The sequence below is a fragment of the Neoarius graeffei genome, chromosome 15, assembly GCF_027579695.1.
Source record: "Neoarius graeffei isolate fNeoGra1 chromosome 15, fNeoGra1.pri, whole genome shotgun sequence".
Lineage (NCBI taxonomy): Eukaryota > Metazoa > Chordata > Actinopteri > Siluriformes > Ariidae > Neoarius > Neoarius graeffei.
In genome coordinates this window covers 70031365-70103453 of record NC_083583.1, presented here as the reverse complement: position 1 = coordinate 70103453, position 72089 = coordinate 70031365, and the positions used below count along the sequence as shown (strand labels likewise).

General features: G+C 46.4%; 1 protein-coding gene across 1 annotated transcript; it reads left to right on the top strand.

Moving 5' to 3' along the window:
• The first annotated feature begins 23395 nt into the window (after window positions 1–23395).
• On the top strand, window positions 23396–69331 carry ankrd24 (ankyrin repeat domain 24). The gene is given in 13 exon segments (XM_060940698.1): window positions 23396–23436; window positions 23512–23635; window positions 31506–31623; window positions 33541–33720; window positions 34365–34528; window positions 61752–61888; window positions 61997–62778; window positions 62856–63178; window positions 65704–65925; window positions 66228–66404; window positions 67495–67650; window positions 68776–68841; window positions 69045–69331. Coding segments are annotated over 13 exon segments (2565 nt in total). The 3' UTR covers window positions 69120–69331.
• The last annotated feature ends 2758 nt before the right edge of the window (window positions 69332–72089 follow it).

The window sequence follows — 72089 nt, the reverse complement described above, 5'->3', positions numbered from 1 at the left end:
GAGGAGGCTGTCTCATTTGAGCTGGTTCCTCTGCCAGAGCCAGCAGCTGCTTCTGTTCCTGCAGCTGTTCTTGTTCCCACAGCTGTTCCTGTTCCCGTGACTGCAGCTGTTCCCGTGACTGCAGCCATTCCCGAGCCAGAGGCAGCACCTGCTCCTGTGCCAGAGGCAGAGCCACAGCCAGCATCTGCTCCCATGCCACAGCCAGCGTCGGAGCCCACTCTTGTGCCAGTGCCTGCTCCAGATCCAGTTACTGCTCCAGAGCCCTCTACGGAGCCAGTTCCTGGTCCAGAGCCCTCTACGAAGCCTGAGTCGTCTCCAGAGCCTTAGCCAGATCCTGAGCCATCTCCAGAGCCTGAGCCAGAGCCCTCATCATCCTCAGATCCAGAGCCCGAGCCCTCATCATCTTCAGAGCTCGAGCCCAAGTCCAGTCCTGAAACTGAGTCATCTGCAGAACCTGAGCCCAAGTTCTCGTTGTCTTCAGAGCTCGAACCCAAATCCAGTCCAGAGTCCATGTCGTCTTCAGAGCCCAAGTCCAGTTCAGAGTCCACATCAAGTCCCGAGGTCAAGCCTACTCCTAGCCTAGAACCCAAGTCATGTCCAGAGCCTGAGCCCGAACCCCCACCAGGGCCAAGTATTATGGATTTTCGCTCCCGGAGGGAGCTCTTTGGGAGGGGGTTCTGTCAGTCCTGTGTGCCTTGGCACGTGCACCTGAAGGTGTGCCTCGGGCTGCGCACACCGAGTGAGTTACAGCATGTGCCATGAACAAGGTGCACCTGTTTTCAATCAGTGAACTAAAGGTTGGACTATTTAAGGACTGTGCGTATGGTAAGACAACGTGAAGTATTACGCCGTGTTCAGTGTGCATTACCGAGCCTTGTTTTTGTTATCTTCCTGGTTCCTTGACTCTTGTTCCCAATTCTAGTTCTTGTTCTCGTTTTGCCTCCGATATCCTGTTTGTGCCTGGAATGACCCTTTGCCTGTTTTCAAGTTTGACCTTGCCTGCCGATTTGGACTGTTTGTTGTGTGTGTTTCTTGCACTTTAGGTACAACCCTGATTCCAAAAAAAGTTGGGACAAAGTACAAATTGTAAATAAAAATGGAATGCAATAATTTACAAATCTCAAAAACTGATATTGTATTCACAATAGAACATAGACAACACATCAAATGTCAAAAGTGAGACATTTTGAAATTTCATGCCAAACATTGGCTCATTTGAAATTTCATGACAGCAACACATCTCAAAAAAGTTGGGACAGGGGCAATAAGAGGCTGGAAAAGTTAAAGGTACAAAAAAGGAACAGCTGGAGGACCAAACTGCAACTCAATAGGTCAATTAGCAATAGGTCATTAACATGACTGGGTATAAAAAGAGCATCTTGGAGTGGCAGCGGCTCTCAGAAGTAAAGATGGGAAGAGGATCACCAATCCCCCTAATTCTGCGCCGACAAATAGTGGAGCAATATCAGAAAGGAGTTTGACAGTGTAAAATTGCAAAGAGTTCAAACATATCATCATCTACAGTGCATAATATCATCAAAAGATTCAGAGAATCTGGAAGAATCTCTGTGCGTAAGGGTCAAGGCCGGAAAACCATACTGGGTGCCCGTGATCTTCGGGCCCTTAGATGGCACTGCATCACATACAGGCATGCTTCTGTATTGGAAATCACAAAATGGGCTCAGGAATATTTCCAGAGAACATTATCTGTGAACACAATTCACCGTGCCATCCGCCGTTGCCAGCTAAAACTCTATAGTTCAAAGAAGAAGCCGTATCTAAGCATGATCCAGAAGCGCAGACGTCTTCTCTGGGCCAAGACTCATTTAAAATGGACTATGGCAAAGTGGAAAACTGTTCTGTGGTCAGACGAATCAAAATTTGAAGTTCTTTATGGAAATCAGGGACGCCGTGTCATTCGGACTAAAGAGGAGAAGGACGACCCAAGTTGTTATCAGTGCTCAGTTCAGAAGCCTGCATCTCTGATGGTATGGGGTTGCATTAGTGCATGTGGCATGGGCAGCTTACACATCTGGAAAGACACCATCAATGCTGAAAGGTATATCCAGGTTCTAGAGCAACATATGCTCCCATCCAGACGACGTCTCTTTCAGGGAAGACCTTGCATTTTCCAACATAACAATGCCAAACTGTAATTACTGCATCAATTACAGCATCATGGCTGTGTAGAAGAAGGGTCCGGGTACTGAACTGGCCAGCCTGCAGTCCAGATCTTTCGCCCATAGAAAACATTTGGCGCATCATAAAACAGAAGATATGACAAAAAAGACCTAAGACAGTTGAGCAACTAGAATCCTACATTAGACAAGAATGGGTTAACATTCCTATCCCTAAACTTGAGCAACTTGTCTCCTCAGTCCCCAGACATTTACAGACTGTTGTAAAGAGAAAAGGGGATGTCTCACAGTGGTAAACATGACCTTGTCCCAACTTTTTGGGGTATTGTTGTCATGAAATTTAAAATCACCTAATTGTTCTCTTTAAATGATACATTTTCTCAGTTTAAACATTTGATATGTCATCTATGTTCTATTCTGAATAAAATATGGAATTTTGAAACTTCCACATCATTGCATTCCATTTTTATTTACAATTTGTATTTTGTCCCAACTTTTTTGGAATCGGGGTTGTATATAGATCGCACTGTATTATAATAAACACTTCTGCACTTACATCCGCCTCCCTTGCGCACCTGACAATAAAGAGATCTTTCCTGATGGTATTCAGGTTTTCTTGAAATTTATGTTAAAATTTTTTAATGTTTTGGAAATAATAATTTATATGGATATATTTTCTAATAAATGCAGTATGAGAATAATTTGTTGTTTTGTTATAATTATGCATAAATTGTAATTAGTTTAGGACTTGTTTAGTTTTATTATTATTAGATAATGGATTGATTATATACATAATTTGTAACTAAAGCTACAGATTGGTATCAGTCTGTTTCTAAATAGTTAATTTGTAATACCTACATGTAACTCTCTGTTCCATCCATTATTTACATGATTAGTTTCATTTCACTTTTTGTTCTGTGCAATAGAATGTTTTTTTTTTTTATTGCTGATCTGGAACAACAGATGAGGGTTCACATGCCTCCGGGCAACATTACTTTTGTAGACCCTGACCTGTATGCTGTCTCCATCTCTGTGGAAACCAGTATTGTTCTGTCATGTTGTAATGCACACTTTTTCTTCTCTGTTAGGCATGTACTGTCTACGTATTTTCGATTTGGTTGAATTAATTAATTAATTAATGTATTATTATTATTATTATTATTATTATTATTATTGTGGCACGGTGGTGTAGTGGTTAGCGTTGTTGCCTCACAGCAAGAAGGTTCTGGGTACGAGCCCAGTGGCTGATGGGGGGGGCCTTTCTGTGTGGAGTTTGCATGTTCTCTCGGTGTCTGTTGCCCCTCTTCCACCAAAGCAGTTCCAGGGCTGGTTCTGGGCCAGTGCTTAGTTTGGAACCGGGTTTTTTGTTTCCACTGACAAAGAACTGGCTCTGGGGCCAGAAAAAACGGTTCCAGACTAGCACCAGCTCTTTGCTGGGCCAGAGGAAAGAACTGCTTACGTCGGCGGGGGGGGGCAGAGTCGTTAAGACCAACAACAATAGCAAGACCGCGAAAGGTCGCCATTTTTAAGCGACGAGAAGCAGCAGCTGTACAAACGCAAAGTCATCCATTATTGTTGTTGTTGCTGCTGCTTCTTCTTCTCCGTGTTGTTGTTGCTTCTATGTTCGCGCCAAGGTTTATGCAAACACAGTGACGTAACTGTATACAGCGACGTAACTGATGTATACAGTGACGTAATGACGTGGCTCTCCTTAGCACCCCGAGCTATGGAAAAGCAAACTGGTTCTCAGCTGGCTTGCAAGTTGAAAGAGTTGTGAACCAGCACCAGCACTGGCCCCGAACCAGCTCTGGAACTGATTTGGTGGAAAAGGGGTATGTGTGGGTTTCCTCTGGGTGCTCCGGTTTCCCCCCACAGTCCAAAGACATGCAGATTAGGTTAATTGGTGGCTCTAAATTGACCGTAGGTGTGAGCGTGAATGGTTGTTTGTCTCTATATGTCAGCCCTGTGATGATCTGGCGACTTGTCCAGGGTGTACCTTGCCTCTTGCCCAGAGTCAGCTGGGATAGGCTCCAGCTTGCCCATGACCCTGCACAGGATAAGCAGTTATAGATAATGGATGGATGAATAATAATCATAAAAATCTACAGTAATCTTCCTGAATGTATGCATGATGATAAAATGTATTGAATACTGTACATTATGATTAAAACACAAACACCCCCACAAAAATCAACCATACACACACACACACACACACACACATTTACGCACATAAACATGTCCTGTTTGTGGTTTTTTTCCTCAATGAGGAATAACATGTCCAGTTTTCTGTAGCTTCCTAGGCAGAGATATGACCATACTGATCAGATGTGCGTAGTAATATGGCGGCCAGATGGCTTCACTCTGACTGGCCAATGAGCAACCAGATATTTTACGTAGAGATCAGGGGTTAATACCCATTATAAGCATACATAACTACATAAAATAAAATGAATAAATGTTAAATAAAAATGACAGTATTATTATTAATTAATAATAATTAAATAATTATCTCATGATAAAGTGAGCGGGTGGCAAAGTGGTATAATGGTCAGCACTGTCGCCTCACAGCAAGAAGGTTCTGGGTTTGAGCCCAGTGGCCAACAGGGGCCTTTCTGTGTGGAGTTTGCATGTTCTCCCCGTGTCTGCATGGGTTTCCTCCGGGTGCTCCGGTTTCCCCCACAGTCCAAAGACATGCAGGTTAGGATAATTGGTGGCTCTAAATTGACCGTAGGTGTGAATGGTTGTTTGTCTCTATGTGTTGGCCCTGTGTGATGACCTGGCAACTTATCCAGGGTGTACTCCCCCTCTCGCCCAGAGTCAGCTGGGATAGGCTCCAGCTTGCCCGCGACCCTGCACAGGATAAGCGGTTATGGATAATGGATGGATGGATAAAACGAGCTTTGTTATCTTCTCATCTCATCTCATTATCTCTAGCCGCTTTATCCTTCTACAGGGTCGCAGGCAAGCTGGAGCCTATCCCAGCTGACTACAGACGAAAGGCGGGGTACACCCTGGACAAGTCGCCAGGTCATCACAGGGCTGACACATAGACACAGACAACCATTCACACTCACATTCACACCTACAGTCAATTAATGGCCCTTTTCCACTACCCTTTTTCAGCTCACTTCAGCTCGCTTCAGCTCACTTCAGCCCGACACGGCTCGCGTTTCGACTACCAAAGAACAGCACGACTCAGTTCGCTTCAGCCCTGCTTAGCTCCTAAAACTCGCACCGTTTTGGAGTGGGGCTGAAGTGAGCCAAACCGAGCCGAGTGAGGCTGGGGGCATGAGCAGACACTCCCCTGTGCACTGATTGGTGAGGAGGAGTGTCCTCACATGCCCACACATGCCCCGCGAGCACGCTGGGATCTGTAAACACCGTAAACCCGGAAGAAGAAGAATTACAAGAATTATGAAGCCTTATGCGCCTCGCCTCATCTATACGCAGTATAGACAGTATCTGTTGGCGTTGTCGGTGACAACAAGCCACAGCACCAAGACCAGCAACACTAACGACTCCATGTCCTCCATGTTTATTTTTTACTATTCAGGTCGTGAGACTACCGCTTAAAAGCTCACTGATGTCACTGTTTGCGCTGCTTAACGACATCACGTGACGTCCACCCACTTTCGCTAACTCCACCCAATGTGTCCACCCACTTCCAGCCAGCACGGTTCAGCGCGGTTGTAGTCGAAATGCAACTCCAACAGCCCCGCTCAGCTCGACTCAGCATGGCACGGCTCAGCCCGACTCAGCCGTGTTTGTAGTGGAAAAGCGGCATTAGAGTCACCAGTTAACCTAACCTGCATGTCTTTGGACTGTGGGGGAAACCGGAGCACCCGGAGGAAACCCACGCGGACACGGGGAGAACATGCAAACTCTGCACAGAAAGGCCCTCGCCAGCCACGGGGCTCAAACCCGGACCTTCTTGCTGTGAGGCGACAGCGCTAACCACTACACCACCGTGCCGCCCCGCTTTGTTATCTTGAGATAACAAAATTAATTTAAAAACATTTTGTAATTATGGCCCTTCTCAGCTTCCGTAGTTTGGTACTCAACACTGTAATCATTTTTATACTTGGAAATTTTTCCTTTTTATAATTTTTGAACGTACCTTTTCACAGTTAAATACAGATTTGGGGAGAGTGTGTATATGTACAGAGCGTTTTGCTTTCCGTGCGGTCGCCTCTCTGTGCACAGCGCATGCGCGGCTTCACTCCTGAGCGCGCTGAAGGTCGGGACGTTGCCCTGTGGTCACGTGACACGGAGCGCCGTCTCAGCACCGTTGCGCCGAGAGTTAGGAACGTGTTTGAGCGGCGTGTAGTGTCAGCCTTCAGCTCCACTTCTGATGCGTTAAACGTGAGTCCTGTTTTCCCCCCGACTTTTATCTTAGATGTGCATTTGACGCGAATGAAAGTTTACTTAATGTCTAAAGCTCAATGACTTCTCTATAATTTCACAGCCTAATGGAAAACAGTGAAGAAAAAGGTGTCTGAGGTTTTTTATGTGTGTGAAGAAAATGAATTATTTAATCATCTCTGCATAAACAGATACAGTGGAGAATATGAACTCTGAAACAATTAGGTTTTTGATCATCAGTGGACAGTGAGATTAATAAGTAGCATTCCGTTATTTTTGGTTGTGTGTTTTTAGATTATTACACTCGACCAAATAATGAAGACGTTAAAAGCAAAGTTTCGGAAGACTGAGGTAAGAGAAAAGTTCCTAACTATGTAGCTTTTCTTAATCATGTAGCCTGTCTCAAGATACTTTCCTGTTACACTTAGTCATATTATGTGATGGAAATTTCATTTACTATTGTGTGAACCGACTGTCCGACAGATGGCCTCCGGTGTCACCTGAGATCTCAACTAGTGTTCAATTATTTAAATGCACATGTTCACACAAAAATGTCAGCTACGTACACTGACAGGCCATTTTATTATATAAACCTACTGTGTATGTGCTCAAATAACTGTTTCACTTCTTTCAGTTTGTCAATAACTTTCTACCCTGTCTGCTAGTGTAAAGGGACCACCATAGGACCACCACTGACCAGATGATATTCAGTTGAACATTTCCAGCATACAGTGCAGTGAGAGTGACTTGATATTAGCATCTTAGCACGGTAGTGTAACTCCAGTGTTCAAATTAGACTCTAGACTTTGGGGGGAGTCCATAATTATGTTTGTATTTCAAAAATGACTGTTTATTTAAAAGACACAATGTACACACAGCTCATGATGAAGTAGCTATCTTGCAAAAGTATTCATCTCCCTTGGTGTTTGTCCTGTTCTGTTGCATTACAAGCTGGAATTAAAATGGATTTTTTTGAGGAGGTTAGCACCATTTGATTTACACAGCATGCCTATCACTTTAAAGGTGCAAATTGTTTTTTATTGTAACACAAACAATAATGAAGATGAAAAAACAGAAATCTGGAATGTTGAAAGGTATTGACCCCCTTTTGTATGAAACCCCTAAATAAGAGCTGGTCCAACCAATTCACTTCATAGGTCACATAATTAGTTGATTCAGATCCACCTGTGTGCAATCAAAGTGTCACATGATATGTCACATGATGATCCAAACAGGTCAGAGACAAAGTTCTGAAGAAGTATGGATCAGGGTTGGGTTATAAAAAAAAATTCAAACTTTGAATATCCCACGGAACACCATTAAATCCATTGTAGCAAAATGGAAAGAATATGGCACCACTACAAACCTGAGAAGAGAAGGCCGCCCACCAAAACTCGCAGACCAGGCAAGGAGGGAGTTAATCAGAGATGCAACAAAGACACCAAAGATAACACTGAAGGAGCTGCAAAGATCCATAGGAGTATCTGTCCATAGGACCACTTTAACCCGTACACTCCACAGTGCGGGGCTTGGAAGACTGGCCAGAAAAAAGTAATTGCTTAAGAAAACATGTTTGGAGTTTGCCCAGCAGCATGTGGCAGACTTCCCAAACACATGGAAGAAGGTTCTCTGGTTAAATCAGACAAAAATTGATCTTTTTGGCCATCATGGGAAATGCCATGTGTGGCACAAACCCAACACCCTGAGAACACCATTCCTACAGTGAAGCATGGTGGTGGCAACATCATGCTGTGGATATGTTTTTCATCTGCAGGGACAGGAAAGCTGATCAGGATTGAAGGAAAGATGGGTGGCACTAAATGCAGGGCAATTTTGGAGGAAAACCTGTTGGAGTCAGCCAGAGGTTTGCAACTGGGATGGAGGCTCACATTCCAGCAGGACAACGACCCAAACATATTGCTAAAGCTACACTGGCGTGGTTTAAAGGTTTAAAGATTTAAATATCTTGGAATGGCCTAATCAAAGCCCAGACCTCAATCTAATTGAGAATCTGTGGCATAACTTGAAGATTGCTGTACACCAAATCAACCCATTTAACTTGAAGGAGTTGGAGCAGTTTTGCATTGAGGAATGGGCAAAAATCCCAGTGACTAGATGTGCTAAGTTAATAGAGACATACCCTAAGAGACTTGCAGCTGTATTTGGTGGCTCTGCAAAGTATTGACTTTGGGGGGGTGAATACCTATGCACACTCCACATTTCTGTTTTTTCATCTTAATTATTGTTTGTCACAATAAAAAAACAATTTGCACCTTTAATGTGGTAGGCATGTTGAGTAAATAAAATGGTGCTAACCCCCCAAAAATCCATTTTAATTCCATCCTGCAACAAAACAGGACCAACAGGATGAATACTTTTGCAAGACACTGTGTTTTTATATATATATATATATATATATATCCATTATCTGTAGCCGCTTATCCTGTCCTACAGGGTCGCAGGCAAGCTGGAGCCTATCCCAGCTGATTATGGGCAAGAGGCGGGGTACGTCCCTGGACAAGTCACCAGGTTATCACAGGGCTGACACAGAGACAACCAACCATTCACACAGTCAATTTAGAGCCACCAATCAACCTAACTTGCATGTCTTTGGGGGAAACTGCAACCCGGAGCATACCCATGCAGACAACATGCAAACTCCATGCAGAAAGGCCCTCGCCGGCCGCTGGGCTTGAACCCAGGACCTTCTTTTATTTCATCTCATTATCTCTAGCCGCTTTATCCTGTTCTACAGGGTTGCAGGCAAGCTGGAGCCTATCCCAGCTGACTACGGGCGAAAGGCGAGGTACACCCTGGGGAAGTTGCCAGGTCATCACAGGGCTGACACATAGACACAGACAACCATTCACACTCACATTCACACCTATGGTCAATTTAGAGTCACCAGTTAACCTAACCTGCATGTCTTTGGACTGTGGGGGAAACCGGAGCACCCGGAGGAAACCCACGCGGACACGGGGAGAACATGCAAACTCCACACAGAAAGGCCCTTGCTGGCCACGGGGCTCGAACCTAGACCTTCTTGCTGTGAGGCGACAGCGCTAACCACTACACCACCGTGCTGCCCACCTTCTTTTATATATATCTACATATAGAAAAAATGGCACGGTGGCGTAGTGGTTAGCACTGTCGCCTCACAGCAAGAAGGTCCTGGGTTTGCGGCTGGCGAGGGCCTTTCTGTGTGGAGTTTGCATGTTGTCTGCGTGGGTGTGCTCCGGGTTGTAGTTTGTCATACCCAGGAAGTGTGTGTGCATTTATATATGTGTGTGTATATATATATATATATATATATATATATATATATATATATGTATATGTAAAACTTATTTATTTAATTTAAAAAAATGTGCATGCACATCCTGGGTATGACAATAAACTGCAACTGGTGGTGAAGCTCCAGTTCGGGAGTTTTGGGGAATGCGGAGTTGGTCACCATCACTCCCAGGTCCATTCTGACCAGGAATGGTAGCACCTGTCAGGGTCCCATCTATGGATTAAATAGTATCCTGTTATGGAGAAGGGTAGCTCAAACTCATCAGCCATTTGGCAGTTAGTCTAACAGAGGCGTACCCCAAATTCAAACACTGGAGAGAAGCCCCAATAGGCAGTTTGGTTATTTATGGAATACCTGTTTGTGTCTGGGTATTCTGTCCTTAGGGTGGACCAATTTCTGCTTCAGAGTGTTACTGAGTCTGAAGTGTGTAGGGATGTTGTATTTGTCGAAGATCCTCCTGAGTTTCTCAGATAGTCCAGAAATGTAGGGAATGACAATGTTTTTGCGCTTGTTGCTGTTTTCTTCCCTGTCCATTTTGTTTCTTTTTCTGTTCTTGATGAAAGCCCAGTTGGGATAACTGCACTTCTGAATAGGGATGTTAACCGATGACCGTTTGACCGATGGTTGACCGAATCAACGTCAACCGGTTAATTTTTTTTGATTGTCAGTTAAAAAAAAAAATCAATCGTTTTGAAGCTGCCGATTTTGGAGCGGAGAACCTGGAATTCTGTGTTGTAAATGCTTGGGGCATGCCATGCGGTGTAAGGACGACAGCTGACAAATCAGAAACACCCATTCAGTCATGTCCCGCCCTCCTGCCCTAGTTGAAGACAGCTGCCACTTGGCGAAAGAAAAGTCTCAGTGTTGGATTACATTTTACTACGATGTTAACCAGGTACGTAACATCAAGGAAATTCTTGACTATCAAAGAAACAAGAACACGGCGCATGAATGAAGTCAATGGTTGATTAGTCTGGTGAATATTAATGTCAACGTAATAATAATACACAAGATCTGAACTAAAACCTGGTTACTCACTGATGTTACTTAGCATCAGACAGTTGCTATATTAGCTTAGCGGCTAATCAGCTCAGCTCCAGCTATCCCATTCCCAATGGCTGTGCACAATTAGCAGCCATGTAACCGTAATATCAGTAGCTGGAAAACAATTGCAGTATGAGGTCTCTGTGGCTCACTTCGAAGAAAAGTGGCTAGTCCGTAGCAGTATGCAATATCAACACACAGCCTACTGCAGTTAACTGTAAACACCAGGGGCCGTATCGCTAAAACGTCCTATCTTCAATGAAAAGTTAAGATGGGACAAGTGTATGATAGGATTGTTTTCAATAGGCTACTCAATGCAAGCACCTGTAGTGACTGAGTTAAAGCTTGCCGCTTAGAAAATGACGGCAATTTATTGAGAACATGTTCACACTGATATTTTTAATGCCAAGTTGCAACTTAACAAAAGTGCATGCCCCTTGCTGACACGGCCGCAAACACAGACCCGGGTGGAGAAGGACAAGGAGGAGGGGTCGAGGGGGGATTTCACGCTTCTCACGATGTCTCTAAGCTGGAGCCATTTGTCCTCCGCTCCAATACAAACCCCTCGACATCAGTGCCGCATTTGACTAAATGTTTCACGCTGTAGAAAAGGTAATGTGAGTGGAGGGCAGCGACTGGGACTGAATGTGCGGATGCTCACGGTTAGATTTAGAATAGATTCTAATAATTCCAATTCTAGAATTTTAAACTCATAGGTTAACCGACTTTAACCGGCTAATGAGGCTCGGTGGTCGGTCAAGATTTTTTTTAGTTTTCGCCATCCCTACTTCTGAAGTGCTTCCTTGATGTGATTTTGCTCCTTCTCGTTTAGATTAGATTAGATTAGATTAGATTAGATTAGATTAGATTAGATTAGATAAAACTTTATTGATCCCTTTGGGCGGGTTCCCTCAGGGAAATTAAGATTCCAGCAGCATCATTACAGATAAACAGAGAAAAGAAATAGAGAAAACTAAGAGATAAATTAAGTATTTACATATACAAATATAAAAAGAGCAAGATATGGGGAAGAGAGGAAGGGGGAGGGGGGAAGGAGGGGAAAAAAGGTGGGGGGCGGTGCCAGGAGAGATATTGCACATTATATTGCACATTGTCCGGTATTGCTTATTGTTAGGCTAGGCTACTGCTCCTTCCCATCCTCTGTCCTCCTGTTACCCCTCCTCCCCCCCAGAGAGGAGTTGTACAGTCTGATGGCATGAGGGACAAAGGAGTTTTTAAGTCTGTTCATCCTGCACTTGGGAAGGAGCATTCTGTCACTGAACAGGCTCCTCTGGTTGCTGATGATGGTGTGCAGAGTGTGACTGGCATCGTCCATAATGTTCAATAGTTTGTCCATAGACCTCTTCTCTGCCACTGTCACCAGAGAGTCCAGCTTCATGCCGACCACAGAGCTGGCCCGCCTGATCAGTTTGTCCAGCCTGGATGTGTCCTTCTTGGATGTGCTGCCCCCCCGGCACACCACGGTGTAAAATAGGACACTGGCGACCATAGACTGATAGAACATCCACAGGAGTTTCCTGGATATGTTAAAGGACCGCAGCCTCCTAAGGAAGTATAGCCTGCTCTGTCCCTTCCTGTATAAGTGTTTGGTGTTGCAAGTCCAGTCCAGCTTGCTGTCCAGCCACAGCCTGAGGTACTTGTAGGAATCCACAGCCTCCACCTCGACTCCCTCGATCAGAACTGGTCGTGACCTTGGTCTGGACCTCCCAAAGTCAATGACCAACTCCTTGGTCTTTGAGGTGTTGAGCTGCAGATGGTTCCTGTTGCACCACACAGCAAAGTCCCTCACCAGGCTCCTATACTCCTCCTCTATGTTGTCACTGATACACCCAACGATGGCTGTGTCACTGGCAAACTTCTGAATGTGACACAGCTCTGAGTTGTAGCAGAAGTCCACGGCGTACAGGGTGAAGAGAAGCGGGGCCAGCACCGTGCCCTGGGGTGCTCCGGTGCTGCTAATCACAGTGTCAGACGTGATGTCCTTCAGCCTAACGTACTGCGGCCTGTCAGTGAGGTAGCTGGAGATCCAGGTGACCAGGCAGGGGTCCACTCGCATCCTGTTCAGTTTGTCCTGAAGCAGTCGGGGCTGGATGGTGTTGAAGGCACTTGAGAAGTCCAAGAAGAGGATCCTCACTGTGCCATTTCCCTTATCCAGATGTGAGTGGGCTCGGTGTAGCAGGTAGAGGATAGCATCTTCCACACTGACACCTGCCCGATATGCAAACTGCAGACAGTCCTGGGTATGTTGTACCTGGGGTCTGAGGAGGCTGAGGAAGAGCTGCTCCAATGTCTTCATCAGATATAAAGTGAGTGCCACCGGTAGGAAGTCATTCAGCTCACTGGGCCGATTCTTTTTGGGAACTGGAACGATACATGATGTCTTCCAGAGGGTTGGCACTCTCCCCAGCTGCAGACTGAGGTTGAAGATGCGTTGGAGTGGTTCACCCAGTTCAGCAGCGTAGGTCTTCAGTAGTCATGGACACACCTTGTCCGGGCCTACTGCTTTCCTGGGGTGAAGCTTCCTCAGTTGACCTCTGACCTGGTCTGCAGTAATGCATAGAGGAGTCTGTGTTGAGGTGGGGGAGGAGGGGGAGGAGGGGGTTGCTGTGATGACTGGGGGGAGGTGTGTTGAGGGAAGAAGGAGAGATGGCTGCAGTGAGGGAGAGGGTGGGGGGGACGTGGGCTGGTTGAACCGATTGAAGAAGTCATTCAACTCGTTTGCCCTCTCCACTGTCCCCTCAACGACTCTGGTCTTTTTATTGTGACCTGTGATGGTTTTCACACCTTCCCAGACCTCCCTCATGCTGTTCTCCTTCAGCTTCTGCTCCACCTTTCTCCTGTAGCTCTCCTTAGCTTCCCTCACGCAGCATTTTACCTCCTGCTGTGCTGCTTTTATTGCCTCCCTATCCCTGCTCCTGAAGGTAGCCTTATTCCTGTTGAGGACAGCTTTGACTTCCTGTGCTACCCATGGCTTGTTATTAGGGTAACACCGTACAGTCTTAGCGGGGGAGACCACGTCTGCACAGAAGTTAAGGTAATCCGTCAGACAGTGTATCAGCCCCTCTATGTCCTCACAGTGTGGGCTAAGCAGCACATCCCAGTCTGTGATGTCATAACAGTCCCTGAGGGCATCTTCCATTTTAGGGGACCACCTCCTGATGGAGGTAGTTTTTGCAGGCTGCCTTTGAACCAGGGGGGTGTACTTCGGCTGTAGAAGAACCAGGTTGTGGTCAGACTTTCCTAGTGGGGGGAGGGGTGTGACTCTGTATGCATCCCTCACATTAGCATACAGCAAGTCAATTGTCCTGTTGTTCTTTGTTGGACAGTCCACAGCCTAGTAAAAAGCAGCCAAAGTAGAGTCCAAAGTAACATAATTAAAGTCCCCAGAAATTATGATAAATGCCTCAGGGTGCTGTGTCTGCAGCCTTGCTGTGACAGAGTGAATCCTCTCACATGCAGCGGCTGCATCTGCCCTTGGAGGGATGTAAACACAGATGGTGATCATGTGACTGAACTCCCTCGGCAGATAATATGGCCACAGGCTAATGGCTAGCAGCTCCAAGTCCGGGCAACATAAAACTGTCTTTACAGAGATATGTCCCAGATTACACCAGCGGTTGTTAACATAAATGATGAGTCCCCCACCTTTGCTTTTCCCACATGTGTTAGTGTCTCTGTCAGCTCTCACAGCAGTGAATCCCCGCAGGTCCACGTTAGCATCTGGTACAAGGTGTGTTAGCCATGTCTCCGTAAAGATAAACAAGCTGCTCTCCTGGTAAATCCGCTGGTTGTTCAGAGCGGAAAGCTCGTCGACTTTATTCGGCAGCGAGTTCACATTCCCCATGATAACGGAGGGAATGGATGGTTTGTAGCACCGCTGGTTGTCCGCTAGCCTAGCCTTTAGCTTAGCTCCAGCCTTGCAGCCCCTGGGTTTCCTCCTCAGCTCTGCCGGGATGGGGTGTCGTATCCCGGCTTGTCCCATTGTTTTCAGGGCCAGCAGCTCCTCTCCTGAATAAGAGAGAAAACTGGCTCCTGGTTGCATGTTAAAGTTAAATATATCCATGTTATATAGTAAAACACACTATGTCTTCGTAAGAAGAGCAGAAAAGTAAAAAAAAGGTGGAAAAAAAGAGGTTTAAAGAGCTAAAAACTACAGAGCTACTGGAGAGGCAGCCATCTCACACAGCGTCCAGGTTTCAGAATAATTTTTTCCCTCTACCATTGTAGGAATATTCTGAGCCCTGTGATGTAAGGTCCTAATGACCCCCAATTTGTGTTCCAGTGGGTGGTGAGAGTCAAACAGTTGGTACTGGTCTGCGTGTGTGGGTTTCTGGTAGACCTCGATGCTAAGGCTTCCAGCTTGTTCGATATGCATGCTGCAGTCCGAAAAGGCTAGGTTGTTTCCACTGACGTCCTCCCAAGTGAACTTGATGTTGATATCCACTGCATTGATGTGCTCTGTGAAGGCTTCCACCTCATGGGTTTTGATTTTTACCCAGGTGTCATCCACATACCTGAACCTGTGGCTAGGAGCGACTCCTGAAAAAGTGGTCAAGGCTTTGTTTTCCACTTCCTCCATGTATAGATTGGCCACTATAGGGGACACCGGTGAGCCCATGGTGCATCCATGCTTCTGTCTGTAGAAACATTTGTTGAACTGGAAATAGGTGGTGGTCAGGCAGAGGTCAAGCGGGGTGCAAATGTGGTCTGTGGTGAGGCTCGTTCTGTCCAGTCAGGTGCTGTCTTGAAGTCATTTCCTAACCGATTCGACTGCTTCTGTGATGGGAATCCAGGTGAAAAGAGAAGTGACGTTGTAGGAAACCATGGTTTCATCTGAGTCTAGCTTTAGGTCTGCAATTTTAGTGGCAAAATCCTGGCCATATTGATGTGATGTGGTCTGTGTCCAACAAGGGGAGCCAGGATGGTGGCTAGGTGTTTGGCAGTGTTAGAGGTGACTGAGTTTATGCTGCTGATGATGTGTCTGAGTGAAGCTCCTTCCTTGTGAATCTTGGAGAGACCATAAATGAGAGGAATGGCTTCCCTGGGGTACAGTCTGTAGTACAGAGATCGGTTGATGGCATGTTCCTTTTCTAGTTGCTGTCGGCAGCTCACAACTTTCTTTTTGTAACTGCTGGTGGGATCCCACCTCAGGGTTTCAGGTTGTGCCACTGTGAAAGAGGAGTAAAAGAAGTCAACTTCATCAACCTGGAATGACCATCACTGAACAGAGGAGGTGGTCTGAGACACCACTTATCAGCCACCAACAATGCAGTCCTTGGCACACTTCCTAGAAAACTGAATACACATCTACATCAAGACTCAACTACCTTCAGTGACTCACATGATAGCAGAGAGAGCCAGTGACCCACAGATCACCCTAACAACCCTCTAGACTGCTAATACCATTCACACCTGGCCACATCCTGTAGGTGTTAGGGTCATTCCAGTGACCCTAACACCTACAGGATGACTGAGAGTGTCAATGACCCATGTGACCTCAACGACTCTCGTTTGGTTTGCTTTTGGTCCACTAGAGGATAAATACCTGGAACTCCCCACTAGTCAGACAGAACTGAAGAAACTTTTCGGATGAGAGGTCTTCAAGAATTTCAAGCAAGTCCAGTTGCCTTCTTTAGCACCCATGGTTTACAATGACCTGGATGACTGAGAACCTTCACAGAACCAGAGGAAACCCACACAGACATAGGTAGAACATGCAAACTCCACACAGAAAGGCCCCCATCCACCACTGGGCTCAAACCCAGAACCTTCTTGCTGTGAGGCAACAGTGTTAACCATTACACCACCATGCTGCCCAACAAAAATTGTACTGAATAAAAACAAGAAAACTGTGCAAAAGTTGAATGGAAGATAAATAAGAACAAATAAACTGTAAGGTGCAAAAAAGTGACTAATGTCAGTAAACAAAAAAGCTCTGATGGTGCAAAGTTACAGAAGGACCAGGGTTATAAACAGGACTATACAGTAGAGAGGTCGGCATTCTCTCTGTCAGACAAAGGTGAGTATGGTACAGTATGATGACTTGGGGCAGGAAAGAGTTCCTGTATTGGTCCCTATGACAGCAAAGCTGTAACAATTTGTTGGAGAAGGTGCTCCACTGTCTGTCCAGTATATGGTGGAGAGGGTGGTCAGGATTATCCATGATGGATGGTTTGTTCAGAGTTCTCCTTTCCACCACAGCCTCAAAAGTGTCCTGTTTGCAGCTAATTACAGAGCCAGCCTTTTTTTTTTTTTAATATATTTTTTGGGCTTTTTTCACCTTTATTGGATAGGACAGTGTAGAGACAGGAATTGAGCAGGAGAGAAAGATGGGGAGGGATCAGGAAATTACCTCGGGTCGGAATCGAACCTATGGTATGGCGCCTTTTCCACCTGAGCCACGACCGGAGACAGCCTTCTTAATCAGTTTATTGAGTCTGTTGGTGTCACTGGCTCCAGTGTTGCTCCCCCAACAAACCACCACAAAGAAAAGCACACTGGTCACAACAGACTGATAAAATATCTCCAACATCTTGCCGCACATGTTGAAAGATCTCAGCTTCCTCAGGAAGTAGAGTTGGCTCATCCCCTTCTTCTGGATTTCCAGTCCAGACTGTTGTTGATGGCAACACCCCGATACTTGTAGTCAGGGGTTAAATTGGGCCGGGGCTGTCCGGGGCTGAGCCCCGGCACATAAGCTCGGAGCGGATGGCATATGATCACGCACACATCAAAAGCAACAAACCCTTTTCACGATTTTCAGTTCTGAATAATTAAATATCGTTTTATTAATCAATAAACCCATGACTTTTATGAGATAGATCATAGTTTTCCTGATAACAAGACGACCTGTCAAAGCTATTTAGAACAGAACTTGCGATCAGAGATTCTGGTTTCTGGAACACTGCGTGGGTTGCCAATTCCGCTTTTTATAAGCGACTTTGGGGTTTATTTTTTTGTGAGCTCGCTTTTTAAAAAAATCAGAAGTCGTGGTTTGCGGGTTTTTGGGCTTGTGTTTCAGCGTTGTGACTTGTTTATAATTTTCTCCGTACACTGTCTCCCCTTTTAAAATAGAAGCACAATCATTTGAATGCAGCAAAACTTTTGCTGCATTCAAATGATTGTGCTTCTATTTTGCTGCTATAATATGCTCATCTTATGTATGTTCTAGACAATACAAAAAGCACCACATGCCAAATAAATAATTGAATACATAATAATAACAATAATAATAAATGCTTCCAATGTTATAGTGTTGTTTGTATTTGGTTGCATTCACTGCATGAATATATTTGATTGACAATTTGACTGACAGTGTTTTGGCATATTTAACATTTATCCTCCAAAATAAATCAACTGTTTTGGTTTAAGATTGTGCAAGCCTTCAAATTTTCTCCCTGAACATTTCTCCTTCACATTTTTCACCTGTAGGCATGTGACAAGATTTAACATGATATTGCTCAACCTACCTCTGTAAAGTCAGCTAACAACTTATTAAAATGCACCAGAATTCAGCAAATAACATGTATGATAATAAAAAACTTCTGGGGGAGGACCCCCAGACCCCCCACTAATCATTTCCTTCAAACCAATGTACAACAACCTGTACAATCTGTTACATTGGCCAACCAATCTACATTCAAACTGCCATAATGTGTAGGGGGGCACTACAAGACACACATAGGCCTACAACACACAGATAAGGTGTATATCTCTGTGCAATATGATATGGTTATCAAATTAGAGGGTTATTTTCCAAAAAGTATATTGGGGCAGGGCGGCGGGGGCAGGGGCGGGTACGAGGCAGAGCCCCCTCACATAACCAATCCCAATTTAACCCCTGCTTGTAGTCCTCCACCACCTCCACATCCTCTCCCAGAATGCGCAGTGGTGGTGAAGCCATCCTCTTCTTCCTGAAGTCAGTCACCATCTCTCTGGTCTTGTTGATATTCAGCTGCAGGTGATTCCGTTCAGCATTCCACAAAGTTGTCTATCAGAGCTCTGTACTCCTCCTCCTGTCCCTCACTTATATATTCAACAACAGCCAAGTCATCAGAAAATTTCTGCGGGTGGCATGACCCAGAGTTGTACTGAAATTCAATGGTGTATAAGGTGAAAAGGAAAGGAGATGGCATAGTCCCCTGTGGAGCTATTGTAACCACCACGTCAGACAGAACAATACCCAGATGAACAAACTGTGGCCTGCTTGTCAGATAGTCGGTAATCCAGGAGACAATGGAGGTGTTAACACCCATCACCCGCAGCTTCTCCCTTCTCGCCAGTCGTGTGCCTGGTGGTTCATTCTGTGGAGGACATTGAAGACATCTACCTATTCGGAACCATGATAACAGGACTTTTGCTGATTGGATTAGGCATTGCCCTGGTTTATCGAGGAAATCAGAAAACAGTGACAGCTGTTCAAAGCCCCATAAAGCTGCCCGACATGATTGAAGCGGTGGGCAGAGCTGTCAGCACTCAGACTGTGGCTATTCAGAACTTGAACCGCAACGTGGATAACATCATGGAGAAGCTTTCGGCTTTGCAATGGAAATTGGATCATTTTGGAGACCAAAGTGGACATAATGGACATACGGACATACGGAGTAGGCATGCAAAGGAACGCGTCTGCTCGCCAAGACCAAACAAATTCCAATCTTATCTATTTCGGCTCTCTTCGCCAGCACTGGCCTTGGCCAAAGCCATTGCTGGGACAACAATTCCCCTGGAGAACACTGCTGTTAGACTCTCTCCTATTTCCTCCCCCCCTCTTCCCATGGTCGCTGCTTCACCCCCAGTGTGACAGGCGGGTGCGTGACCAGCGCCATTATGGTTGCAGGAGCGGACAGCTGCTTGCTGTGCTGGGTTACCTTTACCTCCTCCCCAAAACCCCTTCCCCCCTTTTTTTTTTACCCCCCACCCCTGATCGCCCCCTCTCCCCTCCTCCCCCCCAAGTCCTGAGTTTTCATGTTGTAAAGTGTACTTATGTTATTTTTGTGCTTATGTGCTGAGGTTTTTTAATGTTCCCACACTGTACTCCTCACAGGAGCATAATGTGGGGGTTGCTTTTTTCTCCTCCTCTCTCCTCATGTTACTACTGTGTTTTGTTTTCTTTTATCCCTGTCTTCCTGTCCTGTTCCCCCTCTGTAAGGACAGGTTGATGGTCAATTTCACTGGTACAGTGATAATAAAGGGTTCATTCATTCAGTAGCAGTGGCTGAATAGTGTTAAAAAGCACTGGAAAAAAATGTGATTCTCACAGTGCTGCCACCACCATCCAAGTGCGAATTAGCTCACTGCAACAGGTAGATGACAGCATCGTCAACTCCCAAATGGGGCTGATAGGCAAACTGTAGAGGGTCCAGCAGCGCCTTCACCTGCGGCCTCAGGTGTGCCAAGACCAGTCTCTCCAGTACCTTCATCATGTGAGATGTGAGGGCAACTGGTCAATAGTCTTTAAAATCCAATGGAGTCGATTTCTTTGGGACCAAAACCAGGCAGGACATCTTCCAACTCACTGGGGGGGAGGGGTGGAAGCATTTGGGGCAGTGTGTGTGTGTGTGTGGGGGGGGGGGGGGTTGGATGTGTGGAGGAGACAACAGAGGGCTGTGAGCTAAACTTGTTAAAGAAACAGTTCAGCTTGTTTGCTCTCTCCTGGCTGTCTCTCACCTTACACCCTGTAAAGCTGCTTTGCGACAATGTTTATTGTTAAAAGCACTATACAAATAAACTTGACTTGACCCAGTGATCTGCTTCATTCTAGTCCACACATCCCTCACTATGTTCTGTTGGTATTTTGGCCTCCAGCTTCCTCCTGTAGGTGTCTTTACACCTCCCCAGTTTCTCTCTGGATTCATGCTGCACTCTCCTCAGTTCTTCTTTGTCTCCAGACCTCAACAACAGCTTCTTGTTTAGAAGTGCTTTCAGGTCTGGGGGCGTCGTGGCTCAGGTGGATGGGGTGCCGTGCCGTGTAATCCGGGGACCCGGGTTTGATTCCGGCCTGGGGTCGTTTCCCGATCCCTCCCTGTCTCTCTCTTCCACTCATTTCCTGTCTCTACACTGTCCTATCCAATAAAAGGTGCAAAAAGCCCAAAAAATATCTTTAAAAAAAAAGAAGTGCTTTCAGGTCGCTGGTGATCCATGACTTGTTGTTAAGGAAGCAGTGTACAGTCCGAGTTGGCATGGTGGTGTATTCACAGAATCTGATGTATTCTGTGATGCAGTCTGTCATGTCATTGATGTCCTCCCCATGTGGCTCACAGAGTGCATCCCAGTTTGTTGACTCAAAGCAGTCCTGCAGTGCCTCAGCAGCCTCCTGAGTCCATCTCCTCACAGTCCTTGTGTGGACAGGCTGCTGTCAATCAAGAGACACATACTTAGGGGTTAGTAGGACCAGGTTGTGATCAGATCTGCTGGGGGGGGCTGTGGCACTGTATGCATCATTAACATTTGTATACAGAAGAGCCAAGGTTTTATTGTCACTAGTGGGGCAGTCAACATATTGGTGAAAAGTTGGTAATGTTTTGTCCAGTGTAGCATGATTAAAATTGGTGATAACTGTAAAGGCAGAGTCTGTACCTTAGCAACAGTGGAGCTGATGACCTCACAGGTTACCACTGCATCAGCTGATGGAAGAATGTAAACAGTGATGACGATGACGGACATGAATTTCCAAGGCAGATAAAAGCGACGCATCCCCACAGCAAGCAGTTCAATGTCTGGACGTTCCTTCACATGCACATGCCTGGGATTATACCACCTCTCACTCACATACAGTGCAATCCCTCCTCCCTTCTTCTTACCGCTGCTGGTAACATCCCTATCTGCCCAAACAGTACTGAAGCTGGGTACCGCCACGCTGCGGTCCGGGATATGTGAGCGCAGCCATGTCTCAGTGAAATACAAAACACTGCACTTGCGGTAATCTCGTTGGGTCTTAATCACCGCAGTGAGCTCATCTGTCTTATTTCCTACAGACCTCATGTTCCCCGTGATAATCCCTGGAACAGCAGGTCTATATCTTCTTCACTTTCAGCTGACCTCCAGCTCGGCAACCCTGGCATCTCCTCTGAAGCTCCTCCAGGATCTCTGGCCTTGCTCCGAGCAGCAGTACAGGTTTATACAGCGCAATCAGCTGGTCACCTGTGTAAACAATGCTCTCACCATTTCATCTGTTACCCTCCATTGTCAAGAGCAAGAAAAACCCACAAAAACTGAAAGAAAAATTCTAAAACAGAAAATAATCATTGTCTCAGTGACTATAAGGATCACACACAAATACGGACAGAAGTAACAAAAAAATACAAAAAACTAAAAAACAAACGGGAGCTGCTGCAACAGGCTGCCACCTAGCACAGCGCCATCAGAAGGCTTCCAAATTAAAATTAATTTTAAATATTTGGACCTATGTTTAACTTTAAAAGCAGACCTCTGTTATAGGATTAGTAACAAAGTATTATACACTTTCAAGTGTCTGTTCAATTTAGTCATAGGGAGTGTTGGACTATAGATGTATGTGCTTGTGTGTTATTTACTATTTGGTTATGTTTGTATATGTGTGTCTGTGTCTTCATATACAGACTCACAGTGCACAAAGGGAACAAGTTAGGAGGTATCTCACTGTCACTATACATTATACACCAAATTTTGCTTCTGATACTATATTGATATTACATCTATACAACTAATCAATTATGAACATTTAGAAAGTTTCAATTTAACCTGCTTTATGTAGTCCTTTGCCCCATACAACCCCAACCCTGCCAGGGGGGACCACAACTCATAAGAGAAAAGCACCTCCTCCTCCAAAGTCTCCTCAACAGGTATCACAATTCATTCATAGGTCAACGATCATACTATACAAAGCAGTACTGCTAGAAATTAAACATAATTGTATGTGCTTTGGAATGCAACAGAGTACACAGCCTTCCTTAGATTTGCATCATGGCCCTACCCAGTGCTTAGCGCCAGACAACTCTGCTTCTCCTTCCCCAGCCCCCAAGACTCAACACTCCTTTCCAGACAACCTTGTGAGTGGACGCTGCTAACCCTATAACAGGTTAACCATCTGAAACTGAGCCAGTACTACTCGGTCCATAAGGGCACCTACACATGATCAGAATTTTGCATATTGCACACTTTGAAATTAGGCACACCATATAAATAAGAGGTTTTACCATGTTGTTACTATGTACCAGATTGAAGTGGTGCTACATCATCAAGATATGTTTGAAATTGGAGATCATTCCTAGAGCTATCCCATTCTGTTTACAAATCCTATTTTAGGTCAGACAAAAACAAGTTTGATGTCATCCTAGAGAAGATTAGAACCTTCATCACAAAAATGGACATGGGCTTTGTAACTGACAAGTCCTGTTTTTGCTATGTCACATATCTTACTGGTTGCGCCTTGGAAAGGTTAGCATAAACTGTGACAAACTTGAATTTGAGTGAACTTTATGCACAGCACCAAAAGCATCAAATTCAAGTAGTGCACACTGCAGACAAAGTTGCACACCCTGTCCATAGGGTAACAATGCATTTACCAGGCCAAAGTGGTTTTGCTGCTAATCATTTGTAAGTCTCCTAAATCACCATGAGTTTAAACTACTTTTGCGGTAGCTTTATCTGTGTTTATTTATTGTGTTGGAGTGAGGCAGAGGATGAGGAAGTGTTTGAGGAGATTCGCAGGCTACGGCTAGAAAGAGGACATCTACTACAGAAGATTAAGACTCTGGAGCAGCAACAGAACAGCGCCACAACTGCACTGGAGGAGGTAATGTACTAGCTAAGGGTAACCTCTTAGCAGAGTAATAGAAGCAGAGTAGTAGAGTAATAGAGGAAAACCTAAAAATGAGTGCTTTCACTATTGATATAGAAAAAAAGTATATGGAGTGTTAGTTGTTATTGGTAACTACAGTGATAAGTTAACACATCCACCATATTAGAAAGGGCCCAATTAAGTAAGTATAAGCTAGTCAAGTCTAGAAAAATGCATACCTACCTTGATAACTTGGCTGTAACTCACTTTTTTCATTTCTATTAATTCATTCACTCAGTCTTTAAAAATAATCACATTCAATTGTTTAATTGCATTCAGTGGTGAAATCTTACAAAATATATAATGCATATGCATTGTACAATAAATGACATATTTCAGTGGCGTACAGAGTCTTCAGAAAGTATTCAGACTCCTTCAGATTTTGCACACTTCACTGTGATAATACAAATATCAAAACTGTGTTCACCCTGAGGTGGTCCACACAAAAGCAGACTACCCTTCTCTGCTTTTCGCACCAGCCAGTTATTACTGTATGTATGGGTGAACCTCGTAACGGGTGGAAAAGTGAAGCCAAAATGTCTTTGAGGTCCTCTAGAACCATTTTTAGTCCTGCTCATACCCATGTCAGCCAATGGTACGCAAGACAGTTCAGTTGATTTTGAGACCTTCCCCAACATTTATAAATTGAGAAAAATGATAATATGGACATGATTGATGAGGAGGTTGACAGTTTTGGATAAGACAGTTGAGAATCATGAATGTCCATGATTCAATATGCAGCTGAACATCTTGGCACGTCTATCTTTAAAGCATGTTTTGTTCTGCTGTAAACTGTTCTAACAGACCCTCAGCCAGGAGTTTTTTGCAGTTTTTCCTGTATGTTGCTCATTCTCATTTCTAAGGTAGATTGTTATACTGATATTTTAACTAGCATGTTACATTATAACTAGATATTATAACTTATAACTAGCAAACCAATGGAGATCTTTACAGGTTTTCCTGTGCACTCATTATTTACAGTAGATGACTAAACTAGCTTGTTGTACTGATATACTGTAACTAGCAAATCAATATAAGTGAACAAAATAATGGCACATTCCAAAGCAGCTAACAAAAACTAAATTTCATAATTTATTATTGACTGTATGATCTTAACTCACACTCAAAGTAACCTGGTAAAGTTAACTAAGTCACTCCTTTTTAAATGAACTCCACCAACATAATAACAGAACATAAAAGAGCACTTCATTCAGATGTGTAACTTACTCCAGATGTCAAAGCGAGATGAAAGTCATGGAGAGCAGTGAATTTTTTTTTTCCTCAAAAAATGTTTTAAGTGTAAACGTTGACTGCTGTTCACCAGTATATTTTTAGTAGATACTTATACTTACATTACTTTAGCATAATAGATTAGCCAAGTGGTAGCTCAGTTAATGAATGAATGAATGAATGAATGATCCTTTATTGTCACTATTGCCACTTTTCCACTACCAACGCGGCTGAGCCGTGCCGTGCTGAGTCGGGCTGAGTCGAGCCGAGCAGGGCTGTTGGAGTTGCATTTCGACTACAACCGCACTGAACCGTGCTGGCTGGATGTGGGTGGACACATTGGGTGGAGTTAGCGAAAGTGGGTGGACATCAGGTGATGTCGTTAGGCGGCGCAAACAGTGACATCAGTGAGCTTTTAAGCGGTAGTCTCACAACCCGGAGAGTAAACAATAAACATGGAGGACATGGAGTCGTTAGTGTTGCTGGTCTTGGTGCTGTGGCTTGTTGTCACCGACAACGCCAACAGATACTGGCAAGAGCATATAGATGAGGCGAGGCGCATAAGGCTTCATAATTCGTAATTCTCCTTCTTCCGGGTTTACGGTGTTTACAGATCCCAGCGTGCTCGTGGGGCGTGTGAGGACACTCCTCCTCACCAATCAGTGCACAGGGGAGTGTCTCCTCACGCCCCTAGCCTCACTCAGCTCGGTTTGGCTCGCTTCAGCCCCACTCCAAAACGGTGCGAGTTTTGGGGGCTAAGCAGGGCTGAAGCGAGCTGAGTCGTGCTGTTTTTAGATAGTCGAAACGCGAGCCATGTCGGGCTGAAGCGAGCTGAAGCGAGCTGAAAAAGGGTAGTGGAAAAGGGACATATAAGTACCAGTGGAATTGACCATCAACCTGTCCTCACATACACACATACACACAATTGACAAAGGGGGAGTAGACAGGACAGGAAGACAGGGATGAAAAGGAAAAATACAGAGTAACATGAGGAGAGGGGAGGAGAAAAAAGCAACCCCCACACTATGCTCCTGTGAGGAGTACAGTGTGGAAACATTAAAAAAACTCCTCAGCACATAAGCAAAAAATAACACAAGTACACTTTACAACATGAAAACTCGGGACCTGAGGGGGGAGGGGGGAGATCGGGGGGTAAGGGTGGTGGAGGTAGAGGTAACCCAGTGCAAGCAAGCAGCCGTCCGTTCCTGCAGCCATGATGGCGCTGGTTGCGCACCCGCTTGTCACACTGGGGGTAAAAGTGGCGACCGCAGGAAGTGGGGGAAGGGATGCGAGAGTGTCTCACTGCATTGATCTTCAGGGGGAGTTGTTGTCTCAGCAACGGCCTTGGCTGAGGCCAGTGCTGTCTAAGGGAGCCAAAAGCAGCTAAGATTGGGATTGTTTAGTCTTGGGGCGAGTAGACGCATTCTTTTACACAACTACTCTGTTTGTCCATTCTGGTCTCCGAATCAATCCTCTAAAATGCTCTAAAATCTTTTCCTGACAACAGTAAAATCAATATGCAATTGCAGTTTAGCATTTTACATATTAATTACTTACTAACGCTGTACTTACCACTTTGAGACAGCCATTGACACACCATTTTAAGTTGCACTTCAGGTAATAGCTCTCAACATGTACATTTCTGGCTTGAAGCAGTAAAGTGTCCAAAACCAATATAGATGGTTCCAATTTTGACCTGCTGAACTTACAAACTACTGACCTACTGAACTTGCTAAACCTACAAACTTAACTCAGTCAAGTTTGTAACTTTCAATTTGACCAAAAAATGCTTTAAATCCAGGCACTAAGAGTATGTTGTTCACTTGTACATTCATATACTGTATATATGAGTGTGACCTTCACTGTGGCACTACCCTTTTACTCACTTCATCAGCATTTTTCTGAATTCATCCTGACCCACCTTTTTGTATTCAGGTAAATGATATGGCGGTCAAGTACTAAAGAGTTTCTGTGTGGTATTCTGTGAGGTTGGTGCATCTAGACAGGTGAGAAAACTTGTCTAAATAATTCAGATTGCAACTTGGCTGTCTGGGACAGTGAGAAATGCTCTCCCTTAGAATTGAATTGAAATTGGATGTTTTTGGACATGCTTTTGGACATGCCCAACTCATTTCTCTCTACCACCACCATCACAAGGACCACATGTCATGATCCACCCTGGACTTCCACTCTGGAGATTTACTATCTCCCAGTTCAGCGCAATCTGGATCCGGGACAGGACTTCCACCTTGCCGGCATTCACTTCCTGGTCTGCTCTGCTGTGTATAAATAGGCCGTTCTCAGAAGGGGACTTTGCCAGAATGTCTTGTCTGTTTCTCATGTCGTCTCTGTGCCATTTTTTTTGCTTCCTGGATTTTTGCTCTCTGTTTTGCCTAGTCTTAGCCACAGTTTTTTGCACTCATGTTTTGTCAGTTTTTCATGTTTTTTGCACTATGTTTTTTTGTCTCCAGTTTTTGTCAAAACTATTTTTCATGTTTTTTCATATTAGCACTTTGTCTTTGTCTACCTTGTTATTGTCTGGATTATTTTTGCTATTTTTGTTCATTGACTCTTTTTGGACTTTAATTAAATCATTTTTTATTCATTGGATTTTCTGGTTTGTGTTCTGCTATTGGATCCTAACTGACTACATCTCGCCACCCTTAACAGTACGTTCTGGCCAACATGGATCCAGCGGAACTTAACCATCTGAGAACGGCTATGCAGCAGCAAGGAGCCCTCCTTGGGACCCACCAACAAGAAATCAGGCAGATCACTCAGGACCTGGTCACCCTGTCCGACTCACTCAACCTCCTAGCCACACAACTCCAGCACTCCCAAGCCTTGCCTACCCCTGCCCAGCCGTCTCTTTCTTCACCTCCCGCCACCGCCGCTCTCCACAAACCAAGACTCCCTTCGCCTCAGCCCTACAGTGGAGAACCAGGTACCTGCAGATCTTTTTTGTCACAGTGTTCACTGATCTTGGAGCTTCAACCTCTGGCTTTCCCCACAGAATGCTCCCGGGTAGCCTATACCATCACGCTCCTCACCAGCAAGGCCAGGGAATGGGGGACGGCAGTTTGGGATGCTGACATGCCCTGTTGTTCCAGCTTCAAGGAACACTCTGAGGAAATGAGGCAAACATTCGGCCACTTTCTGTCTGGCCGGGAGGCGGCAAGAGAGCTCATGGAGCTGCGGCAGGGGTCCCGATCTACCTCGGATTATGCCATCGAGTTCCGGACATTGGCAGCATCATGCGGTTGGAACGAGAGTGCCCTGGTTGACGCGTTCCTACATGGCTTATCCGACGCCATCAAAGATGAACTCGTCTTGCAGGAACTGCCGTCGGACCTCTCCAGCCTGATGGACCTTGCCAATCATATTGACGCGTGGGTCCAACAACAGAGGAGAGAGAGGAGCCGCCGCAACTTCAACCCCTCTCCACCACCCACCTCGTCCATTGAACCCATGCAGGTAGATCGGTCCTCAGAGGAATGACTGCACTGACGGAGCATGGGGGCTTGTTTCTACTACGGTCAGCAAGGACACATCTGCCAAGCCTGCCCACTAAAAGGACGAGCCCACCAGTAAATCAAGGGGCCCTGGTGGGCAATGCTTGGAACCAGTCCCCTGCCGACCGACCGTTGCTCCTCGTCATCATCACTCTCAACAATCGGCATCACCATCTTCAGGCACTCATCGACTCGGGGGCGGACAGGAACCTGATCTGCTCCGCCACCGGCCAAGGATCTCGGAATCCCATTACTCGCCCTCGAGGTCCCTCTCACCATCCTGACACTCAATGGCACTGGCTTGACCACCATCACTCACCCTAAGGATTTCAGGCAGTCACTCCGAAACTATACAACTTCACGTCATGAACAGCCCCCACGTTCCCGTTATTCTTGCATTACCCTGGTTGATGCAGCACAATCCCCACTTAAACTGGACTGACCACACCATCTTAGTCTGGAGTCCTTCCTGCCTGAACTCCGCTCTGCCTCCCACCAAACCCCCTCAGCCAGCGAGTTTCCTGACCTTTCTCATGTGCCTCTGGAATATCTGGACCTTGAGCCTGTCTTCAGTAAGACCCAAGCAGTGTCCCTTCCCCCACATAGGCCCTATGACTGCAGTATCGGCCTCTTGCCAGGGACCGCGCCACCCAAGGGACGTCTCTACTCTTTTTCCCCCACCGAGAGACAAGCCATGGAGAAATAAATCACTGAGTCTCTGGTAGCTGGGATCATCTGCCCTTCCTCCTCCCCAGCAGGGGCAGGATTCTTCTTCGTGGAGAAAAAAGACAAGTCGCTCTGCCCCTGCATTGACTATCAAGGTCTCAACACCATCACAGTCAAGAACTGCTACCCACTACCGCTCATGACTACAGCCTTCAAACTACTCCAGGGAGCTAAGGTGTTCATTAACTGGACTTGCGCAATGCCTATCACCTAGTTAAGATCAGGGAAGGGGACTAGTGGAAGACGGCCTTCAACACCACAGGCCACTATGAGTATCTTGTAGTCCCTTTCGGCTTGACTAACGTGGCCACGGTATTCCAGGCGTTGGTTAATGATGTCTTGAGGGACTTTCTTAACACCTTTTGTCTTTGTTCACCTGGACGATATCTTGATTTTCTTTCGCTCCCTGGAGGAACATCGGGGTCACGTCCAGCAGGTTATTCAATGCCTGCTGGAGAATAAGCTGTTCGTTAAGGCAGAGAAGAGCGAGTTCCACCAAGGCTCTGTCTTGTTCCTGGGGTTCATCATTTCACCAGCCAAGATCCAGATGGACTCCCTCAAGCTGGAGGCAGTCACTGATTGGCCCACCCCATCTTCAAGACGAGAGCTCCAGCGCTTCCTGGGGTTCGCCAACTTGTACAGGCGTTTCATTGGCAACTTCAGCATGATGGCCGGACCTCTCTCAGCCCTGACCTCAACCAAGACCAAGATCAAGTGGGGGGAGGAAGCAGAGAAGGCCTTTTCCAGTCTCAAGCACAGGTTTACCACAGCACCCATTCTCACCATACCCAATTCTACCAAGCAGTTTATTGTCGAGGTCGATGCCTCCGAGTTGGGGGTCAGAGCCATCCTATCCCAGAGGGTTAGGATGGCTCCGACCTTCTCCCGCCGGCTATCCCCAGCCAAACAAAACTACAACATCGGCGACCAAGAACTACTGGCCGTGAAACTAGCCTTGGAGGAGTGGAGGCACTGGCTCGAGGGGTCTGACCTCCCGTTCCTAGTCTGGACCGACCATAAAAACCTGGAGTACCTCAAGTCTGCCAAACATCTCAACTCTCGTCAAGCCCATTGGTCTCTTCTCCCGATTCAACTTCACGCTCTCCTACTGCCCAGGCTCCAAAAACGGCAAACCCGACGCCCTGTCCAGGATGTTCTCTTCTCACCAAGAGGAGTCCAAGCCACCCGAGACTATCCTTCCTCCACGCTGCCTGGTGGGAGCCGCTATTCTAGAAGTTGAGATGCTCATGCAGAAGGCCCTGGAGCAGGACCCCGGTGAAGGTAACTCCAACAATATTCCTCGTAACCATCTGTTTGTTCCCTGTCATGTGCGAACTCAGGTGCTGCAGTGGGGTCACGGTTCCAAGCTGGCCTGTCATCCGGGAGCCGCCTGAACCCTGGCTCTCATCCAGCAGCGCTTTTGGTGGCCATCCATCAAGGAGGACATCCAGGAGTTCATGGCAGCCTGTGACACATGCTCCCGGAACAAGACAGCCAATCGACCCCCTGCCAGCTTACTAAGACCCCTTCCTACTCCGCATCGACCTTGGTCTCACATTGCCCTGGACGTCATCACAGGACTCCCCAACTCAGGTGGCAATACATGCATCCTCACTGTCATTGACCATTTTTCTAAGACTGTCCATTTCATTCCTCTGCCCAAGCTCCCCTCAGCCAAAGAGACTGCAGAACTACTCATCCACCATGTTTTCCGCCTACATGGTCTGCCTACCGACATAGTTTCTGACCGGGGTCCTCAGTTCACTGCACAGTTCTGGAGAGCCTTCTGCAAACTCATCGAGGCTACCTGTAGTCTCTCCTCAGGCTTCCATCCACAGACCAACGGACAGGCAGAACGGACTAACCAGGCTTTGGAGGTTGCACTCAGGTGCATGGCGTCCAGCGATGCCAGTTCTTGGAGTAAGTACCTACCTTGGATTGAATACGCACATAACACGCTCCCTTCCTCTGCCACAGGTCTCTCGCCGTTCCAGTGCTCACTAGGGTACCAACCACCACTGTTCCCCAGCCAGAAGGAGGAGGTCGCCGTACCATCAGCCCAGGCCTTTATAAACCGCTGCAGGAGAATGTTGGCACTGGCCCGGAGAAAACTCATTCACTCCGCACTTGCATCCAAGAAGCAGGCCGACAAACGTTGCTCCAAGGCACCCACCTACCGAGTGGGTCAATGAGTTATGCTCTCCACACGCCACCTGCCACTTAGGGCCATCTCTCACAAGCTGGCACTGAGGTTCCTTGGACCCTTCCTCATCAAGAAGGTAATCAACCCATGTTCCATTAGACTGGCGTTACCACTCGCCATGCGACGTGTTCACCCCACCTTTCATGTATCACAGCTTAAACCTCTGGTTTCTGGTCCTTTACTCCCCACCCTCCAAACCCCCTCCTCCTCCAGGCTCATTGATGGCTGTGAGGCATACACGGTCAATAAACTGCTGAAGGTGCGAGGCAGAGGTCTCAGTACCTGGTGGACTGGGAGGGTTACCGTCTCGAGGAGAGAAGTTGGGTCCCCGCCAGATTCATACTGGACCCAACACTTATCACGGAGTTCCACCAGCAACACCCTGACGCTCTTCCTGATCTGCCTTGGACTTCCACTCTGGAGATTTATTATCTCCCAGTTCAGCGCAATCCGGATCGGGGATGGGACTTCCATTTTGACGGCATTCACTGTCTGTTCTGCTGTGTATAAATAGGCCATTCTCAGAAGGGAACTTTGCCAGAACGTCTTGTCTGTTTCTCACATTGTCTCTGTGCCATTTTTTGCTTCCTGGATTTTTGCTCTCCGTTTTGCCTAGTCTTAGCCACAGTTTTTTGCACTCACGTTTTGTCAGTTTTTCATGTTTTTTGCACTATGTTTTTTGTCTCCAGTTTTTATCAAAACTATTTTTCATGTTTTTTCATATTAGCACTTTGTCTTTGTCTACCTCGTTGTTGTCTGGATTATTTTTGCTATTTTTGTTCACTGACTCTTTTTGGACTTTAATTAAATCATTTTTTATTCATTGGATTTTCTGGTTTGTTCTGCTATTGGATCCACCACATCTTGCCACCCTTAACACCACAGGGACCAACCTCCTTAAACAAAGGACTCCTTGTCCTTGAGATGGAATATTTGGCATGTATTACCACTGTCCATTTGCAAAACCTCATTGTGACTTCAGCCATTATCCATATGACCTTGAATGGACCATTCGGCATATTGGGAAGCCATATGGTGACTTTTTTTTTTCTTCTCCAGTTAGGCGCACCTATTATAGTCATTGTTGCTTATCCTAATCCTGGAGCAAATTCACCCAAGACAAGTGACCCAGTTTGTGGAAATTTGCTCACAGGTCCAGGATGTACTGAACTTCATTTTTACTGGCTTCCTCCACCAACTGGGTGGCTTTTGCCAGTGAGCCTGGTTGGTGGCACTGAACCCATTCCAGTGTCCCTGTTGGAAAGTGGCTGACAAATTGCTCCAGTGCTACCCATTTGATGACCTCCTCAGGCTTTGCCAGTCCTCTCTCAGACAGCAATTTCAAGAGTCTCGGAGTATCAGGGAGAAGGAGAATAGGTGATACCCTTCCGACAACAACATAGAGTGGAAGCACCAGCAGTGTCTCTTTGGAGAGAGACCAACATGATCAATCACCAGTATCCAGACTGTCCAGCCACTTTGTGGGCCTGGTGGTGGTTGGTACCCTAGTGAGCACTGGAACAGCGAGAGACCTGTGGCAGAGGAAGGGAGCGTGTTATGTGCGTATTCAATCCAAGGTAGGTACTTACTCCAAGAACTGGCATCGCTGGACGCCATGCACCTGAGTGCAACCTCCAAAGCCTGGTTAGTCTGTTCTGCCTGTCCGTTGGTCTGTGGATGGAAGCCTGAGGAGAGACTACAGGTAGCCTCGATGAGTTTGCAGAAGGCTCTCCAGGCCCTGTCAGGAGTGCTTGAATGCAAACCCTGTACTTGCTCCTTGGCCAAGCACAGGCTGAGGCAATGCCTTGAACATTTTTAGGTACACCCTGGTATCATCTTGAGCTGTCATTATGGTGAGGGAAAGGGAAAATAATGACAGGGTCACAGGGGAGGTGTTCTCGTTCATGTCTTGTTGCCTCAGCAAATTGAGGAGAGCCTGATATAGCGGCCCCTGCATCTGTACCAAGGATGGGACTGTTTGGGCGATTCTGCCTTAAGTGGACAGTGCATTCTAAACTACCACATGCTTGGTCTATTTTAGCATAATGTGATGAATGCATGCTAAAGTTTTAAATGTTGGGTTAGCATATGTATTGCTTTAGCTTTGATTTTCAAATTATAATATGCTGTTTGGTAAATGTTTACATGGGACTTAGTTGAGTCCTTGTAGTGGCAAGACTGTGTCTGAGTTGTTTCTGTGTCTGCCCTTTCTTCTATGCCTCAGCTAAACTCACTAAGAGAGTGTTTGAGAGAGACAGAGGCAGAGCGTGATTGTCTGGAAGTAGTGCTAAAGGAGCTGGGAGGTGTTCGACTCAGTGGTACAACCTATAGAATTAATAGGACCACTGATGATATGTTGGACTTCTCTGGTGAGTGCTACTTTCCTTATTGAGCAGTTACAATGGCCTTGATACAAAGAAAAAAAATCTATCATCTGACCACTGTGGTACATTACACATGAGCCGCTCTGTGCTGTAAACTGATTAGCTAATTGTCAAATCTTTCATGAACTGAATTATATTGAAAAGGTACCAAAGAAAACTATAAAATGATTTACATTTGATGATTTGAGTACACAGGGCAGCATGGTGGTGTAGTGGTTAGCACTGTTGCCTCACACCAAGAAGGTCCTGGGTTCAAGCCCAGCGGCCGGCAAGGGCCTTTCTGTGTGGAGTTTGCATGTTCTCCCCATGTCTGCGTGGATTTCCTCTGGGTGCTCTGGTTTCCCCCACAGTCCAAAGACATGCAGGTTAGGTTAATTGCTGGCTCTAAATTGACCGTAGGTGTGAATGGTTGTTTCTGTGTCAGCCCTGCGATAACCTGGCAACTTGTCCAGGGTGTACCCCGCCTCTTGCCCATAGTCAGCTGGGATAGGATCCAGCTTGCCGGTGACCCTGTAGAATAGGATAAGTGGCCACAGATAATGGACGGATGGATTTGAGTGCACGTGCTAATTCTGTAATCAATATGAAGTAATCTGATTTGCATTTTCTGTTAACCTGTATGCCTACAGGAACAAATAGGCTGCTGTCTAGGCAGTCACAATGCACAGACGCGGATATGCCTCCTCCCCAAGCAGAGAACTCATCTTGGCAGCAAATGAACAGTGTGGAGCAGCTATACAGGCAGGTGGAAGAGCTGACGGCACAGAATGCTGAACTGGTTCTCAAAGTGCAGGTACAGTTTCAAATGTAGCACTGCCTGTGCTGTGAGAAGTTTTTAGACACAATCTATTGTCTTCTCTGTATCACCCTCACTATCCATGTGAGTGTCATGCATGTATATGGGCACTAATGCTTATTGGTCAAATTACTTAGTCTCCCATGCCTTCGATCTTCACACTTCAACTTCTTTTTTTTTTTTTAAACTTATTTGTAATCCTTACATTGGGTTAGACCTTTTAGGATTTTGAGTCAGTCACTGAGTCACACCAAGGACCTACTTAGAATGCATTTCTGAATCATTTTTAGATGTAGACCACAGTATCAAACACAGCAGATCAGCATCCATTTTAACTTGAGATGTGAGCATGATGCCTGTAGTTACTACACTATGTGTGGGGTGTGAAAATATTGAGTAATAAATTACTGCAGGCTGGTTAAATATAGGTGGCACAGTGGTTAGCACTGTCACCTCACAGCAAAAAGGTCCTGGGTTCAAGCCCAGTGGCTGATGGGGGCTTTTCTGTGTGGAGTTTGGATGTTCTCCCCGTGTCTGCATGGGTTTCCTCCAGGTGCTCCGGTTTCCCCCACAGTCCAAAGATGTGCAGGTTAGGCTAATTGGTGGCTCTAAATTGACCGTACGTGTGAATGGTTGTTTGTCTCTGTGTCAGCCCTGCGATGGCCTGGCAACTTGTCCAGGGTGTACCCCGCCTCTCGGTCATAGTCAGCGAGGATAGGCTCCAGCTTGCCTGCAACCCTGTACAGGATAAGCGGCTACAAATAATGGATGGATGGTTAAATATAAATTATTTTGCACGTTTGCACAGGCCAAATGAAATGAGGCAGCAGGTCTTTGGGTTTGACATGTAAGCTAGTACTACAAATATCCTAATCTATAAATCAATTCAGTTTTAAACGTGAAGTCAGTGTGGCCTGAACCCAAAAGTCCATCCATCAGTCTGTCCGTCTTTCCTTCCTTCCCTCTGTCAGTAATGGTGTTGAGAGCAACAGCTCGGAATGAACTTCAAGCATGGCTTCTCAGGACTACAATGCCCAAGATTCACAGCGCCCCCTGTCTCCGGCTTATTAGTACACCTGACAGTCATTACATGTCAATCAGCCACACTACTTAAGCCTCTCTCACACTCACTCTCACTGCGAAGTATTGTTCTGAGTTTACCCAGTCATACCAAGCCTTTTTAGTTCTGCCTCTCTCTAGTTTATTTGATGCTTGTTATGTTTATTCTTTCCTAGTCTCTTGTCTTCTCTTCATTGCTCTGTTTGCCAATTGACTGACCCCTGGCTGCCTTTGACTTCGAGTACTGTTTTGCGATTTGGCTATGTTTCCTGTTTGTTTCCCCGCTCTCCCCTGCACATACATCCGTAAGTGCCTGCAACCTGACACCCTCCCACCCTGTTTTCCTTTCTTCCCTAACTCTTTCCTTCTCTCTCTCTCTCTCTCTCTCTCTCTCTCTCTCTCTCACCCTGCTTTCATTTTCTTTCTTTCTTGTCAGCACCTGCTTGCAGTCAATACTCCATTTCTCAGAATTCACAACGGCTTTCAAATATGGCTGCCTTGGACTACAACCATCCTGCACTTCACAACTCAGTCTCTGTCAGAGAAGTGGGTTGCAGATGGATGTATTCACAGGGAAGTGTTTATTTACAGGCGTGCTATTATAATACAAAAATGTGATGCAAAGTCAGAGTTACAAAAACAAATGAAACAAAGTAAAGTAATGAAAGCAGAGTAACAAAACCAAGGCTAGGAAACATGCAAAACAATATACTTTTGTGAAGCTTTATGTCCTTATGAGCGTGCTGATTGTACTCAAAGCAATAATAGATGGTACTAATGGTGTGTGCAAAGTGCTCCGTGCACATGAACAAGGGTGGCTGCTCAAGCTGCACCAGGCTCGAATGCACGAAGATGTGACAGAACCTGTCCCAAAGAGCTTCCTCCAGGAGCTAAAATCCTTCTAGGGCTGCCCTTGGGTTAAGGCACAGGAAGATGCACTTCCTGGTTCCCGAGTTGTTTGCAACGAGTCTTTTTTCCGCGAGTGTTGGCATTAATCGCTAATCTTTCACATTTTTTCTACAAACAATTTTCCAGTATACTATTCATTTTTTTTATTGTACTTTTTTGCTTTTCACTTTCCTTTTTCCGTTTTTTTCCCTCTCTTTTTTTCGGAAGAACACCAAGACCGGAAGCTTTCTTTTTTTCCTCCTCCTGCATAAAGACCACAAGTGGAGGCCATCCACATTGTATCTGCTTTAATATCAACAGATCTTCGATGAAGGTACGTGAATCCTTTCATCATGGCACACCTTCAGCCTGTTCAGTGTGCTGAGTGCAGGATGTTTAGTCATTCTTCCTCTGTCGCTAGTGATAGCTTTATTTGTGATAAGTGCAGATTAGTTAGCTCTCTGACGGAGAAGATTACAGTGTTAGGAGTGTATATCCAGACTTTAGAGAAGGCCAGTGAGAATGAGAACAATGTAGTTTCTGTAGGGGAAAGTTTGGATGCCCTAGGTGGAGTTAGTAATCCCCCAACTCTGGCATTAGAGCCCTTACAGCGGGGCAAATGGGTGACGGCTCAGCATAGAGCCAAAGCTACTGAGGCTCGCCCACAGGAGCACCACTCCTCTCTGCTTCATGTGTCGAACAGGTTTTCTCTCCTTAGTGATGCACCCACTGAGAAACCTGAAAGAGCTCTGGTTATAGGGGACTCTATCATACGGCATGTGAAATTAGCTCAGCCTTTAGGGGCACCAGCAGCTTTAGTCAGGTGTATACCGGGAGCCAGGGTGCCGGACATAGCAGGTAATCTTAGGGTCCTAGGCAGGCACAGGTTCTCAAAGATAGTTATCAAGTCAAGTTTATTTGTATAGCACTTTTAACAATAAACATTGTCGCAAAGCAGCTTTACACAATTTGAATGACTTAAAACATGAGCTAATTTTATCCCTAATCTATCCCCAATGAGCAAGCCTGTGGCAATGGTGGCAAGGAAAAACTCCCTCAGACGACATGAGGAAGAAACCTCAAGAGGAACCTGTGGGTGCAATTGGTCTTAAGTGATCAGTCTCATTAAATCAGTCTCATTAAATCAGTCTCATTAATAATACCATTAATTTTGGTGTTTAATAATAAATTACCAAACAGTTAAATTATGGTATATTCCAAATTATTATGATCACTACTGATGCAGCAATAATGTATTACTTACCGTATTACATAGACACTACAGCCAATAGCATTCATATACACTTGGGTGAAGGCAATTTGGAGTTCTTTGAGATTGTGTGACTTCAAGAATACAGTAGCAAAAACACGGACAAGCACAGTTTAACAGAATAATTGAATTTATAACAATGATACTAAATGGGTAATAGCAGTTGAATACATTCAATATGGTCAGCAGCAAAACAGTGAGGTAGTGTGTGTGTGTGTGTGTGTGTGTGTGTGTGTGTGTGTGTGTGTGTGTGTGTGTAAGGGAGGGGTGCGAGGCAGAGAGAGAGAGAGACAGAGTTTGAATATGCGTGGGGGAGGTGCACGGTAGATAAATCAGAGATTGGAATGTTATCTAAGGCATTGGGGGGGAAGTGAAAATCACCTCGTGGTCTTCTTGAGACAAAGGAATTCGTCATGGTTGCTAATCCCACTATCCTATAACATTACCAAATCCACTGAAATCTTGATGAGGTCAAAATGTGTGTAAGAGTGAAATTAAGGGATGTTAGAGAAGATAGCAAAGAGCATGCAACAGCCTATCTATTAAAACAACGGAGCGAGAGAGAGAGCAATGTAGAACCACAATGATCAACTTGACACTCTAAGTGTCTATAGTGTGCACAATTAAACAGTTTCTGAGTTTAAATTCACACTACTTCATAAAGCTAATTCCTAAGACTAGTTTGCCCAAATGCCAGCCTTACTTCCAGTATCGATGTCTCTATTTCAGAGATGTCCCGAAGTTTCACGGAGTTTCACAGAAAGCTCGTGGAGGCTTCTGTAAAGGGCAGAGAATTCTTGATCCAAAGCTTCATCGTTCGTGAAGAAAAGTCTCTGACGGTAATGTGCACAGCGATTAAGTCAGAAGGAATCCGGTCGCTTCTGACTTTTAATTAACTGCTTGGGCTGCAGTCGTAACGTTATTTATAATAAACAAATAAACCGGTTGTAACTCAATTGAGTGAGACGGCGCAACTTAGGTACTTTTACCATGGCCAGTGGTATATACGAAAGCGCGCTGAGTCCTTTTCCTTGCAAGGCAGACGTCTTGATTTTGGATGTTCTGATGAATGGGGTTATCTCTTTACGTCTGTATGATGCGAAGGTCAGCCAGACAGAGAGACAGTATGGAGGGTGACCGAGTCACTTATAGAGTCGGTCACGTGACGTGACGTAATCATGGACGCCGTGACGTAGGTCATCGCGGAAGTTAGTTGATGGGATTTGTAGTTCTAGACGGGACTGTGGCTGTCCCTACATTCCCCCTTTTGGTCTCAGGGGTATGACAGAGTCGTAGCACTGAGAGCACAGTACAGTACAGTCCACATGTCCATAGTCCTTAAGGTAGCATCATCTGTACAGTCCATGGTGTCCTGTGAAACCTGTGTAAACTCATGAGTCCTAGTAGGACAGTTGGAGGCATAGGTATTTGGGCCAATATCAGGCTGTAAGCATTTGGGCATATATTCACTCTCTATCTAACTAGGTCAAAATCACATCTATTAAAAAAAAAAATTAAACACTACATATTTACTTCATTTCCTATGCATAAAAACAAGAAAAGAGAAGGAATGAGGGAAAGAAAAGAAGTATTAGTGCTTGGGTTAGTAAGCCTAATCTTCTGGAAAGGTAATAGCAGCGGGTGGTCTGGCCAGAAAGCGTGCGCTACTGCGGCTTAAGCTGTCAGGGACGCAGACCATCTTATCCAGCTTGGCATGTAATGTTCTTATGTATTTGTGTAGCATGTATGTGATGCCAGTGGTTAAGACCCAGCCACTGAGGAGAAGTCCCAAAGCAATCAGACTTATAGTAGATCCTAGATCAGATGACTCTCTGACCTGGTAGCAGGAGACCATAGTCGAAATTCCAGTCTGGCCTAAACTAAATTTCACCGTTTTGGTCCCTTCAACCAGTAGTTGCTGTTGGAGGGTGTTATTGATCTCAAGATCATAACCTTGAAATGCGTCTATCATTTCAATCTCAGAATCGTACCTGTCAGTACTAAGATGGTGTAGGGTGATATCACCTACGTGAATGGTGGCTCCCTGTGGTACACTAAGGACCAGTTTGGGATTTTCATTCTGGTGGCTGTGTCGTGCTGATCGTATGACATCAAGACTTCAGTTTTTGGAGTGTTAACAACCCACCGATTACCAGCTCTCTCTACTCTAGTTTCCATATCCTCGTCCTTTGCAGACATTTGACCTACACACTTTTGTTCGGGCGCTTTTGCCCTCAAACCACACAGGCGATCTGTAGTGTCTCTAATGAATGGGTTGCTTGGGCAGACCCAGTGGATGTCTTTAGTGGAGGTGCACATCTCTAGGTTGGGAATAAAGTAGATAGAGGGGCTGTCATCATGGAATGCTACCATGGGTGGTGTCTGTATGCGTATACGGACATTGTTTTTCCAGAAACCCACGTTGAGGACAGACTTGAGCCTATATATGTTGTTTTTCTCAATAACGGGTAGGTTCAGCATGAATCCTATCTCTAAGTCTTGTGGATTCACAAAAATGGGAATAGCACTGCCAAGACTATAGGCCAGGTGTATTTGCGATGAATACACATTAGTAGTAGTAGCGGATTTTAGTATTTTATCTACCATGCTAAGGGGTATCAGATACGGTGGGATTTTACCACTACTCAGGGTACTGATTGAGCTGCTAATTTCCCTAAGCAGGTCTTGCATCAAATCCCTTATTATCCGGACGTATTTGATCCCGTTCTTGATTATTTCGGCCAACTTGTCTACGGCATGCACCGTGTTATTGATTAGAGCAGAAATGTGACTGGGAATGTTAGTGTACGCTTATGGGTGAGTGAGGCATACAAGCTAGGTGGACAGGATGGGCCTAACTATCATTCGCCCCCTTTTTGGAGTGAGGACTGTTCAAAAGGCTTGATTTGATTGCTATGGACCCATCAATATGAGGGCGTTTGATTAGGCCTGGATGTCCTAATGCGATACGCGACGGGGGACAGTTTTCCCACGATCGAAAGGTCCTGACCAGTGTGGTAGGAACTTCTTTGAGACTCCTACCGGCTTGGTAAAGTTGAAGTATAGGACTTTGTCACCTATTTGATATTCGTGATTGGAGGCTTTTCGGTTGTAGTAGGCCTTTTGTCCTTTTACCCTCGTTTCGAGATTCTTTTGGGCCCATGCAAAGGTTGACTGTAGGTGGCGTTGTAGGTCAGTGACATAGTGATGTGCGGTGTATGCAGTTGTGATGCTCATGTCATGTCCAATCTGTACAGGAGATGTAGTGGGAGAACCATCTCCCGCCCAGTCATCATCTCAAAGGGTGTGACTCCAGTGGTGCGGTGAGGGGTGGACCTAATGGCCATTAGCACCAAGGGAAGTTTCACATCCCAATCTTTACCATGGTGGGTGACATACTTCCGCAGCATGCTGACAATGGTTTGATTAGCTCGTTCAACCTGACCAGAGGATTGAGGGTGGTACGCAATATGGAATTTCGCCTCAACGCCTAACATGTTCCACAGTGCAGCCATTACACCAGCAGTGAAATGGGTGCTTTTGTCTGAGTCGATGGATAGAGGGAGGCTTTTCTGCACGAATACGGGGCAGGAATGGCTTTGACCCAGCGTGTCAAACAAAGTCTGGCTGATGGCTGACTTCTCAGACCAAAGCGTCATAGCTGCATTGAGGACCGTGGTCCCATTGACTCGCACTTCACCTGATCGGATAGGGCAGTACATAGCTGAGGTTGAGTTACTCAAGGAACAAAGGAAAGAGGTGTGGTTTTCCAAAGAATTGTGGCCACTAGGGGGACTTGCGATGTCGGGTGTTTCGACACCAGACTCGGTGTACAAAGACATGAACTGAAGTTCATCGGAAATTTGGTCTCCCGTGGCGCTTGGTTGGTCGGTGTCTGCACTAATCTCATCGCAACGGGCTTGTGCATGTTTTGTGGGATCCAACGGCTGTGGGGTAGTGATTTGGGCCCACAATTGACTGTGACGACAATCAATGAGTGGCGCCAACCTGTCGAGTAGGTCTTGGCCAATCAGTAGTTTTTCCGTACCCACAGAGCAGATGTAAGTGGGATGTATGATTGACATGCCTTGGAATGCGAGTTCCAACCATGCCATTTGTGTTACTGGGGCTTTGTTTTGCATGACGCTGACCAAGTTTATGTTGCAGGGCTTGGTTGGGATTGGGTCACCTTGTGAGAGCCGTGTCTGAGAGATGGTGGCGAAGACTTTAGTGCACATGAGCGTGATCTCCGATCCAGTATCTAGAAGGGCTTGGAGGGTGATTGTACCCTCGACCACCACGGGGGTGTAAATGCACTTAGCATTGCCTCTTCTAACTAGATCGCCTAAGAACTGCATCAGAGGTGTGTTTTGTGTGTTTGCCTTCACCACCGGGGGGGGCCCTACATCCTGACCATTGCCTGTTGTTTCACAGGGATCTCCTCCCCATTTCACGAGATATACTCGTGGTTCCTGGCCTAGTCATGCCAGCGGGTGGCCTTTGTCATCTTTCTTGGGCTCTTTTGTTTTATCTGTTGAGGGGTCTGACCTCTTCTGTAACAGTCCTTTAACCTCAGCCAACTGGGCTTTCAAAGAATCCAGCTCTGAGCGGAACTTACCAGGTTGGTCTGAGTCACTGTGTCGGTCACCTCTACCCCTACGTGTAGAGCTATGGTTGGAGCGCTCCTGCTGTCTCTGGCCAGAGCGGGGATGATGATCTTGCTGCCAACCCCCTTGTTCCTCATGACCCTTTTCATATGATGAGCGATTGCCATGGTCACTGTGGCCTTGCCCTCGGTCTCTCCTGGCCTTACCTTGCCGATTCTTCCACTCACCCTGGTGATGGCTCGGCAAGGGGCGGTTTGGACCGGGATTTCTCGGGGTGGGTCCCCCTTTTGGAGCTTCACCTCCTTCTAAGGCTAGCGGGGGCCTGTCTGCACCCTGGAGACTAAGGACCCTGGGTTCATCATCGTTTCTGTCTGTGGTTTTGGCAATGGTCTCCCAGGTCATTTGGGCTAGTTGCCTAATTTCCCTCATCGAATAGAAACCTTGTCGACACGTCAGTGTGACTTGAGCCTGCACGCTTGGGTGGAGGTTATGTAAGAAGAGGGATTTGAAGCCTCTATCTTCTTCCAAGCCTGGTGCGCTACTACCCTGGAAATAGGCAGTATGTAACGGTCTATAATATTCACGAGGCGCCTCAGACCGTTTCTGTTTAATTTGTATTGCACACAATGTCGCGGAGGTTTCATCCGTGTACAGCGCATATTCTTCCCTCATGTAATTGCGAAGTTTCGAATAGCTATCGCGAACATCTGGGGGTAGCATCTCTAAAAAGGCACGAACACTGCTACTGGAGGTCTTCCAGATCAGTTTAAGTTTCTCTCGCATTGTGGCTTTCGGCAGGTCCATCAGGCATTGGTCAATTTCTCGCAAATAATCATTTACATTTGTTCTTTTATTGTCAGGATCGAATCGCTCAACATCTTTGGCAAGTAGGTCAATTTGCCGTATGCGAAGGGCTTGGTGCATGTCCTTGTGCGGCCTCCTTCGTTCTCCTGAGTACTCACTATCTGAGCTACTCTGGTATCGCTCCTGTTTCACACTAGATTCGTAGCCTGATTCATCCGAAGATGGATCAGGGATACTGTAGCGCACTGACCTGGGTGTGCTATGGGCCTGGGCTCGGGATGAGCGCAGTATGGCTCCACCCTGGCTAAACGACGAAGGAGTAGTGTAGCGAGTTGATGGAGTTTGGTGGGATGTCTGGTCCTCGACCAGGTAATCCACGGTGTCCGGCTCGGACGCCTCTTCCCGCTCTGAGCTTCGGCGCATTGCTGGGGGTCTTTCATGCCCCTCGAACCCTTCTTGGGGGGTCTGCTCCTTGGCAGCCATCTTGGCAGCCTTTTTGGCTTTCTCTAGCCTTTTGGCGCAATCATCAAGGGAGTTTTTCAAGAGCTCACGCTCCCTATATAAATCATTGTTATAGGCTGCCAGCTCGGCGTTGCTGGTGGTCAGCCTGTCAACCTCTCCGCGGAGGTATCTGATTTCTAAATCAGTATCTTGGAAGTGTAACAGGAATAGCCTACCTAGTGCCTCTTGGACACTAATAGTTGTTCTTTTTGGATCTCATGTTTTATTGAGTTATCTATGTTATTTTGGCATTCACCCTTACTCATGTTCCTAATGTTTGCTCTTTCGGAGGCAGAGCAGTGAATGAGGTCTGCGATGACATCAAAGAGAGACACGTCTTGAGCATTGTCTTCAGCCTCTGAGACACGAGGGGATGCCATTTTACTTAGGTTGGATATTAGGTAATTAATTAATTAATTAGTTAATTTATTAATTAATTATTATTAATTAATATTAACTACATAATTAATTAATCAATTAATAAAGTTTGTTTTTGTTTGGAAATGCTATCTCTTTTCCTAAGTTATTAATAGGTTATTAGTATTTTGTGATATGGTTATCACGCTACTGTTAACCGTTTAACACACCTGGGGATATACCTTGGCAGTTGCTTAATCAAACTGATCTGTTGTTGCAACTATATTCAAGAAGTCAAGAAACCAATCTCCTGACATGGGGCACCAATAAATATATGGGTGCAATTGGTCTTAAGTGATCAGTCTCATTAAATCAGTCTCATTAATAATACCATTAATTTTGGTGTTTAATAATAAATTACCAAACAGCTAAATTATGGTATTGTAACGGTTCAGTGTTCGTGGGTGGAGCACAGAGGACGACAGGACAGAGATCAGGTTTGACAGAACGTTTTATTGCCACACTTTTCAGCATAACACTTTGGTATGCACTTTGCAGAAACACACACACACACACTCAGCGTCTGGTTCGGGAAGAGCTCCTCTGCCCTCTGCTCTCCCTCCCTAAATAGGGCGCGGTCACTGGGAAGACACACACAAACAGGTTAATTGCAGTCAGGTGTAGTGATTCTGCCACTTACCTTCCCTGACTCTGCCCTTCTGTCACAGACCGGCGCTTGACCACGCCCCCGCTGCCACATACCCCCACTGCCCGTCTGCAGCCGACTCCCCCCCCCCCCCCCCTTTGACGGGAGAGGAAGTCCGCCACGACCATCTGCGCCCCCGGCCTGTGGACCACCTTAAAATTGAAGGGTTGGAGTGCCAGATACCAACGGGTGATCCACGCGTTGGCATCTTTCATGCGGTGCAGCCACTGGTGGGGCGCGTGGTCCGAACAGAGAGTGAAAGGGTGCCCCAGCAGGTAGTAACGGAGGGCGAGGACCGCCCACTTGGTCGCCAGACACTCTTTCTCTATCGTGCTGTAGCGCCCCTCATGCACTGACAGCTTCCTGCTGATGAACGGAGCGGTCCTCCCCCTCCACCTCCTGGGACAAAACTGCCCCCAGCCCTCTGTCCGACGTATCGGTCTGCAACACAAAGGGGAGAGAAAAGTCAGGGGAGTGTAAAAGTGGCCCCCCACACAGTGCAGCCTTTACCTCCGAAAAAGCCCGCTGGCATTGCTTCGTCCACTGGACCAGATCTGGTGCCCCCTTTTTAGTGAGATCAGTCAGCGGGCTGGTGACGTCCGAATAATTAGGTATAAACCTACAGTAATAGCCAGCCAGCCCCAGGAACTGTCTCACCCCCTTTTTGGTCTTGGGCCTCGGGCAGGCCGCAATTGCTGCAGTCTTATTAATTTGGGGACGCACCTGCCCGTTGCCCAAGTGGAAGCCCAGATACCGTACTTCCATCCGCCCAATTGCACACTTCTTTGGGTTGGCTGTGAGCCCTGCTCGCCTCAGCGACCTAAGGACGGCCCTCAGATGTTCGAGGTGCCGCTGCCAGTCATTACTATAGATGATGATATCATCCAGATAAGCGGCCGCATAAGTGGCGTGAGGGCAGAGGACTCTGTCCATCAGCCGCTGAAACGTCGCGGGCGCCCCAAACAAAAGGGTGACGAATTGGTGTAAACCAAACGGTGTGGAAAAGGCCGTTTTTTCTCAGAATAGTGGAGTCAAGGGGATCTGCCAATATTCCTTCGTCAAGTCCAGCGTTGAATAAAAGCGAGCAGTGCCGAGTCGATCGAGCAACTCATCAATACGAGGCATTGGGTACGCGTCGAATTTAGACACCGTGTTGACTTTTCTGTAGTCAACACAGAACCGGACCGACCCGTCGGCCTTGGGTACCAAGACCACCGGGCTGCTCCAGTCACTGTGGGACTCCTCGACGATGCCCATTTCGAGCATGGTCTCTAGTTCTTCCCGAACCACCTTTTTTTTGTGTTCGGGTAGTCTGTAAGGGCGGCTACGCACTACTACCCCCGGGGGCATCTCTATGTGGTGCTCTATGAGGTTAGTGTGACCGGGCAGGGGCGAGAACACATCCGAAAACTCGGTCTGCAACTCGGCGACCTCCGTGAGCTGGGTCGGGGAGAGGTGGTCTCCACAGGGGACTGAAGGGGTACGTGATGTCAATGCCCCCTTTTGAACCTCTGGCCCCAGCTCCGCCTTCTCTGGAACCACCGACACCAACGCCATGGGGACCTCCTCCTTCCAGAGTTTAAGGAGATTGAGGTGGTAAATTTGTAGCGCCCCACCCCTGTCCATTCGCCTCACCTCGTAGTCGACGTCCCTGACTCGCCATGTGACCTCAAAGGGACCTTGCCACTTGGCAATCAATTTGGAGCTCGAAGTGGGCAACAGTACGAGTACTTTATCTCCCTGGGTGAACTCCCTAAGGCCCTTGTTGTACAGGCGGGCTTGCCGTTCCTGGGCCTGCCGCAAATTCTCCTGGGTTAGGTGGGTGAGCGTGTGGAGTTTTGCACGCAGGTCCATAACATATTGAATTTCGTTCTTGCTTTGTGAAGGCCCCTCCTCCCAATTTTCCTGCAGCACGTCTAGGATGCCGCGCGGCTTACGCCCATATAATAATTCGAACGGGGAGAACCCCATGGAGGCTTGGGGAACCTCTCGCACTGAGAACAACAAGGGCTCGAGCCACTTATCCCAATTACGTGCGTCCTCACTTACGAATTTTTTAATGATATTCTTGAGGGTGCGATTGAACCGTTCCACTAAACCGTCTGTTTGTGGGTGATACACACTGGTGCGGATTGGCTTAATCCCCAATAACCCATACAGTTTGCGCAGTGTCCGTGACACATATGTAGTGCCTTGATCAGTCAGAATCTCTTTCGGGATTCCGACTCAGGAGATGACGTGGAAGAGTGCCTCTGCAATACTGCGTGCTGAGATATTGCGCAGAGGCACTGTTCCGGGTATCGCGTTGCATAGTCCACCTGAACTAATATATAGCGGTACCCTCGTGCTGACCGATCTAATGGTCCGACGAGATCCATCCCAATTCTCTCAAACGGGGTCTCGATCAATGGAAGAGGGCGCAAAGGTGCTTTTGGAATGGCCGCTGGATTTACTAGCTGGCATTCGCGGCATGCCGTACACCACCTACGAACATCGCCGCGAATCCCCAGCCAATAGAATCGGGCCATTATTTAGGCTAGTGTCTTGTCCTGCCCTAGGTGTCCAGCCATGGGATTAAAGTGAGCCGCCTGGAATACCAATTCCCAGCGGCTCTTTGGAATTAAAAGCTGTGTGATTTGCTCTTTCGTCTGAGTGTCCTGCGTCACTTGGTATAATCTATCCCTCATAATAGAGAAATAGGGGAAGGACGGGGTGGTGTTCAGCGGGAGCGTTTGACCATCGACTACTCTCACTTGGTCAAACGCATGTCGCAGAGTCTCGTCTCGCGATTGTTCTAACAGGAAATCCGCGAGGGATTCCCCGAGAGAGAGAGGAGGAGCCTGGGGCTCCTCACTCTGACGCGGAGATGACGTAGATGGCTCTGTGACAGCTGCTCCCGCCAAAGCGACACCGGGACCTCCCCCTGCTAAATGGCAGGACCCACTCTCTACTAAGCGCGTCAACAAACCCCGAAATCCCGGCCAATCAGTCCCCAAAATCAAAGAGTGGATAAGGCGAGGATTAACCGCCGCCTTCACTATAAATTTTTCCTTTCGGAAAAAAATGTGGACTGACACCAAAGGGTAGCTGTGAACATCCCCGTGCACACACAACACCTTCACCCCCTGTGCTCCCCCCAATGCCTCGTTTTGCACCAGGCTTTGGTGAATTGAGGTCTGATTACAGCCAGAATCCACCAACGCCTGATATGTATCCCCTTGGATACTCACCGGTATGCGATATGCTCCGGCCCGATCGAGGGCGGCCTCTGGCGCGTCAGGGATTCAAACCACCGTGCCCACCTCCATCGCCGTGCACTGCTGTTGACAGTGGCCCGGCTCCCCGCAGCGCCAGCAAACTGGCCCGGGCTTTCCCTCTGCACCGGTGATCTGGGGCTCACTCACCTGAGGGGGGGGAGAGACAGACACAGAAGGGAGAAACGGGAGGGCACCGCAGGTGCGGCGGGCCGGCTGGGATGGGGCCGGCCCCCGCCTCTGCGGTGGGGGAATGGGGCGAGGACGGGACACAGGAGGAGGGGGAGAGAGAGAGAAGAGGAGAGAAGAGAAGATGCCATCTGCTGTCCTGCCGCCTGGACAGCCACCAAATGGTCCTCCGCCAGCTCGACTGCCTGATCCAGCGACGCCGGGTGGTGGCACTGGACCCACTCCGCAGTTCCTGCTGGCAAGCGAGCGACGAACTGTTCCAGCACCACCTGGTCAATGATTCCCTCGGCGTCACGGTTGTCGGCCCTCAGCCACCACCAGCAGGCGTCCCGGAGCTGCTGGCCAAACGCGAACAGCCGGTCGACTTCCTCCAAGCGCAATGCGTGGAAGCGCTGGCGCTGCTGTTCTGGGGTGCGCCCCACGCGCTGGAGGACGGCCCGGCGGAGGTCCGCGTAGGCCAGCCGGCAGTCAGCGGGGAGCTGTAGCGCGGCCAGCTGTGCCTCTCCCGTTAGCAGGGGGAGGAGGTGCGCCGTGCGCTGCTCCATCGGCCACCCCGAGGCTTCGGCGACTTGCTCGAAGAGCGTGATGAACTCCTCGGGGTCGTCCTGTGGGCCCATCTTGGTGACGGTGAGGGGAGACGGGCCCATGGTAGGAGCGCTGGTGGATCCCACCGACGCGAGGAGGTGCCGGAACGCCTCTCGATCTTCTTGTTGGGCCAACACCAGGGCCTCGAACCGCTGTTCTTGCTTCTTTCGGAGGGTGAGTAGCACCTGGTGCTGGCTTTGCTGGGCCGTGGCGAGGGCGTGGACCAGTTCAGCGAACGGGGAGGACTCCATGGGGCTGTTAGGCTGCTGTGCTCCAGGTCCCGGGTTTCGGCACCACTGTAACGGTTCAGTGTTCGTGGGTGGAGCACAGAGGACGGCAGGACAGAGATCAGGTTTGACAGAACGTTTTATTGCCACACTTTTCAGCATAACACTTTGGTATGCACTTTGCAGACACACACACACTCAGCGTCTGGTTCGGGAAGAGCTCCTCTGCCCTCTGCTCTCCCTCCCTAAATAGGGTGCGGTCACTGGGAAGACACACACAAACAGGTTAATTGCAGTCAGGTGTAGTGATTCTGCCACTTACCTTCCCTGACTCCGCCCTCCTGTCATAGACCGGCGCTTGACCACGACCCCGCTGCCACAGGTATATTCCAAATTATTATGATCACTTCTGATGCAGCAATAATGTATTACTTACCGTATTACATAGACACTACAGCCAATAACATTCATATACACTTGGGTGAAGGCAATTTGGAGTACAGTAGCAAAAACACGGACAAGCACAGTTTAACAGAATAATTGAATTTATAACAATGATACTAAATGGGTAATAGCAGTTGAATACATTCAATATGGTCAGCAGCAAAACAGTGAGGTTTTGTGTGTGTGTGTGTGTGTAAGGGAGGGGTGCGAGGCAGAGAGAGAGAGACAGAGTTTGAATATGCGCGGGGGAGGTGCGCAGTAGATAAATCAGAGATTGGAATGTTATCTAAGGCATTGTGGGGAAGTGAAAATCACCTCGTGGTCTTCTTGAGACAAAGGAATTTGTCGTGGTTGCTAATCCCACTATCCTATAACATTACCAAATCCACTGAAATCTTGATGAGGTCAAAATATGTGTAATAGTGAAATTAAGGGATGTTAGAGAAGATAGCAAAGAGCATGCAACAGCCTATCTATTAAAACAACGGAGAGAGAGAGCAATGTAGAACCACAATGATCAACTTGACACTCTAAGTGTCTATAGTGTGCACAATTAAACAGTTTCTGAGTTTAAATTCACACTACTTCATAAAGCTAATTCCTAAGACTAGTTTGCCCAAATGCCAGCCTTACTTCCAGTATCGATGTCTCTATGTGCAGAGATGTCTCGAAGTTTCACGGAGTTTCACAGAAAGCTCGTGGAGGCTTCTGTAAAGGGCAGAGAATTCTTGATCCGATGCTTCGTTGTTCGTGAAGAAAAGTCTCTGACGGTAATGTGCACAGCGATTAAGTCAGAAGGAATCCGGTCGCTTCTAACTTTTAATTAACTGCTTGGGCTGCAGTCGTAACGCTATTTATAATAAACAAATAAACCGGTTGTAACTCAATTGAGTGAGACGGCGCAACTTAGGTACTTTTACCATGGCCAGTGGTATATACGAAAGCGCGCTGAGTCCTTTTCCTTGCAAGGCAGACGTCTTGATTTTGGATGTTCTGATGAGTGGGGTTATCTCTTTACGTCTGTATGATGCAAAGGTCAGCCAGACAGAGAGACAGTATGGAGGGTGACCGAGTCATTTATAGAGTCGGTCACGTGACGTGACGTAATCATGGACGCCGTGACTGTTAGGACTGGGACTGTTTTGGCCTCTAGAGGCCGCTGTTGTGTATCTTGTCATGGTTGTTTTGGCCTCTAGAGGCCGCCACTGTGTTTTGTGTTTGTCTTGATTGCTTGTTTCCTGCCCCGCCCTGTTCCTTAATGAGTTTGTGTATAAATACCCCTCTGTTTGTTCCCCTAGTTACGGAGTCTTTATGCTATGTTGTCTAGTGCTAGTTTCCTCTGTCCCACGTATCTTGCCTGTGCCCTTGTGTTTTTGATGTTTTTGCTTTCTTTGGACTTTGTATTTTTGATCTTCTGAGCGTTCTGCATTTTTGCCTTTCCTTTTGTTTTTTGGGACTTTGAACCTTTGGATATTTTTATTTTTGGTCACCTTCTGAGCTTTTGGATTTTCTTTTTGTTTTTTCCATCGGATTGTATATATTGTAAATAAACTGTTTTTTGATACTGCACCTACGCCTCACGACTCTGTACTTGAGTCATCCCCCTGGTGGCCTAGTGGGGGTTTGCTGGATTATCACACCAGCGACCCGGGTTCGAATCCCAGCAAAACCCTAACAGAAAGACTCCAGCTTCTTCAACTGTCTACCCGGCTAACCTTCAGGGAATGATGGCCGCGTTAACACGCCTCGGATCCACCATGGACACTCATGGACGGACTCTTGCAAGCCAACGTGCTTGCAAGAGGTGCTCGCCACGAGGTACTGCTTCAGCAAATTGGGAAAACCCTGGCACAGCTGACTTCTCTGCTCCTGCTCCAGTGCTTCAGCAAATTGGGAAAACCCTGGCACAGCTGACTTCTCTGCTCCTGCTCCAGTGCCTCCTGCCATGCTGCCTCCTTCACCTCGCAAACCCAGCCTTCCTGCACCACAGAGGTATGACGGCAAGCACGGTGAGTGTTGGGAGTTCCTTACCCAGTGCCAACTCACCTTTGAACTCCAGGACACCTTTGAACTCCTACCACCTACACTCACCGCAAGATTGCCTTTGTGATAACCTTGTTAGCTGGTAAGGCACAAGCTTGGGCAACAGCCATCTGGCAGAGACAGGGACCCGAGTGCTCTGATTTCCAGCTGTTTACAGAGGAGATGCTTCGTGTCTTCGATCAAGCAGACATCAGCAAAGATGCAGCCAGAAAGCTCATGTCCATCCGGCAAGGAGGAAGCGTCGCAGACTACGCCATCTCGTTCCGGACGCTCGCAGCAGTAAGTGGATGGAATGAGACTGCCCTGGTTTCAGCCTTTCACCATGGTCTGTCTGGCTTCTATCGGATGCCCAAGTGACCTCGAAACACTGATTTCTCATGCCATTCATCTAGACAACAGGATTAGAGAACGCTGCCAAGTCCTGAGTCTCCCCGGCCTCACTGCCTCAACATGGAGCCCATCTACCTCCTCCAGTGACTGTCCAGAACCCATGCAAGTGGGCCGTACTCACCTCTCCGCATCTGAGAGGGAGCGCAGAAGGAGGAACAAGTGCTGCATCTACTGTGGCAAGCCTGGTCACTTCCGAGCATCATGGCCCGAGCTCTCGGGAAAAGGACCGCCCCGTCCAGCCGAGGGAGGGTTGTGACGGGGCCTACCCTCTCTCCCGGACTTCCTGGCCAAGGAATCTACATCCCGGTTTCCATCTCCTGGGGTGAGTCTGTCCACTCTTGCCAGGCCTTGTTAGACTCAGGGGCGGCTGGAAACTTTATGGATATCCACTTCGCCCAAAGTATCAATGTCCCGACTGCGCCTCTTGAAGTCCAACTGTCTGTGTCTGCCCTGGATGGCCAAGCTTTAGGTGATGGAAGAGTCACCCAAGTTACTTCTCCAGTCTTTCTCCAGTCTCAAGGTCACAAAGAAGAAATATCCCTGCACCTTATTCATTCACCTGAGTTCCCAGTTATTCTAGGCCTTCCTTGGCTTACTCGCCACAACCCTCACATAGACTGGGTAACAAGCCAGGTTGTGGAATGGGGTCCTGCATGCCATGCCTCTTGTCTGCTCTCTAGCTCTCCTGTGTCTCTTGCCGAGCCTCCTGATCTCACCGAGTTATCTCAAGTTCCCACAGAGTACTGGGATCTGAAAGAGGTTTGTAGCAAAAGCAGGGCCGCCGTTCTTCCTCTGCGCCTACGACTGTGCCATCGACTTGCTCCCTGGGACTACTCCTCCTCGGGGCCGACTGTTCTCCCTCTCTCAGCCAGAACGCAAGGCCATGGAGGAATACATCAAGGAAGCCCTGGTCTCTGGGTTCATTCGACCCTCCACTTCACCTGCTGGTGCCGGCTTCTTCTTTGTCAGCAAGAAGGATGGGGGGCTCCAACCGTGTATTGACTATAGGGGCCTGAACAAGATCACCGTGCGCAACTGCTATCCCCTTCCGCTGATGTCCACAGCATTCGACCTGCTCCAAGGCGTCACCGTCTTCACCAAGTTGGACTTACGGATCGCATACCACCTTGTTCGTATCCGACAAGGAGACGAGTGGAAGACTGCCTTTAACACCCCATCAGGGCACTACGAGTACCAGGTGATGCCCTTCGGACTCACCAACGCACCAGCTGTTTTTCAGGCCCTAATCAACGACGTCTTGAGGGACATGATTAACCTGTACGTTTTTGTCTACCTCAATGACATCCTAATCTTTTCCAAGACCATGCAGGAGCACCGCCACCATGTCCACCAGGTTCTCCAGAGGCTGCTACAGAACAATCTGTTCGCTACGGCCCAGAAATGCGAATTTCATGTTCCCGAGGTCTCCTTTCTGGGTTTTATTGTATGGACAGGCCAACTCCAGATGGATCCAGCCAAGATCCTGGCCGTCCGGGACTGGCCCACCCCCAAGTCCGTCAAAGAGGTTCAGCGGTTCTTAGGATTTGCTAACTTCTACCGCAAGTTCATCAGGAACTTTAGTTCTGTAGCAGCGCCCATATCGGCCCTCACCAAAGGGACAGGTGGATCATATGTCTGGTCTCCTCAGGCGGAAAAGGCGTTCAAAGACCTCAAGTACCGCTTCTGCACGGCACCCATTCTGGTCCTCCTGGACCCTTCGCAACCCTTCATCGTCGAGGTGGACACCTCAGACAGCGGTGTCAGCGCGGTCCTCTCTCAACGCTCGGAAGGAAGGTTGCACCCCTGTGCATACTTCTCCCACCGCCTGAGTTCTGCGGAGTCCCGGTATGACATGGGGGATCAAGAACTGCTAGCAGTTAAACTGGCCCTTGAGGAGTGGAGGCACTGGCTGGAGGGAGCGCAACACCCATTTTTGGTCTGGACGGACCACAAGAACCTGGAGTACCTCCAGCAAGCAAAGAGACTCAATCCACGACAGGCTAGGTGGGCCTTATTTTTCAGTCGGTTCGACTTTACCCTATCATACCGCCCCGGCTCCAAAAATACCAAACCTGACGCGCTTTCCAGGCTGTTCGCTCCCACCAACAGGGAGAGCGAAGTTGGTCCTATTATCCCTGTGTCCCGGATTGTGGCCCCTGTCCGCTGGGGTATTGAGGAGGCCGTCCGACGAACCCAACGCCAGGACCCCGGTCCTGGGACGGGGCCACCGGGCCTCTTGTACATCCCACATCAAGCCCGGGCCAAGGTTCTCCAGTGGGGTCACTCTTCCCCTCTCACCGCCCACCCAGGAGCTCAAAGAACCCTGGACTTTTTGAGAAGACGCTTCTGGTGGCCTAGCATGGAGAAGGAAGTGAGGTCATTCGTCCTTTCCTGCGAAGTGTGCACCAGAAGCAAGAACCCACGACAGCATCCGCAGGGTCTCCTGCATCCTCTGACCATTCCCCGGCATCCCTGGTCCCACGTGGCAGTCGACTTCATCACGGGTCTCCCTGAGTCACAAGGTAATACTGTCATTTTGGTCATAGTAGACAGATTCTCTAAGGCCTGCCGCTTCATACCACTGTGCAAGCTCCCTTCTGCCCTGGAAACTGCCAAACTCATGTTCACTCATGTCTTCTGAGTTTTTGGTCTCCCACAGGACATCATTTCTGACTAGGGGCCCCAGTTCTCCTCCCGAGTGTGGCACGGGTTTTGCAAGGTCATCGGAGCCACTGCCAGCCTCTCCTCTGGGTTCCACCCACAGTCCAATGGCCAGATGGAGAGGCTCAACCAGGACCTGGAAACCACCCTGCGAGGCCTGGCTATGGATAACCCGACATGGAGCACCTGGCTGCCATGGGCAGAGTACGCCCACAACACCTTGCAGTCATCGGCCACCAAGCTGTCGCCATTCCAGTGCCAATTCGGGTTCCAGCCACCTCTGTTCCCAGACCAGGAGGAGGACGCAGGGGTGCCTTCGGTCAACCAATATGTGAGACGGTGTCGCAAGACCTGGAGCAAGGTCAGGAAGACCCTCATCCAAACCTCCAGAACCAACCAGACTCAGGCCAACCGCCATAGAAGACCTGCCCATGCTTTCCGCCCTGGACAGCGGGTTTGGCTGTCCACCAAGGACCTTCCGCTGCGGGTGGAGAACCGCAAGCATGCTCCTCGCTACATTGGCCCCTTCAAGGTGGTGCGCAGGGTGAACCCTGTCACCTAACGGCTCCAGTTGCCCCGGACTCTGAGGATCAACCCCACATTCCATGTTTCCCTGTTGTGGCCCGTACTGACGTCCACGTATGCCCCTGCCCCTAGGAATCTCCCCCCCCCCCGCATCTTCCAGGGTCAGACTGTGTTCACCGTGCATTGCCTGCTTGACTCCCGCCGGGTCTGCGGTGGGCTTCAATACCTGGTAGATTGGGAGGGCTATGGCCCTGAGGAATGCTGTTGGGTCCCCGCCCGGGACATTTTAGATAAATGACTGTGCCGGGACTTCCATTTGGCCCATCCGGATTGCCCTGGGAACGTCAGGAGACGCTCCTGGGGGGGGGGGGGGGGGGGGTCCTGTTAGGACTGGGACTGCTTTGGCCTCTAGAGGCCACTGTTATGTTTATCTTGTCATGGTTGTTTTGGCCTCTAGAGGTCGCCACTGTGTTTTGTGTTTGTCTTGATTGCCTGTTTCCAGACACAGGGCACCAGGATGGATCAGGCAGGTCCAAGGAGCAGAAGAGGTCAGCATCTCGATCCCAGGACCAACATGTAACTCAGAGGGACAGATTTGGGGAGGGGGGAGAGGAAGAGAAAACACAGGTTGTTAGGTATGCCCAATGTCACCTGAATAAGTAGGAATAGTATACATATTGCACTGAGTACAAGCAGGGACTCCAGCAACTAACTATGACAGCATAACTAAAAGGGGAGAGCCAGAAGGTAACACAGGCATGAGGGAGCCCCGGGACATAAAGCAGCCAGCCACTACACTGTCATCAAACTCGAGTGAGCAAGCGAGTGGGGACTGACAGCATCCATACATCCCAGTTTACCAAAACACTCTCTATGTCTGAGGACCCTCCAGATCTACACCTTTACCTCATAAACACCATTAACAAAAGGTGTTATCCATGCAGGAGCTAATGATATATGCCTTTGTCAGTCTGAGGTTACTAAGAGTAACTTTGTAGAGGTGTTTAAATTAGCGAAGGCGATGTCCGATGCTGTAGTATGCTCTGGGCCCATCCCAATGCGGCGTGGTGATGTAGCTTACAGAAGGTTATGGTCGCTGAACTGCTGGTTGTCCAGGTGGTGTTCTGAAAACAGTGTGGGCTTTATAGATAATTGAGCTAATTTTGAGGGCACTGCTGGCCTGTTAGGGCAGGATGGTATCCATCCCACTCAGGAAGGTGCTGCTCTCATTTCTTGCAGCATAGGTCATAGTCTCAGAACAGGCCTAGTTAATTTCTGACAATCCAGAGCCAAGGCCAGGGAGCAGACGAACAGGCTAAACCTGTTAGCTGCACAAAGTCATCACTCAGGGTCCACTACATCGAGACTGTCTGTCTGTTCCCTGAGCTCAACAAAAAAGTAGAAATATTCAGAGAGTTTGTTCCAGTAACCTAATCAGTATAAAATTAGATCATACTGACTGTACAGCTGCTGCCAGCACCTTTGATCTAAAGGTGGGGCTATTAAATATTAGATCTCTTATATCTAAAGCGCTAATGTTTAATGAACTTATTACTGATCAGGAGTTCAATCCCACCGTCACGTCTTCCATTGAGGAAGCGGAGGCTGATGACTCAGAGGTGGACCTGTTCATTACCCAAGCCGAAGTCACTGAGGTGGTTTTCAAGCTCCTCGGTGGCAGGGCACCAGGGGTGTATGAGATCCGCCCTGATTATCTCAAGTTCCCAGTGCATGTTGGACTCCGGCAGGGCTGTCCTTTGTCACCGGTTCTGTTCATAATTTTTATGGACAGAATTTCTAGGTGCAGCCAGGGGCTGGAAGGAATCCTGTTTGGGAACCACAGGATTTCATCTCTGCTTTTTGCGGATGATGTTGTCCTGTTGGCTTCTTCAAGCCAGGACCTTCAGCATGCACTGGGGCGATTTGCAGTCGAGTGTGAAGCGGCTGGGATGAGAATCAGCACCTCCAAGTCCGAGGCCATGGTTCTCGACCGGAAAAGTGTGGCTTGCCCTCTCCAGGTTGGTGGAGAAGTCCTGCCTCAAGTGGAGGAGTGTAAGTATCTCGGGATCTTGTTCACGAGTGAGGGAAGGATAGAGCGTGAGATCGACAGGCGGATCGGTGCAGCCTCCGCAGTGATGCGGTCGCTTTACCGGTCTGTCGTGGTGAAGAAGGAGCTGAGCCAAAAGGCGAAGCTCTCGATTTACTGGTCAATCTACGTTCCGACTCTCACCTATGGTCATGAGCTTTGGGTAGTGACCGAAAGAACAAGATTGTGGATACAAGCGGCCGAAATGAGTTTCCTTCGCAGGGTGGCTGGGTGCTCCCTTAGAGATAGGGTGAGAAGCACAGTCACTCAGGAGGAGCTCAGAGTAGAGCCGCTGCTCTTCCACATCGAGAGGAATCAGCTGAGGTGGCTCGGGCATCTCTTTCGGATGCCTCCTGGATGCCTCCCTGGGGAGGTGTTCCAGGCATGTCCCCCCGGGGAAGACCCAGGACATGCTGGAGGGACTACATCTCTCGGCCGGCCTGGGAATGCCTCGGTGTTCTTCCCGAGGAGCTGGCCGAGGTGTCTGGGGAAAGGGAAGTTTGGGCTTCCATGCTCAGACTGCTGCCTCTGCGACCCGGCCCCGGATAAAGCGGATGAAGACGTGACGAGACGAGTTTGATGTACTTTGTTTAAACGAAACATGGATTAAGCCAAATGAATATATAGCATTAAATGAAGCTAGTCCTCCTGGATACAGTTACTGTGTATATACACCAGCCTTGTCTAACTGGCAGAGGAGGAGGCATTGCGGTTATTTATAATGATTATCTAGGTGTAACACAAACCTGGTCATAAATTTTAATACATTTGAAGTTTTTCATACTCGTATAATGTATGTAGCCTCGAAAAATAGGTCTACCTAGTTAATTCCCTTACTTATTATTTATAGGCCCCCGGGGCCATATTCTGAGTTTCTTTCTGAATTTGCAGATTTTATCTCCGATCTGGTTATTTCCTTAGACAAAGCTTTAGTTGTCAGAGATTTTAATATTCACTTCAATAACCCAGAAGACCCTTTAAAAACAGCATTTGTGTCCATTTTAGATTCAGTAGAGATTAATCAGAATGTCATAGGACTGACCCATAATGGTGGTCACACCCTCGATCTAATACTAACATTCAGGTTAAACGTAGAAAATATAGTCATACTTCCACAGTCTGAAGTTATCTCAGATCATTATCTCATCTCATCTCATTCAAAATGTGTCTGAGTAATAATATATGCACCTCACCACACTACTGTATTAAACGTACATTCACATCAACTACTGCACAGAGCTTTATAAACGATCTCCCAGAGTTATCAACTTTGATCGGGTCACTGTCAGTCCCTGCAGAACTTGATCAGGCAACTGAATGCCTAGAGTCAATGTTCCGCTATACTTTAGATAATGTAGCTCCTCTTAAAAGGAAAATGGTCAGAAACAAAAAATTAGCACCCTGGTATAATGACACTTGCACCTTAAAATAGGCCACTCGAAAATTGGAACATAAATGGCATTAAACAAAATTGGTAGCATTCAAATTAGCATGGAAGGAGAGCTTCCTGATGTATAAAAAAGCTCTTAGTGCTGCTAGATCAACATATCTCTCCTCCCTAATAGAAGATAACAAAAATAATCCTAGATTCCTATTTAATACTGTAGCAAAATTAACCAGGAATAAGTCCACTATAGACACATGCACACCTGTAGTATGTAGTAGCAACGACTTCATGAATTTTTTTTTTAATTAAAAAATTGAGAATATCCGACAAATTCAAACTACTAATTTAAGGTCAGACAATGTACAGTAAGTGACCCTGTAGTTAACAATATAACTGTATCAGATCAGCAATTAGAATGTTTTACTCCCCGTAGATAAATTGAATTACTTTCATTAATCTCTGCATCAAAAGCCTCAACTTGTGTACTAGATCCCTTACCTACACGTCTATTCAAACAGATAATACCTGAAGTAATTGAACCGCTTCTAAAAAGAATAAATTCTTCTCTTAGGATTGGCTATGTAGCCAAATCCTTTAAACTAAACTATCTTTCTAATCAAACCCCTGATTTAAAAAAAACCTGTCCTTGATCCCTGTCAGCTGTCCATTTATCGGCCAATATCAAACCTCCCCTGGACACTTGCAGTAATGTTTTTATGACTGAGGACTACAGTTGATTTGCTAACTTTAGGACTGCAGTTGTCATGAACAGTTTTGCACTCAAATTTCCATCAATGAAGAGTTTATAACATCAACAAAACTGACTTCATGTTAAAACTGTTCATGTTATAGTCATGTTGTCTGTTGCCCAAATGAGTATGGGTTCCCTTTTGAGTCTGGTTCCTCTCGAGGTTTCTTCCTCATGTTGTCTGAGGGAGTTTTTCCTTGCCACCGTCACCACAGGCTTGCTCATTGGGGATAGATTAGGGATAAAATTAGCTCATGTTTTAAGTTGTTCAAATTCTGTAAAGCTGCTTTGCGACAATGTTTATTGTTAAAAGCGCTATACAAATAAATTTGACTTGACATCCCCTCAGAGCTCTCCTCTGGCTCTGGGCAAACATGGCACCGGACCCTGTGCTTAGGTGAAGGCTTGGGTTCTAGTCGAGCCTTAAACAGGGGTATGAGGATGGTTGAGGGCTCAGGCACATGGACTCGGGTGATGGCAGGGGCATGAACCCTGGCATTGTCATGGCCATGGGCTCAGGCATGAATCTGGGCTTGGGCATGGACCTTGGCATCGGTATGAGCATGGACTCAAGTGTGTACTCTGGCTTAGACTCTGACCTTGGACATGGACTTGGACTCAGTCCTGGATGTGGACATGGATTTAGATCTTGGCATGGGCGTGGATGTGGACATGGATTTAGATCTTGGCATGGGCTCTAGCGTTAGCATGGACCTGGCCATGGGCTTAGGCTTTTTGATCTTGGCATGGGCTTGGTTTGAGTGAGGATGTCCTTGCTGAAGTCAGGTGGTGGAGTGAAGAGCTCATCCTTGCTGAAATCTGGAGCAGAGGCTACCCCATCGGCCTCTGGAGCGAGCAGTGGAGCGGAGGCCACCCTGTTGGCCTCCGGGTATCAGCTCCAGAGGCATGGGTGCTGCACTCTGACTAGGCATGCTGGTCCAGTGAGTCAATAAATTATGCAGCCAACCCACAAGCTCTCCAGAGGTTTGGGCTCTATCAAGTCCTTGCAGAAGAAGCAGCACTGCAACAAAAATCTGTTGGGCAGCTGGTCCGCCCCGTCATGTGGTGCTGGAATGTCTAGCCCTATCCACTGGAAAAAAACATAGATCCCGGCTTAAGCACTGTGACATTAGCGCGGGACTGTGTGGCGTGCCTGTTCCTTCCCACTACATCCATGGTTGAGGCGAAGTATTTTGTTAGAGAAGTGGATTTGTAGACGGATGTATTCACAAGAAGGTGTTTATTTACAAGCATGCTATTATAATACAAAAACATGATGCAAAGTCAGAGTCACAAAAACAAATGAAACAAAGTAGTCATTAAACTAGAGTGACATAAACAAGGCTAGCAAACATGGAAAAAACAAAATGGTATACTTCATGAAGCTTTGGGTGTTTTGCAGAGTCCGTATATGAGCACACTGATTGCACTCAAAGTAGCAACAGGTGGATCAAATAATAATTGGTCCTAATGGCACGTGCAGCGTGCTCCATGTGCATGAACGAGAGCGGCCACTCGAGCTGCAACAGGCTCTAGCACGCAAAGACGTGACCGTCTCCTGATTTCTAATTGCACACAACTCGACTCAATCACCACAGCACACATATAAGCAGAGGTGGAAAAACTGGATTGACAAAGTAAAAGTCCTGCTTAGGTTTTCCTTCTGCCTGTGCTCTCAACACAGGTGATTTCACCAATTAGCTTATCAACCTGGCTTAGGGGATGTGGTAATTAGGATCAGCTGGTTCATTGAATTGGCTGGAGCAAAAATGTGGCAGGGTTTTTACTTTCTGCACTCGGGTTTTTCCACCTCTGCATATAAGCACTCTCACTGTCTTTGTGAAGTAAGCGCTCAGTTCCGTGTGTCTGATTTTACCAAGCCTTTTGATTATTGTGCTGCTTTTCTGGTTTGAATTTGTTTTGGACTCTGCATTTTTGATATTGCCTCTGATTTTCTGTTTGTGCCTCACCTGACCATTGTCTGTCTGTTTTTGATGCTGCTTTCTGCCTCACGATTTGGAGTTGTCTGCCAGGCTTCCTGAATAAACTCTCTCTCAGTTTTTACATCTGTCTGTCGCCTGCCTTTCTGACACATTCTTACTCTGACAATTCGTCAAACTTCAGCTGCTGGTTTCAGATATTTTCAGTTAGTTTAGTTGGTTCTGTTTTCCAAAATATGGATAAAGTAGTAGCCTAACTTAAAATACCACAAGCCAGTCCATGAAGGAATGTTGTCATTGCATTGTGCATCTCTACATGTTCATGTTTTTCTTTGCCCCAAGAGTTTCATATCTGCTCTCTAGCACCCTCATGAAAGTAAAACCTCATGCTCATGCCACTTTTTATTGCATCCCATGTGATCATAGGCCTGATGCACACTTCTAGTCTAGACCACATGCCCTGAACAGCAAGCTTTCTTTAAAAAAATGCTACTATATGTAGTATCCAATCTCCTTATCTTTTCTTTCACTTTGTGGTGTGCTTGACAGATGCTGGAAATGTTTGAAAAAGATGACACGGACTTTGTGCCCATGACTGTATATGATTCCTTAAAGAGAGAGTTTGAAAAGCTGCAGCAGCAAAACACCAGAGCTACTAAAAGCTCAAACACTGCAGAGGACCCTGGGTAATTTTGCTGTTGTTTCCACATTTTAATAAAGTGACTATTCATTTAAGGGTAAAATTATAATAACATTAATGCAATTTTAATAAGAGTTTTGATTCTCATTCTCAGGTCTGAGAACAATTCTGAAGATATAGGGGAGTTGGAGTCCCAGAAGGAGGAGGGTTTAGCTCAAGAAATGGAGGAGGAAAAACAAAAAAGCCTAGAGCAACAGCTAGCCTGTGCCCATGCTGAGTTGGAGGAGCTGAGAAAAGAGATGGAACTTGGTATTGATTCTGTGACTGCAGGTTTAGCAGTTAGCCATTTCAAAGCTGAAGAAAAGGAACTGAACTTGGACATGCAGAAATTGACAGCCCGGGTGCAGGAACTGGAGGCAGAGCTAGCAAACAAAGAGGTGGTATGGAAGGAAGGGCTGAATGAGCGTGACAAAATCCAGCAGTTGAAGCAGAGGGTTGAAGAGTTAGAGGAATCTCTACAGGTGAAGGAGAAAGAGGCACAGGATATGAGTGAGTCAGTAGAGAGATTAAAAAAACGAATAAAGGAGCTAGAGGTGGCCCTGGAGCAGGGCATTGGGGCAAGGTGTTTGGCAGAAAGTGAGGAAAAAGCCCTGAATAAATTACTGATACGTGTGGCAGAGCTGGAAGCTGAACTAAGTAAGTGTATTCCTCGTGAGCAGCTAGATGAGGTGCAGGTCACCCTGGGCCTTCAGCTGAAGCAACTAGCTCAAGAGCGTTCTGAGATGGCCCTAAGACTCAATCAAGCTTTGCTGGATCTGGAGAGACTTTGCCCTCCATCTCACACTGACAATGATGACAGCGATGAAGATAACACCAGAGAAGAGCAGTCTGAGAGTTACCAGCCATCCAGTGCTTTGGGTGATTACCGCATTCACTGTTCCATGACTGAATTAAAAAAAAATACACATTGAAGTTAGCTTAAAAAATGACTTTTTTTTTTGTTCTTTAATCAGAGTTGCCTGGTGGAAGAACTTTGAAGGCAGTGCAGGAAGAGCTGGCGGTGACTAGCCAGACAGACTTGGAAGCATCGGATGGCTTGTGTTCTAGTAAAGAGGGCTGTGATCAGGATGCCCTGGAGATGATGGATGCAGTATCATTAGCCAAACACCAGGAGGCACTGTCTGCAATAACACAGCAACTAGCTGAGACAGAAAATAAACTACAGGCTGAAAGGGCACTTTGTGAGCATGCCCATGCTGAACTGGCCAGGCTGAAAAGTGACCTGCAGGATGCACAACATGGCATGGTCAGCAAGGAGGAACATGAAAAGATCTTGGTAAGGGTGGAGGATTACACTGCTGAAATGCTGCATGAGCAAAAATGCAAACTTTTTTCATCTCATTATCTGTAGCCGCTTTATCCTTCTACAGGGTCGCAGGCAAGCTGGAGCCTATCCCAGCTGACTATGGGCGAAAGGCGGGGTACACCCTGGACAAGTCGCCAGGTCATCACAGGGCTGACACATAGACACAGACAACCATTCACACCTACGGTCAATTTAGAGTCACCAGTTAACCTAACCTGCATGTCTTTGGACTGTGGGGGAAACCGGAGCACACCCACGCGGACACGGGGAGAACATGCAAACTCCACACAGAAAGGCCCTCGCCGGCCCCGGGGCTCGAACCCAGGACCTTCTTGCTGTGAGGCGACAGCGCTAACCACTACACCACCGTGCCGCCCGCAAACTTTTTTTTTCTTTAAAAAAGTGGCCATTTAACTTTAACACACTGTGTTAATCATAGCAACTTTTTGTGTCTCTTTCTGTTCCTAGAGAGGTACATGTAACGGGCCTAATTTGTCAAGCTGGATACAAACAAATTTAATAACACATCGTTCATAAGGGGTGGCACGGTGGTGTAGTGGTTAGCACTGTCGCCTCACAGCAAGAAGGTCCGGGTTCGAGCCCCGTGGCCGGCGAGGGCCTTTCTGTGTGGAGTTTGCATGTTCTCCCCGTGTCCGCGTGGGTTTCCTCCGGGTGCTCCGGTTTCCCCCACAGTCCAAAGACATGCAGGTTAGGTTAACTGGTGACTCTAAATTGACCGTAGGTGTGAATGTGAGTGTGAATGGTTGTCTGTGTCTATGTGTCAGCCCTGTGATGACCTGGCAACTTGTCCAGGGTGTACCCCACCTTTCGCCCGTAGTCAGCTGGGATAGGCTCCAGCTTGCCTGCGACCCTGTAGAACAGGATAAAGCGGCTACAGATAATGAGATGAGATGAGATCGTTCATAAGAGAGTTTATGCAAGAACTTTGGTATTCATGAAAATTTTGAAAGAAAACTTTTGTACCCTACTCATACTCCTGAGTGTGTGTAAATTTCTGCATAAGAAGAATAACTAATGTAAAGCTCAAATGATTGACTTCAGATCATCTAATTTGTATGGACTACTTTTATATATTATATGAAATATACTGTTGAGTGCAATAACTTATTTTTTATTACATTTGTAGCATTTAGTAGTCACCCTTATCCAGAGTGACTTGTAGAAGAGCTTTAGAGTTTCTATCAAAAACACATCCTCATACTAATTCACTAGGTCAGGGACTAAGAGCACCATCAAGAACATTATGGGAGAACCAGTCATTTTATATTATTGGCACTAATGAAAGAATATGAAAAATAAAGAAAGCAAGTTAGCATGAACCCATAAAGTAAGATGAATAAAACTAATTCATTTATGACAAAAGAAATGGTGCGTTTTAATGGAGGATGGGATTGGGCTGCTGCACAGAGTCATAAGTCATAAAAACGTATAATCTGATGTGATTAAGGTCGCATTTCTGAGGGACTGGTATGATAATCATTAAATGGTAACGTGAGCAGCACAATGAACACTCTCCTAGTTAAGACGCTCTAAGCATAAAGAGGCTTTTTGGAAACTTGGCACAGTTCTTTTTGCCATGGCATCGACTGTGCAACATTTTCAACACCTTCACCAAGACACTTGTAACAAATGGTAGCTTCCCTGTGTGATCTGCTTGGTGTACATGATCCCCTGGGTACAGTGTAGATCTTTAGATTTTGGCTATTTCAGATGCTGTTACAGTATATATTTTTTATTGTGGGCGGCACGGTGGTGTAGTGGTTAGCGCTGTCGCCTCACAGCAAGAAGGTCCGGGTTCGAGCCCCGTGGCCGACGAGGGCCTTTCTGTGTGGAGTTTGCATGTTCTCCCTGTGTTCACATGGGTTTCCTCCAGGTGCTCCGGTTTCCCCCACAGTCCAAAGACATGCAGGTTAGGTTAACTGGTGACTCTAAATTGACCGTGAATGTGAGTGTGAATGGCTGTCTGTGTCTATGTGTCAGCCCTGTGATGACCTGGCGACTTGTCCAGGGTGTACCCTGCCTTTCACCCGTAGTCAGCTGGGATAGGCTCCAGCTTGCCTGCGACCCTGTAGAACAGGATAAAGCGGCTAGAGATAATGAGATGAGATTTTTTATTGTCATAGACATGGGTCAAGATAAGTCTGCTGTTTCTGAAAGTCTTTTTTTTTGCCATTTATTTGACAGCAGTGTGAGTGCTGCCTTTTATGGAGTCTGTGGGTGTCACCAAACACAAATTAGTTATGCCATGTCATGCCATGCACCTGGTAATATATGGGTGACTGGCATTCAGCAACACACACACACACACACACACACACACACACACACGTGTGAAGAAAATCAGCATTTCCAAAAAAAGTTGTAAATCTGGCAGAAATGTTTAGTTGTCACATAATTTTACTAAAAGATTGATAAATGAGGCCCAACGTATCAGATGTGTTGAAGCTTGCATTAGAGCATGTTCTCTCTTGCAGACTGAGCTACAGCATACCCTAGAGGAGAACCAGCATGCCCATGAGGCTCTGAGTGTTAAAGAGCTGGAGCTGAAGGAGCTGCAGTCTCAGAAAGCTGTAGAACTGGATATGGTATCTAAGGAGGAACATGAAGCCCAGCGACTCTCACTTCAGGCTGAGATCAACACACTGACTGCCTGCCTGGCTGACCTTACACGCAAGCATGAGAAAACATGCACTGAGGTCAGCCATTATGTGTGGGTTTTGAAAAGGTCATGATGGTCCTTTCTGTGTGTAGTCTACCAGATGAAAAATTTACTTGTCATTGTCCTTGGACCTTTACATTTACCATATATACACAAGCACTTCCCTGATTTCAAGCGGGCATGTATGTGCTTGTGTCCTTCAATTAACTTTGTAAAAGGGGTAGTAAGTCATATGGCCAAATAGCCCTTTAGTTCAAACTCTCATACTATCTTCACAATCTCCTCCCTCACCATTCCTGTTTATCTCTATCTTTTCTATTGTCTGTCACCCCGCTGCAGGTGTTCCAAGTGCAGAGGGAGGCTCTCTTCAATAAGAGTGAACGTCAGGCGGCTGAGGCACAGCTGCTCACGGTCCAACAGCAGTTAACAGACCTGCAGGCACAGTCCAACCACATCCAGCAACTACACCAAGACATCCAGCACTCAAAGGGGCTCATCAAAGAGAAAGATCACAAAGTGAGTATGCATCTCTCGCAGTTGAGTAATCTAGATACAAGGGTTTTAAATTTGCAACACATTACTATGTAATGGTATTCAAAGATAATAGTATTTTTCACAAAGGCTTTGTGGATATTGTTAAGGGTATAATTCCATATAAAGGTCTGTTATATATGGCTTTAATGTCTTGACTCACTTGACTGAACGGTGCGTTAGTCAAAATTTGACAAGACTAGTTTTGTAATGGGAGGGTAGGCGAGGTCAATTTTTTTTTTTTTTTTAATTTACTCCATTTCTGCTCATGTTCATAAAGCTCCACCTCAGGTGCACTGGTGACTCATAGAGTATACTTCAACTATAGTTACATTGACAAGGATGAGCATAATATCATGGCTTAACATTGCTTGATTATTGTGTTTCTTGTCATTAAGTTTTTTTCCATCACACACTGTTTTGAGCTGCTTTCTCCATTCCCTTCCAGGTGTATCCTAGTTTCTTCTGTTCTGCTTCCTGTGATCCTCTCCAAGTGTTTCTGGGTCTTCCACAGCTTCTCTTCCCCTACAGGTTCCATTTTAGTGTTTGTCTCTGGTTGGGATGTATCCCAACCAGCCCCACTTCCTTTTCCTAATCTGGAACTCGGTCCTCTCCTGTCCTGTTTCCTTCCAGAGGTTTTTAATGGTGCTCGGCCAATACATCCACAGGGTGGTCTACAGCCACTAACTGATGAAATTTATTTTCATGTAATGGAGATTTAAAAAAAAACAAAACATCTGAATCATCCATGTAAGAACATTGTTTTATCATATGTAAAAAAATGTTTTTGTATGTTTTTGTGAATATATTGCTTATATGCTCTCCATCTTTTATTGCACTTTTTCAGTATTATGGATTGTCATTTATCAATTTATAGCTATCACTTCATGTCACTACTACAATCAAAATTTTGGTATCCTCTACTGTAGTAACTGTATTGCAGAGGTAATTTTCCTGTTAACACCTTCATGAGCTTAATCACGTGTTAGAACAAAAAAACTACCAAAGTATCCTTGATGCTTAGAAAACTCTAATTTTATTAATTACATTTGTTATTAATTATCTGTCTTTGTAGATCACGGAGTTGTCTAAGGATGTATTCCGTTTGAAGGAGGCTCTAGGAGCGCTGACTCCACCGATGGGTTTATCTGCCTGCACAACTTCCTCTGGAATACCAGGACAGCAGTTGGCACTTCAGAACAGAGTATCTGCACTGACCCAGCAACTCCAGGTGGGAATGTCCCTCAAATTACAATCTCTGAAATCAAAGGACTTCCCTATCCACCACAATCTTGTACACTCGCTGGCCACTTTAAGAGGAACTTGTTCTTGATTCTAAGATTCTTGGAATCAAGAACAAATTCTTCGCTGACAGGAGTGGAACCCAATGTGGTCTTCTGCTGTTGCATGCTGAGATGCTTTTCTGCTCACCATGGTTGAAAGAGTGATTATATGAGTTACTATATCCTTCCTGGCAGTTCAAACCAATCTGTGGTGGGTTTCCCCAAAAGCCTCTCAACACTAAGAGTGTCTTAACTAGGAGAGAGAGCATTCATTGTGGTGCTCGGTCTACCATTTAACGATTTGTGCTGCAATGCTTTTGGGAAACTCAGGCCTGGCCGTTTTCCTCTGACCTCTCTTATCAACAAGATGTTTCCACCCACAGAACTGTTGCTCATTCAGTGTTTTTTTTTTTTTTTCACCATTTTGTGTGATTCTAAAGACTGTTGCGTGTGAAAACCCCAGGAGATCAGCAGTTTCTGAAATATTCTGGCATTATGTCCATCTGGCACCAACACCCATGCCACAGTGAAAGTCAGAGATCACAATTTTCCCCGTTCTGATGTTTGAAGTGAACATCAAATGAAACTCTTGATTTTGTATCTGCATGATTTTATGCATTGTGCTGCTGTCAATGGATTGGCTGATTAGATACCCAAATAAAACAGCAGTGGCCGGTGAGTGTCTTTAGAAGTTTCCACCCATCCACAACACACATAACTAAATACAAGACAAAATGTATTATGCATTCAGTAGCCACTTTATCTGGGTCACAGTGATGGTGGATCCAGAACACTAGGCATTAGGCAGGGCACCATGCACACTGTTTCACACCTTGGGACATATTTTAGTGTAGCCAATCCACCTAGCAGCATGTTTTTTTCTGAAATGAGAGGAAACTGCAGCACCCAGAAGAAATCCATGGGGAAATTAGCCCAAGAACATTAACTCAAGCTCAGGATCAAACCGGGGGACACTGAAACTGTGAGGCAGGAATTCTACCGCCAGTGTGCCACCCATGAAATGTACGAGTGTAACTCTAATAGAAGAAAATCTCTTGCTGTTGTGTTGTCAGGACTGGGAGCGCAAGCACAAAACAGTGGTGGCCACGTATCGCTCTCACCTCTTAGCTGCAGTACAAGTAAGTAATACACACATTTAAAAAGCTGGGTTAACCAGTTTGTGGATTTCTTCAATGCACATAGGATTTTGACCACACATTTTTAGTTTATGATACATATACATATTCCTCAGCCTCTGTTTAATTTGTCTCTATTTCATTTGTCTCTTTACTGGGCTTATTAAATAAAGATGTACGTTTGTATTTTGTTTTAATGCTCACAGGGTCGCATGGATGAAGAGGTGCAGGCTCTTTTGTATCAAATACTTAGAATGACCCAAAATAACCAAAGCCATTAAAATATTTGATCGATAAAAATGTTCCATATAGATCCATACAATTGTCCAAAGATCCAGTGGTGCATGGACATGTGACCAGGAATCGGATTTCCTGACATTTATACACCGGGATAATACACAAAGCAAAGCCTGAAGGCATACAAGTTACTGGCTGCTGTTTGTGTATAGTTAATTGGTATGCTTTGAACTCACATTTAAAGAAGCACTTTGTTACACATTTTATACAAGTAAGCATCATTTTTACTAGAAGATAAAACACAATGATTCAGCCTATTCCCAGCTAATAAAAGCTTTACATTGCTGTTCTAAACCAAGGTTTTACATTGTCTTTGTCAAGTCTTTTCTTTACATTTTATATGGAATATATCTGTTTTAGATGGTTGGGCTTAAAGGGGCTATTTCCCCACATTGTTTTCAATGAGATATTAGCACATCCAGACCGACTTGACAGTTTTGTAAAAGCTACTGAAATAGTCAAAAATGGTAGGAGAAAAGTTTTAGCAGGCCTTATCTTACAGAGCATCACTTTTATTTGTATGTAACTTGAATATGATTGTACCCAAAACATTAGCTACTTCAGAAGTCAGAAAACCAGCACATTTAATAATGTTACTTAAACAACAAAAGTCTCTTACTTTTATGAAAATGTCAAGAACAAACATGCAGGAACTGAGATCTTGCTGAAAGTGATTGTTTTTGCATCTCACCGCTGCAATCCAGGCCATCCGTTAAAAATATCTTGCTCCATGGTTTTCTACCTTTTCCGCCATGGGACTTATTATTGTAGCCTTTCATATATGATCATTCCATAAAAGCAAACAAATGAAAAGAACATTCTCCAAGTTGACCACAGAATACCTCCAAAGTTGTGGTTAACCAAAAAATGCACTTCAGTTTTATGCCATCTGTTTTTATGCCAATGGCAGTGACCCATTTTCTTCTCTTTTCTTTAGCTTTTGGCAGTCTATAAAAAGAGAGTTCTGATTTCTTGTTGAATCTATTTTTTTCAGTTGATTGATCAACAGCTCTTTCCTATTTTGCTTGTGTTTTCGGGGCATTCAAGAATATTTATGCTTCACAAGACCAGCAATTGATGTAGCCCAAGAGCAATCATTTTTCATACACTATTTTCTACACATAAAGCAACTACAGCTAACATATTTTGATCATTTCCATTCTTATTTTGTGTACGTTACATACGTGGCCTGTTTTTACTTTATTTTTTATTATTTTAAAAATATTTTTATTATACTCTATTTTTTGTTACTGTCTATTCCTGATTCTTTCTATCCGTGAGCTGCTGGAACATGTAAATTTCCCCACTGAGGGATGAATAAAGCTTATCTTATAAGGCGATCCAAGATAGCAGCATGTTATGTTCTGTGCTTCTGTATGTGTTTGTTTTGAGTAGTCTGTTTCAGGAAGTCCAGTCCTTGTCATTGTTACTTCAGTCCATTCCAGTCCATATGCCTCTCTTGTCTGGGCCTCATTCATGTGTGCAATATCATAACTTGGTAGACCTGATTTAAGATGCTGCCAAACTGGATGGAACAGCTTTCTTCCGTTTGCTTCATTTGTGCCTCCATTTTGTGCTTCTTCTATACAGTGTCTTGCAAAAGTATTCATCCCCCTTGGTGTTTATCCTGTTTTGTCGCATTACAAGCTGGAATTAAAATGGATTGGGGGGGTAGGACAACATTTACACAATTGCCTACACATTTATACAACATGCCTACAACTTTAAAGGTGAAAATTGTTTTATTGTGACACAAACAATAATTAATATGAAAAAACAGAAATCTGGAGTGTGCATAGGTATACCCCCCCCCCCCCCCCCCCCAAAAAAAAAGGTGATACTTTGTAGAGCCACCTTTTTCTGCAATTACAGCTGCAAGTCTCTTAGGGTATGTCTCTATTAGCATAGCACATCTAGCCACTGGGATTTTTGCCCATTCCTCAATGCAAAACTGCTCCAACTCCAAGTTAGATGGGTGTACAGCAATCTTCAAGTTATGCCACAGATTCTCAGTTGGCTTGAGGTCTGGGCTTTAATTAGGCCATTCCAAGACATTTAAATATTTCCCTTTAAACCACTCCAGCGTAGCTTTAGCAGTATGTTTAGGGTCATTGTCCTGCTGGAATGTGAACCTTCATCTCAGTCTCAAACCTCTGGCTGACTCCAACAGGTTTTCCTCCAAAATTGCCCTGGATTTAGTGCCATCCATCTTTCCTTCAATCCTGATCAGCTTTCCTGTCCCTGCAGATGAAAAACATCCCCACAGCATGATGCTGCCACCACCTATGTTCCCTCTAAGCTGTGCGTGTGCGCGGCTGCGCAGACCTCTCGGGCCTGCCGTGCACCAGATTTTTCAGACAGCGCAGTTTTTTATTAGACTAATTTTAAAAATTGTAAAAAACGAATGTCCATCTCATCCGTGAATTTAGTGGAGCAGTCTCATACTCAATTTCCATTTATTAGGCTGTAGACAATGCAGCCAATTACACGCAAGCATTCTATACCATGTCTCGCGCTCTGCTCAATCTGAATCAGTTAATGACAACAATGGCCAAAAGAAAGACAGGAGTGCTATCTTTACAACAACCCCCAAAGAAAAAAGTTAGCCCTGAGTTTAAACGAGAGTGGCTAGAAGAAATAGTTCAAACAAATACAAGTGACGGTAGAAGTAAGACTGTGAAACTGTCAGATATATTCACGTATGAAGAAGCTTGTGGAGTCGTCTGTAAAATCTGCATGGAGGCTAAAACAAAAGGAGACTTCTCAACTGGTAAAATATGGACAGAGTGGAAACTCGACTATTTGAAGCGTCATTTGACACAAAAGGTTCACACAGATGCCATGTCGCTTCTGTACAGTCGTAAGCATGCAACATCCATCAGCCAGCTACTTAACGAGTCTGATGAAGCGTGACAGGAAAGACTTAAAGCCAGGGCAAATCCTGAACAAATCAA